This window comes from Loxodonta africana, chromosome 4, assembly GCF_030014295.1.
Source record: "Loxodonta africana isolate mLoxAfr1 chromosome 4, mLoxAfr1.hap2, whole genome shotgun sequence".
NCBI classification, from domain to species: Eukaryota; Metazoa; Chordata; class Mammalia; order Proboscidea; family Elephantidae; genus Loxodonta; species Loxodonta africana.
Window position 1 is genome coordinate 10,441,729 of NC_087345.1, and position 70,466 is coordinate 10,512,194.

Genomic DNA, 70,466 nt, shown 5'->3' on the forward strand with positions numbered 1-70,466 from the left:
GATTTGATCCGAATTTCCTGAGGTGCCTTTCACCTGTGTATTAAGGGACAGGGCCTCCCACACAGATTCCCCTCCTGCTTCCCATTCCTCATTCACCCATTCGAGGCACACAGGTGGAGCCCTGTGCAGCCTGATGCCTGGAAAGATGGAGGTGCCCCACCTGGGATAGGGATGGCTGCTGCAGGTAGAGCAGGTGCGGGACTGCAGGAAGGGGAAGGACTGCAGAAAGCTCACAGTCTACCAGGGCACATAGACGCCCCCAAGGGTTAACCCACCAGGAAGGCTGTGTGACCTTAGAAAAGCGAGTTCCCGTCTCTGAACTCAGTTTCCTCATTTGGAAAATGGGAATAAAAAAGAGCCTGCCAGAGCAAAGAAGAATGAAGAACCCCACAGACATGATGAAAATAGGAGCACAAGAGACAGAAAGGGCCACAGAAACCAGAGACTCCATCAGCCTGAGACCAGAAGAGCTAGATGGTGCCCAGCTACCACCAGTGACCGCCCCAACAGAAAACACAACAGAGTCCCTGACAGCAGGAGAAAAGTGGGGTGCAGAGCTCAAATTCTAGTAAAAAGGCCAGACTTAATGGTCTGACTGAGTCTGGAGGGACCCCAGGAGACATGGCCCTGGCCTTTCTGTTAGCCCCAAACTAAAACCATTCCCGAAACCAACTCTTCAAAGATTAGACTGGACTATAAGACATAAAATGATACTTATGAAGAGAGTGCTTCTTAGCTCAAGTAGATGATGTTGTTGTTAGGTGCTGTCTAGTCGGTTCCGACTCATAGCGACCCTATGCACAACAGAACGAAACACTGCCTGGTCCTGCACCATCCTTACAATCGTTGTTATGCTTCACCCCATTGTTGCAGCCACTGTGTCAATCCACATCATTGAGGGTCTTCCTCTTTTCCACTGACCCTGTACTCTGCCAAGCATTATGTCCTTCTCCAGGGACTGATCCCTCCTGACAACATGTCCAAAGTATGGAAGACGCAGTCTCGCCATCCTTGCCTCTAAGGAGCACTCTGGCTGTACCCCTTCCAAGACAGATTTGTTCGTTCTTTTGGCAGTCCATAGTATATTCAATATTCTTCGCGAACACCACAATTCAAAAGCGTCAATTCCAGCTGGACAATGAATAAGGCTCAAGTAGATACATGAGACTAAATGGGCAGCTGCTGTCCAGAGGCAGGATAAGAAGGCAGAAAGGGACAGGAGTTGGCTGAATGGACATGGGAAATCCGGGGTAGAAAGGAGGAGTGTGCTCTCACATTAAAGGGAGAGCAACTACAGTCACATAACAATGTGTGTATGAGTTTTTGTATGAGAAACTAACTTGAACTGTAAACTTTCATTTAAAGCACAATAAAAAATAAAAAAACAGCCTGCCTCGCAAGGTGACCAAGAAGACGGGTGCAAGCGAACCATCTAGCTCAGGCCTCCTTTCCCTCCTTGCGTCCACCTCATCCACCACCCGGAGGGTGGTAGGGCCAGAGGCGGTGGCAGGCTGTGGAGTGAGGAGGACCCTGCCTGGCCCCAGGCCCTGGGCGGAGTGACAAAGGGCCGCCTGCCCACGCCGACGTCAGCTGCATCTCATGAGTCCCATGTGGGCAGCTCAGGGACAACCGCTTCCTACTGTACATGTCTCATCTTCTAGAAGGCGCTGACGCAAAGGCCAGCAACCAGGGGAGGACAGGAAGGAAAAGCTATGGCCAGTGCAGCCCAGGGCGCTGGTGACTCAGGCGTGGGCTCCCAGCCATGCAGGGAAGCCGCTTCTGGGTACTTTCGCTCAAGTCAGGCGAAAAAGGCCTGAAACACTTTCCTTTGGCCATAGCGGGGGCGGGGTGTCCTGGGGAAGAGACTCCGGGGTCAGTGAAATCTTAAGGCATCCAGGGCTCTGGGGACCCTCCCAGTCCACTGTGACCTGCTGGAAAAATCAAGGAGCAGAATCCAAAGATCTCAACTTGGCTGATTTTTCATTTTAATTTTAAAAAATTGTTGTATCAATATATATAACACAACATTTGCTGATTTAACATTTTTCACGGGTACAACTTAGTGACATTAATTACATTTTCCATCCTTGTTTTCTATCCCCACAAAGGATGGACAGTGGTTATTGTCAGCCTGTCCCGCGGAGATTTCTGGCAGCCTCTCTTCAGTGTTGCTGGCCTTCGGTGCAGAAGGGTTTCTAGGTCCAGTGAGGGCGGAAGTTTCTAACTTCCAAATGAACTGTCCTCCAGCAGAAGCCTTTCCACTCTGAAGACATCTCATGTCTGATGCCCGATTCAGGAACTGCTGAACTCAGATGTGGCTGAAAATCTATACACATAAAATGAAAAGCAGGAGAAATCGGTACTAGTTGCAATACCAGTCATTTTCTTAAAAGAAAAAATAAATGATTTTATTCGTCCAACTGTTGGTGCTGGAGAGAGAAGGCAGTTTTCACAGGAGGAGGACAGGTGGAGGGGAAGGTCTGTCCAGCCAGGCTCCCCTGGGCCCCTGTGCAGCCCCTTGGCTGGCCCTCTCTTGTCTACTTCTGGAAGTTTCTTACTGAGCCTTGGACTCTGTAGCAGGCTCAGCCTCATCTGGGCTGTGCCCCCTTCACGCTGGGGCACTGGGTTTTGATTTGGGTTCATAGGCGCCGGGCACTGCCCTGGAAAGTAAGCACCCAGGACAGGACAGCGATGCCCTGGAGAGGTGTGTTGAATAAACGAATGAATAAATGAGCAAACCAAACTTCCTTGTGGATCATGAGAGGAGACTTCTGGACCCCTGTTAGGATGAGAGGGGCTGGCCCAGGCTCTTTGCTGTTTCTGATCCTAAGGCCTTCAGGATTTGAACCCAGTTCTCCCCAGGCATGGGGGTCGGGGAGGGGACGGATGGGGCAGGCGAGTGGTGGAGGGAGGCCTAGTCACAGAGCAGTGGGAAGAGGAAGGGAGAAGAGAGAAACTGAGAGGAGAGTGGAGAACGAGGGGCGGGGGGGCCCCCCAGCAGTTTTCCTGAGGAAGGAGGCCCCCAGGCCAAAGGAGAGTCCCCATCAGAACCCCCTGCCGTGCCCCGCCCCCCAGCTTCCTCACACCCCACCACTGGAACCCTGACAGGGGCCAGGCATACTCAGCTCCCAGATCAGCTCCCAATCAGCAAGTGGAGGGGAGGAGAGCCCTGGAAGCCCCTCTTTCCCACCCCTCGCCCACCCCGTTATCTCCCCTTGTGGCACCTCCTCTGATGCTCCTCCCCAGGCCTCCTCCCTGCAGATTTCCTCCTCCCTAACCTGGCATGCATCATCTCCCCTTGCTGGACCCTCTTGTTCCTCTCGAACCTCCCAGGCGTCCCCAAGGGACCTGCACAAGGGAGAGAGAGGCTCAGCAAAGGCTACAGTTAGAACTACCGCCTTCCAGTCCGCACCCCACTCTTTGCTTTCACCTCTGTCACTTCTGCTGCTCCCCAATAGAGAGAATTGGACGAGGACATTGCCTCCCCCCAGAGGCCCCTGGACAACTTCCAGTTGCAGGAGACAAGGCTGGGAGGAAAGCCCAGGTCTGCTCTCTGAGTGCCCTGTTCTTCCAGGACCCATAGCTGACCTTCCAGAGAGGAGGGGGTAGGCTGGTGAGAGGGGAAGGGAGGGCTGGGGGAGGGGGAGGAAGTGAGGGCTGGTGGGAGGAGGAGGGGCTGGTGGGGGGGAGGAGAGAGGGAAGGGGAAGGGAGGGTTGGTGGGGGAAGGAGGGAGGGTTGGTAAGATGGGGAGGGGCTGGTGGGGGGAGGGAGGGGCTGGTGAGAGGAGGAGGGAAGGAGGGCTGGCGGGAGGGGAAGGGGGGAGGGAGGAAGTGCTGGTTGGAGGGAAAAGGAGATGGGAAGGGGGGAGAGGAGAGGAAGGAGTGGATGGAGGGAGGACGGGTGGGAGAAGGAAGGATGGGAGACAGGGGGAGGTGGGTGGTGGGAGGAGGGGAGGGAGGGTCAGACTTCTTGAAGGGCTCCTCCCTTTGGAGCAGGCCTCCTGGTGAGCCACCCACTATCCTATTCACAGCCCTTGGGGGATCTGCTTTGGGACGGGCTTCAGGAGCAGGTTCTCAGGTGTGAGACCCAAGGTCTGTTGAAATGCAGATTCCCTGGCCCCCTGGTGAATCAGAACCCCTGGGGTGGGACCAGCACAATTAGTGGGTGCCCTGTTCCACCCCACCACAAACCCCCTCTACCCACAGGAGACTGAGGCCTGTGGTGTCCCACAGACCCCTGTGGGGTGACAGTGCATGAATTGGCCTCCTGGGAGGCTAATTGCTTCCTTAATTGGCTGAGCTCGCTATGGGGAGCCTGCAAAGCCATGGGACTGGTTTGCCTGGTGGCTAATAACCAACTGATAAAGTGTTTCAAGCTGAAGCAGTTTATCAGAACGAGGCTCCAAGGGGGGCGTCTAGGGATGCCCGAGCCTCTGTCCCTGGCTGGAAGGCAGCGGGGAGGCAGCCTTGAGGTGCAGCTTCTACTGGGCACCTTCCTGGCCCCTACAGCCTGGGCTTGTCCCCAGCTGCCTTCCTGCTTCGATGCCTTTTTGCCTTAGGGAGCCTGAGCTCAATGGTAAGGGTTCCTGACCTCTCCTTCCTTCCTTCCTTCATTCATTCCCCACTCACCTGTTTTGAGCCAAGTCCCATGCCAGGCAGTGGGACCCAGACCTGGCTCAGGTATGGTCTGTGCATGGAGGGTAGACAGATGCACACCCAGATTATGGACTGCATGTCTGGGTCCTACAGTGGGCCCTGCCTGACCCTGCCCCACAGCCTTGGTTCTGCCTGTCTCTGCCCCCATCCCCCACCCTGCCCTGTCACCCTATCATGTTGCCACTCAGTCCCTGGCCTGACCTCGATGGATGTCCACCTCGGGGCTGGCCGCGACCCCCTAGACCCCTAGGGAGAGAGATGGAAGAAGGGAGAGAGATGGAGAGGAAGAGATCTCACTTGGGAACGTTCCCACTTCTGCCAGCAGGTGGCGCCATGGGCACAGGACAACCAGGGACACCCCGCGCAGGGAGTGCCACCATTAGCGCAGGACCTTCCTGCTGGCACCTGCAACCGGGGACCTCCAGTGGTTAGCCTCCTGGTCGGCTTGTCTTCCGGGGAGACATTTGTGCCACATGCCCAAGCCTAACAAGGCCTTGGCACACGGTGGACAGGGAACAAATGTTTGTGTGAAAAATGGAGTCACCTTAATTTTGTTGTCCCCCCACCCCCACCCTCACCCCAGCTGTTCGGACTATTCTTCAGTGTGGCAGGGCTGGAAAGGGGGACGCTTGCTGCCTTCCCCACCCTCCAACGGAGCTTAGCAGGAAAGTCTTGCCTCTTGTTAGGTGTCGTCCAGTGAATTCCGACTCATAGCGACCCTATGTGACAGAGTAGAACTGCCCCATAGGGTTTTCTTGGCTGTATTCTTTACAGGAGCAGGTCGCCAGGTCTTTTCTTCTGCAGAGTCACTGGGTGGGCTCAAACCGCCAAAAGTGCTGAACCATTAGGCCACCAGGGCTCATTAAGTCTTGCCTGGCTCTGGGCATCTATCCAGTAAAAAAGGCCCCAGATTCTGGTCCCAGTGTGCCTCTGATTCCCTCTGTGGCCTGACCAAGTCATTTAGTGTCTTTTCTCCATCACTACAATTGTAAAATGAGGGTTACAACCAGCCCCCCAGCCTTGCTAGAGGAATCAAGTGAGTTAGCAGGATAGCACAGTGGTTAAAAGCTCAGTCGCGGGAGTTCCAATCCACTGCTTACTCGCTGTGTGACCTTGGTCAGGTGGCTCGTGCACGCTGAAATACAGCTCCCTGATCTGTAAAATAGGGATAACGTTAACAGCTGCCCACACACACGGTTTCTGTGAGATTCAAGTCGTCGGTACGGGAAAAGCCTTTACAACAGTGCCTGGCGTAGAAGAAATGCTTAATAAACAGCCATAAATACAAGGGAGCTTGAACTGAGAAGAAGCTTGGGACCCTCCCAGCAGCATGCAGGGTGAATGTCCTCTGGATGGGCTTGCTTATCACCAGTGACAGAGAGCTCATCTCTTCTCGAGGAAGGAAGCCAGTCCGTTGTGGGTCCGCTCAGCTCACAGTTAGATAGGTGCCAAATCCAACCTATTGGCCTAGTGGTCATGTCCACTCCCAGAGTGGGGCGTTGGGTCAATGCCACCCAACTACCGGGCTATTACATGGTTCAAGGGAGTCCCCAAGAGAAAATCTGGGTGCTTCTAGGACGGGCCTTCCACACCCACCCTTTCTAATGTGAAGGTGCTTGAGAGGGAGGATGGAAGGAACCAGGAGTCTATTGACCAGCCCCTGGTGGCCTAGACAGTGGGGACCACGAAGACAGGAGGAGGAGAAAGGCTGGTGGTCTCAGCCACAGGTGACTATGAGGGCTGCTCCTGAGGCTAGAGCCTTTGGGGAAGGAGGAAGTGACTTTCCACAGCAGGGGAATGGAGGGGAGCGGCCCCTTCCCCCAGCACTTCTGCTTCCCGTGCACCTCCACAGGCAGCTACTTTGAGAGGAAAGGCCCAGAAGGCCCAGCAGCTGGTGACCCTAATGCCTACAACCTACAACGGGGCAGCCTCGCAGGCACTTGGAAATTTTGTCTGCGGGTCTGTTTCCCTTCCTAGGTAGGGAGTGCCTTGAGGGCAAAGCCATGGCTTATGGACCGCCATGTACCACACAGCACACAGTAGGCACTTAAGTGTTTGTGGAACTAAACTGAAAATGAAGGCCAACAATTGTGGCCCAGTTTGGAAGCCTTGGGAGCACAGGGGAAGTCTGCTCTCTCCCATCCCCCCACCCCATTTCCTTGCCAAATTCCTCTTCCTTCTGGGCTGTTACCTCTTCCATGAAGCCTTGCTGGGCACCCCTGCTCCCTCCACTCCAGGTAATTCACTTCTTCCCCTGCCTTCCTCCTTGTCCTGGACACACTTCAGCAATGAGGTGGGCTAGAGTAGCAGTTAGGTGCACAGGCACTGGGGCCCCTTCAGATCACATTACTTTAACCTCCCTGTGCCTCAGTTTCCTCACCTGTAAAATGAAGTGATTGTAGTACCAACCTCATAGGATGGCAGTGAAACCTTGTTGGTTAGTAGATTAAAAGTGCTTTGAACAGTGTCCGGCATTGAGTAAGTGCTCTGAAAGTGCTAGCTAGGCTAGTACTACATTGTAACGGGATGGTCACTTGCTCACACTGGGCATGCACTCCTCAAGCTGGGGTCTTTCATGTCTGCATCCTTCTGCTGAGGCCAGTGCCCAGCCCAGAGCAGGCACTGGGCAAAATCTGAATGAATGGGATGATGAATGGATGGAGAGGTGGTTGGACAGATGGATGGGTGGGTGGGTGAATGGACAAATGGATGGATGATGGGTGGTTGGGTAGGAGGATAGATGTATAGTGGATGGATGGATGGATGGATGGATGGATGGATGGATGGATGGATGGATGGATGGATGGATGGATGGGTGGCTGGGTGGCTGGGTGGGTGGGTGGGAGGGTGGAGGGATGGAGGGATGGAGGGATGGAGGGATGGATGGGTGGATGGGTGGATGCGTGGGTGGGTGGGTGGATGGATGGATGGGTGGGTGGATGGATGAGTGGATGGGTGGTGGGTAGATGGGTGGATGGATGAATGGTTAAATGGGTGGGTAAATGAGTGGGTGGCTGGGTGGATGGACAAATAGATGAATGGATGATGGGTGGATGGATGGATGGATGGATGGATGGATGGATGGATGGATGGATGGGTGGATGGGTGGATGGGTGGGTGGATGGATGAGTGGATGGGTGGTGGGTAGATGGGTGGGTGGATGGATGGATGGACAAATGAATGGAGAGATGGGTGGACAGAAAGACCGACGGGTGGCTGATTGGAAGTGAGCAAGTGGCTAAAATGTGTTGGGAAGCCTAGCAGAGCCATGTTCCCTCTGTTCCTCCTTCAGCCTCCGGGGCCTTTGATTCACTTATCTGCAGTCCCTGGGAGGACACGGGGTGAGAGAAGCAGACAGATCCAAGAGCAGCAAGTTCACTGCTTAGCAGCTGCTTGAGCAAAAACCTTGCTGGAAAGGAGATCAAAATTTTGACAAAAACGAGGTTTCTGAATGTACTGTGGTTTCGTTTCCATCATCCTGGTTCCTGGGGCTAATCAGGGCCAGACTGGGCTCCCTGCCCAGGGCCACCCCTGCCTCTTCCCAGGAGGCTGTGGGGCAAGGTGTCTCAGAAGTTGAGAATAACCCAGGACCCCAGCCTCTTCTTCTCTAGTCACACTCCACCTGGTGCTCTGCAGCCCTCCTCCCACTCCACCCCCAGAGCCCAGCCATCCCACTGGGACCTGGTGAGGGCCTGCTATGTGCCAGGTGCAATGTTAGGCACTCATCTTCCCACCAGCCTGGAAGCCCCACTTTACATCCACCCACCCACCCACCCATCCATCCATCCATCCATCCATCCATCCATCCATCCACCCATCCAATCCACCCATCCAGTCCACCCATCCACCCACCCATCCATCCACCCATCCATCCATCCATCCATCCATCCATCCATCGTTCCGTTCATCCGACCGTCCATCCGTCCATACACTCATTTCCCAATATGTATGGACACATACCACATGGCAGCTCTGTGCTAGCCATAGGACATGCTAAGATGAGTGAAGCCAACAGGAGACTCGGCAGCCAAAAGTCCAAGTTCCAGGTGTACAGGGGGCTGGGGGCTCCAGGAGTGCAGGGCTGGAGCATGAAGAGCACGACAGGGTGGGGGGACCTGGAGGTCTTTGTCCATGAGGCAGGGCAGCACCAGGGCAGGCAGGCGAGCAGCAAAGAGCTGGCACCTGGGGCTGAAGCGGAGGCAGTGCCAGCATTGCCTGGCACCTCTGCCTCGTCCCGACACCAAGCCATAAAGAGCTGCACGGCAGCACAGGCCGATGCCTTCGCAGGGCTCCCTGGAAGTGTGAGCGCTAATGTGACGTCTATCACCACGGCATCGCGCTTAGACAGCCCGCACCCCAGGATCTCGGGCACAGAGTGAAGAAGATTATCTGTGACATATGTGATCATGCATCATAGTGATGGATCAACAGTCAATACCACGGCCCCCTTGCTCCCACGACAATGGGACTGTCTTCTGCTCATCTGTCTTCCTCACCTGGTGGGCGTCCCGCACCAGCCTGGGTCCTCCTGGAGGTGGTGGGAAATGGCTCTCCTCGTTCATCTGCAAAACAGCCCAGGGAGAGCAGTCGGGATTTGGGCCACACACCCAAACTGGACGGTGCTGTGCCATCACGGGGGGCTGCAGGCAAGGCACCTGGGCCCAGGTGAGGAGGCAGCAGGGGCTGGGGAGAAAGACTCAGCATCCCACTACCTGGGGGCAGATCCTGACCCACCCACCACCTTGAATGGGCAAATTGCTTAGCCACTCGGGGCTGTTGTTTTCTCTTTTGTAGAACTTGGATAATAACATTTATCCCAAGGGTCGGTGGGCACTAGGTGAGGAAGAGCTAGAAAGTGCAGGATGAGCTTCCTAAAGCTGCTGTAACCAGGGACCACACGCCAGGGCTTCAAGCAAGAGAACTGTATGGTCTCACAGTTCTGGGGGGTGGGAGCCTAAATCCAGGGTGTCGGCAGGGCCACGCTCTCTCCAAAGGCTCTAGGGGAAGACCCTTCCTCGTCTCCCAGCTTCTGATGGCCCCAGATGTTCCTTGGCTTGTGGCATCATCCCTGCCTCTGTCTCCCTGTCTCTTCTCTTCTATAACGACTCCACACAGATTGGATCAGGACCCACTCTGCTCCATGGGAACCAATCACATCTGCCAAACTGTTTCCAGGGAAGGCCCCGTTCACAGGTACAGGGGTACACATCTCTTCTGGGGGACTCAATTCAACTCACAGCAAGCGCCTAGCATCTGCTTCCTCCTGCTCCCTCTGCATGTTTGGGTGCCAGACCCTCCCACACAGCCCCTCAGCCCCTCTTCCTTCAAGCACATCGGTCCCCACACCCCCTCCAGCTAAACTCTCTGCTTGGCCCGGTGCTGGGCCGGATGGTACTGAGGGTGAGAGCCCCCGCCTTGTGGGAGACAGGGGCCAGCATTGAACAATTAAACGCCTGCGTGGTGGGGGCTGCCACACGGAGCCAGATGGGGAAGCATTTGTGTGTCTCACTGGGTGGGGGGGTGAAGGTTTAGGGAAGCCACAGGAAGGAGTGGCATTTGCGGTGGTGGGTGGCGGTGTCCCTGAGCCTCTGTGGCAGGGCCCATGGTGGCCCTCGCTGGCTAACGCCAGGCAGCTGCCACCAAGAGGCGTCGGACATTCTCAGGAGTGGAGAAGTGTAGACCCTGCCCCTTCCCCTGACAGCCTGCCTCTTCCCCTATTCCCCTAACCACTTCGACCCCCACCCCCTCCTCTTTGATAAGCGCATTATCAAAGGGTCCTGGAATCTCTTGGAGGGGAAGTTTGGGTGAATGTGGTCTTTGTCTTCAAAGGGTTTCAGAAGCTAGGCACTTAACTGAGCCTTGATTACTCCTGGGAGCCCTGTGGCCTTCTCTTCTCTGTCACCTGAAGCACTCTGGGCCGGCTACCTCCACAAAGGCTCCCAGGAGGGTGGAGAGGGCTCTGGCTTCCGGAGGCCCCAGGCCCAGCCCAGCTCTCCTCCTGGCTGTGTGGCCTGGACAAGCCTGGGCCCTGATTCCTCATGTGCCAGCCCGCCCGGCCAGGGTGCTGCAGTCAGGCTTAGAGCTGAAAATCCGGGGTGAGTATAGGAGACTGAGGGAGACCTGAGGAAGCATCAGGGCGCCGGGGAGGAGCCTGGCGCGCCAGAAGGGGAACTGCTGCTGCCAGCGGGCTGTCCTTTCCAGGAACAAAAGAGGAAGGAGGGACAGGGACCCCAGCCTTCCCCACGAAGAGACCTGGCCTCTGTGGCGGTGGGTCCGCCCTGGACCCCCGGCGCCCACGCGGCCCACTCATGACCTCCGGGCTCCTGGGTTTGCTCCTGTTCTCCTGGACCCTGCAGATGGGAGGTATGTCTGTCTCCTTCGCACGTCCTCTCACTTGGCACATCGCACAGCTATGTGGCTAATTCCTGGGACCTGTCTCTGGGGACTTGCTGGCTGCTGTTTGAACATCACAGACTTCACAGGGGAAACCTTCAGGGACCCAGAAGATGTTTAGCTAATGCCTTGCCAAGGTGGCTTTGGGAGGGGCGGGAGCAGTCCTCACCCCACAGGGCTGTGTTAATAGCCCCCTTCCAGGCACAGCCCGACCTCTCAGGTACTCGAAGGAGGTAGGTGGGTGTTCCTGTGGCCAGAGGGACCAGGGGTTAGTGGGGACAGACAGCCTGCCACCCGAGCAATCAGCCACGAATGCCACTGCAGCGGAACTGGGGGGGTGGGGGGGACAGGTAGTTCTCAGAGTTGAAACTGTGGCAGAGCCATCTTTGGTATTCCTGCTGGGGTTCACCATGGAGAGGCAGGGAGGCCAGCAGCCAGCCACAGAGCACTGCACCCTGGGGATACAAGACTGTCACTGTCATCAGAGAGGGTGGCACCCCTGCTTCCTGAAGTACAACCAGAGGCCAGGTCCTTATCACAGAAGATACGTGTTTTCAGGGGTCCATACTGATCCCCCTTTCTGACCCCAGAAAACCTCAGTTGCCAGGTGGCCTGGATCCTGGTCCTCGGGCGAGTTCACCCAGGTCAGAGAGCCCCCAGGAGTGCCCCCTTCTGCCCAGTCTCACTGGGGGCACTGCTGAGTAGGTTCTTGCTCTCTGTCCCTCCCTGGCCTGGGCATCTGCCAGCCTCTTCCATTCCAGGGTGGAGGCTAGGCTCCAGTCTTTCACATTCACTTCAACTTTCCCCGTTTGACTTCACCCCTTGCCTTTCGTTTATACCATAAGTAATGACAATTATTATCATCGTCACAAACTCATCTCTGTGGGGCACTTACACTATGCTAGATGTCTCCGGGTGGTGCAGACAGTGAATATGATTGGCTGCTAACCAAAAGGTTAGTGGTTCAAGTCCACACAGAGGTGCCTTGGGAGAAAGGTCTGGTGGCCTATTTCTGAAAAACCAGCCACTGAAAACCCTATGGAGCACAGTTCTGTTCTGACACACATGGGGTCGCCGTGAGTCATGAGTCGGAGCCAACTGGATGGCAACTGGTTTTAACTGGTTTCACGGTGCTCGGTGCTTCCCACTCACTCAGCCTACCCTTGTAGCCCCCCTCAGGGTATGCAGTATCCTCATTAGCACTACTTTGAGGACAGGGAAATTGAGGCCAAGGATCCCAAGTGACTTTCCCAAGGCCTATGGGGTGAGCAGACGCAGGTTCAGACCCAGGTCGGCCCGAGCCTGGAGCCAGGGCCTCAGCTGATGGGATTGGGGCCTCCTCCTCAACTCTCTTTGCAAAGATCATTTTTCACAGAAAAGTGTCACCCCCTGGGGGGCACACGCTGACCTGTCCCCACCACAGGCCCTTTGTGAGTGCGTCCATTTCATCCTGTGTCCCTTTCTCCACCCTGCCAGTGACGGCCCCCAGATGTATGGCTTGTTGGTGACAACACCCCTGACCTCACACTTGGCTATCTTTAACCTCATTTCCCCAAGTTCCCGTCATTTCTCTCTGTGTGGTCCTCCTCCCCAAGAGGAAACCAGGTACATCCGGGTAACCTGTGTCAGAGTCTTCCGTAAGTAAGGTAAAAACCCCGTTGCCATCGGGTGAATTCCAATTCATAGCGACCCTATAGGACAGAGTAGAACTGCCCCATAGGGTTTCCAAGGAGCGCCTGGTGGATTCGAACTGCCAACATTTTGGTTAGCCGGTGAGCTCGTCACCACCACGCCGCCAGGGCTTACCTGTGATCCCTTACTAATCTGTAGTGAACAATTTCACATTTTTTCACCACCTCAAAGATTCTGCTTCTAGGCTGGCATCTGTCTCTCTCCCAATCCCACAGCATCTTCCTACAAAACCAAAGCCTCCTCAAATGTACAGTCCCTGACAGGGAACGGGGTACAGCAAGCAAGGTAAGCACGGGCTTACTTGTGCTTACTCACCAACCTGTAGTGAACAGTTTCACACGCTTTCCATCAAATCAAAGATGTGAAACCCACTTGAAATTGTTCACTATGGATTAGTAAGTAAGCACAAGTAAGCCGGTGCTTACTTTGCTTATTAGTTAACCTGCCTTTGCCAGAAACTAAGGAGAAGAGGCTTTGTGGGGCGCCAGCAGCCCAAAAGCTATTTTGTAACAGTCTCCACTGCAGAGAGAAACAACCTTTTCCCCTATTGCCGAAAGTGGTTTTACAAAAGAGAAGTTCCTTGGGCTCTTTCATAAGAGGTGAAAACCCACATGGGTCTCATGGAACCCTGCAGAGCGGCAGGCAGGCCCCTTTATTTCCTGGTCCTACTGGGGGGGTGGGGGTCCGGCTTGGTTTCTCTGTCGCTGCGTGCCCCTTCCCCATCCTCTTTTCCCTGAGCTTCCAGGTGTTTAATGGCAGGAATCCCACTTCCTCCACAGCCTCCAAACCCCCCCGACTTCAGCCATCATCAGCCGTGGTGCAGCCACGTCCTCTCCGCCTGCCAGCACCAGACACAACTGTTGCTCTGAGCTGTGTCCTCAGGGAATCTCAGAGGCAGAGTCCTCACTGAGGTCCAGGGTCACCGTGTCTGTGTGGTGTCCCTGAACCATGTATGATCTGGGGTTAAGGGTGCAGGCCAGGAGCGTTCAGCCTGGGCTTGAATCTGAGCTCTGTTGCTCACCTTGGGGCCCTGGGCATGTCACTTAATGTAGCTGTGCCTCAATTGCCTCATCTATTCAATGGCTACAATGATAATGCCTGCCTCGCAGGACGTCCTGAGGACGTAGTGCTGGCTCTGTGCTTAGTGCTCAATGAATATCAGCCACCTGCCAGCCTAGTAAAGCCAATCAAAATGTGAAATTTGCTCAGATCTGCTCTGAACCTTGACAACACCCACTGGCTCTCCTTTGGAGTCACCCCGTACTTTCTGCTGTTCTCCAGCCCACTCTGGGATTGAGCCCCAGGACCTCGCTTGCTCCCAGCCCTCCTCCTCCTTCTCCTTCTCCTGGTCTCCTGAGCTCTCTACAAACTCCACTTTTTTCAGAGGTCCCAAAGGCACTGATAGTCTCATGGGCAGCTGCTCTCCCATAAAAGGCAAGCCATCCAAGCCCACGGCACCTGTCTCACCCTACTTCCACCAGGCCTCAGTCACTCCCAAGGGCTTTGGGACCAGACAGACCTGAGTTTGAGTCCAGCCTCCTTCTCTTGAATGCTGTGTGACCTTGGGCAAGTTACATAACCTTTCTGAGCCTCAGTTCCCTCATCAAACGTCAGTTCCCTTTCTCTTCTGGGCCTTTCCAGCCTCTTGGCTGTATTTATTTCTCAGATATCCTTGGGGAGGACCAGCTCTAGGCATTGGGGGGACAGGGAGGGAACAGGCCACAGCCCTACTCTCAGTCTCATGGAGACCATGAGACTTGGCCCAGAACATGGCTGGGGGTAAGTTACTGACCAGGTTGGCTTGCCCTCCCCGCTTCTCTGGGCTCAGGTGCCACTCACTGCTTCCTTTGTCACCTTAAGGACGGTCAACAGCCACTGCCTTTTCCTGCCTCTCTTCTGCAGCTCCGGCCTCTGTCACCATCGGCCCCTGCTTTTCATCTTTGTCTAGTCCTGGTAAAGAGCCAACTACGTGCGCGGGGGAGGAGGCCAGAGCTGGAGGGTACGGGCAGGTCCAGCATGAATAACGGTGGAAGGCAGGAAAACAGAGCGGGGAGTGGACAGTGAGAGGTTCTGATGGACCAAGCAGTGGGATATGAAACCTTTCTGAGTGGATTATAAATACCTGTCAGGTAGGGAGGGGTTCAGGCGCTGGTCCGATAGGTTATATCATCATTGCTTTCTCTTTTCTAATTGTGAGATATAAAAGGTAGAGAAATAGATAGGGCCATCAAGTCGGCTCCGGCTCATAGCGATCCTTGTACAACGGAACAAAGTGTTGCCCAGTCTTGAGTCATCTTCATGATCGCCAGCATGTCTGAGACCATCATTACATCTATGGTACCAGTGCATCTCAACAAGGGTCTCCCCCGCCCTTGCTGGCCTTCCTTCACCAAACACCATGTCATCTTCTAGTGACTGATCCCTCCTGATGATGTGACCTGTCCAAAGCAAACAAATTAGATAATGTTCTGTTTTCCTCGGCTCATCTTCAGAAGTAGATGGCCAGGCCTTTCTTCCTACTCTGTCTTAGTCTAGACACTCTGCTGAAACCTGTCTACCATGGGTGACCCTGCTGATATTTGGAATATGGTGACATAGCTTCCAGCGTCACAATAACGGGCAAGCCACCACAGTACAACAAACTCACAGATGGATGGTGGCGTGAGATATAATACAGATACAGAAAAGTACAGTGTTGTGTAATAAATACTATAAAACAAAGTCTGTGGAACCACCACCTGGGTCAGAAAGAGAAACTTGCCAGTGCCACAGAGCCGCCTTCCCTCACGCCAAAGACAGCCCTTCCTCCCCTCAGAGGGACCACCCTTCTGACTTTTAGGACACTAGCTTCCTGGCATGTCTTTTTAGTTTCATCATTTATTACTTATCCCTAAACTATACAGACTAGTTTTGCCGGGTTTTGAACTTTATATAGTCTGAATGACACTGTATGTATTCTCTTGCGACCTGCTTCTTTCACGAAACATTAGCTCTTTTAAGATATATCTAGTCGATGGTGGGAGTCCCTGGGAGGTGCAAACGGTTAATGCCCTCAGCTGACGATTGGAGGTCACCCTGAGGCACCTTGGAAGAAAGGCCTGGCGGTCAATATTTCTGAAAATTCAGCCATGGAAAACTCTGTGGAGCACAGTTTTACTCTGACACACATGGGGTCGCCGTGAGTCAGAAAATCACGACAGCAGCTGGTTGGTTTTAGTCAACGATGCAGCTGTAGTTTGCTTACTTTTTGTTGCTATAGACCAGGGGTCTCAAATCACGGCCCGTGGGCCAAATCCAGGCCACCGCCTGTTTTTGTATGGCCTGTGAGCTAAGCCTGGTTTTTTGATTTTTAATGGTTGAAAAACTCAAAAGAAAATTCCATGACATGTGAAAATTGTACAAAATTACAAATTCCATGTCTATAAATAAAGTTTTATTGTAACCCAGCCACTCTCATTGTTCACATATTGTCTATGGCAGATTGGGGCAATTGTTTCAAAGACCCCTGGCCTGCCAAGCCTAAAATATTTACTCCTCAGCCCTTTACAGAAAACACGTGGGGATCCTTGTTGTGGAGGGTGCCATTGAATGTGTATGCTGCCATTTCTTTATCTGCTGGGCTCCCAGCTTGGGCTGTGAACACTGCGTGTGGTCTGTGGGCACACCGATTAGGGGACGTTTTCCACTGAGGCTACTTCTGTCTTCCCTGTCCGCCTCCCACCCGGACAGCGAACTTCCAGAGAGGGTACTTGCAAACTCAGTCAACTCCTAGCATAACGGGGTGAATTCCCTCAGCCACAGACAACCCCAGAACCAGCTCTGAGAGAGTGGAAGGAGGCATCACCAGGAGAGGTGCCTGGAGGAAGAGAGGAGGAGACAGAAGGTCTAGGCAGTACTCCTGGTGCAGGAGTGCTCAGTGAACGTGGACCAGAAACAGAATCTGACCCACCACACGCTGTGGGTTTAGGTGGGGGACATCTTCGTGGGAGTGTAGGCACAGCACTGGGGTAGGGGGCAAGGGAGTGGACGTGAGGTCAGTAGGCAGTGTTTCTGGGTTTGGGCCTGGGTTGATCCTAGAAGGTCTTGGTTAGCCCAACCGCTCCACTCTTCCGCTTCCTCACCGTGCCCTGGAGCTTAGCACCCTCCTGTGCTGGCCTTCTGCAGCGACAGCAGGGAGGCACGTCTAGTACCACCAATGGCCTCAAGGCTAGCCACCCTGAGACCCTCAGAGGTATCGGCCTTCAGGTCGGGGTGAGAAGGACACAGTGACCTACAGGACTCAGGGCCTAACTCCCCAGGGCAGGGTGAGTGTGTACCTGGCCCACCCGGCCCCTCTGGCCCCTGCTGCCATTGTCTTCTCTAGCCACCCCAGGACTCAAGATCCTCAAAGGTCCAGAGTCTCACCACAGCCTCCCCACTGCAGGCAACAGTGACTCCTGCCCCCTGAACACACCCAAGATGTAGCCCTGACACTGCCTTTGCCAGAATGTGAGTTCCTGGAAGGCAGGGCCGGGCCAGAGTCACCCCTCCCAGCCATGTCCAGCAGGAGGGCTGGCATAGAGTAGGGGCTGCAGGACCTGGCTGTTCTTGGCCTCCAGGGTCTAACTGATGAGTCCTGCCTGGGGGATTGAAAGTTGCGCAGGGAGCCTGGAAAAGCGGAAAGGGGCGTGTGGTGGGCCTGGTGTGGTATCTGTTCCTCTCTTGCCTGAGGACTGCGTGGAGCTGTGGATGAGAAAGAGGAGGGCAGAAGCCAGAGCCCCTGTGAGGCTCTGGGCCAGATCTTGCTTGCTGCTGACGAGCAGTGGTGGGGTGTCACCGAGGGCAGCCCAGGCTCAACAACAGGGTTGGTCTTTCATCAGATGGTCCAGTTCTCCTATGGTCAGGGAGGTACTAGCTTACAGGCTGGTCATAGGCTTTATGGACACATCTCTGAAGGCCTCTTGGCAACATGTATCAAAATTCAAAACATGCTTATTGTTAGTTGCCATGGAATCAGCTCCGACACATGGCAAACTTATGTGTAACAGAATGAAACGTTGCCCAGTCTTGTGACATCTCCACGATCTTTGATATGTTTGAGACCATTGTTGAGGCTACTGTGTCAATACATCTCATTGAGGGTTTCTCTCATTTTCACTGACCCTCTACTTTACCAAACATGATGTCCTTTTCCAGTGATTGGTCTTTCTTGATGATGTGTCCAAAGTAAGCAAGATGAAGTCTTGCCATTCTCACTTCTAAGGAACATTTCACTTGTACTTCTTCTAAGACAGATTTGTTCATTCTTCTGGCAGTCCACAGCATATTCAATATTCTTCACCAACACTACAGTTCAAATGCGTCAAAACATGCCACCTTTTGAGTTGGCAACCCCCTTTCTTGGACCTTATCCTAAGGCCTGAGGGAATCCAGAGACAACGTGTATACATGCAGTGCAATGGGTTTCTCTTTATATGTGGCCTTTCTGGCCCTGGATTTGTAGTTCTGCCAAGATGATTTGCTAGACCACAATCTTGCAAAGGGATTGGATGGTTTACTATGCATATAAGGTGCCTGTGGCCTACCAAGGGGATTGGTCAGTTTGTGGTCTTGGTGGGAGGAGTAGGCTTATAAAAGAGCCAATCCCACAGAGGTTCAGGGGGACCTCACTACCATCAAGAGGAAGAGCCTGGAGCAGAGCGTGTCCTTTGGACCCAGGGTTCCTGCACTGAGAACCTCCTAGACCCAGGAGACAGCACATGTGGCAGGAGGCCAGCACTAGACAGCTGCAGTGGGCTGTGCAGTGGGCTTTCCAACCCATGGAGCAAAAAAGCTGAGTGCCTTCGGGCAGGAGACTTGCTGACAGAGTGGGGTACCTCTAGGCACTTTGCGAAGCTAAAGAGCTGTAATGCTTGCCCAAGTGGTAGTAGAAGCCAGGCCCTAGCAAGGGCTGGTGACAGAAGCCGGATCACAGCCTGCTGGCTAGCATGGCCAAGAATTTGCTGAAAGCTATCTTGGTTGGAAGCTGTCCTGACTGACGAAGTGTATCCTATATCCCTTTACTTTCAAGTTGATCCTGATCCTGAATTGCAAACTGTTACTTCCCTAGTAAGCCCCATAATTGTATGCATGGTCTGTGAGTTCTGTGTAGCCATTAGAACGAATTAATCAAACCCAGCAGAGAAATAGAGAGTGCGTGGGAGGGACAGCTGGTGTCAGAATTGGTAAAAAGGTTGGAGGGTGAAGGTATGTCTGACCTCCACCTCATAGGAATCAGCTTTGGGCCAATGATTCTTCTCATTCCTCCTCCTAAAGTTCGGCAAGGTCCAATGCCACCATATTACAATAAGAACAATCACCAAGGAGTCCACAGAACACAATTGCACACAACCTCACTGCTCTCCGCTGGCCCCGCAGGTGCATTTAGATAAGACCCTTCCTTCCTACTGGTGCTCAGCTGCCCTTCTCTCCCTGGCCCCTGGCCCCACCCTGGAACTTCACTTTGGAGCCGTGCTGGGTAACTCCCAATCCCTGAGGAAGCCAGCCTCTGAATCTTCGCTCCTGCTGCACCCTTGGCCTGGAAGACGTCCTCTCCATCTGGGGACATCCTACATGTCTGTCAAGCTCAAAGTCATAGGCTATCTTCTCCACGAGGCTCTTCCTTGTCCCCTCTTCCAGTCTCTGACAAATCCAGTTGCCTACGTCTCGTGGGTGTATGCCGGTGGTTCAAAGCACAGGGGAGCCACCTTATGTTAGAGGCCTGTGGGGTGTGACTGAACTCACCTGGGGCAGGTGAGGGTGTGGGTAGAGCTAAGAAAGCAATATCCTGTTGTGATACATAGGGTTCAAATTGTGGTGTTCGTGAAGAATACTGAATATGCCATGGACTGCCAAAAGAACCAACAAATATCTTAGAAGGAATACAACCAGGATATTTCTTAGACATGAGGATGGTGAGACTTTGTCTTGCTTACTTTGGACAAGTTATCTGGAAAGACCAATTGCTAGAGAAGGATCATGGTTGGTAAAGTAGAGGTAGTCCCCGACTTACGATGTATTCAAGTCATGACGAATCACACTTATGACCATCAGTGTAGCTGCAACATTACATCTTCCTGGGAGGAAGTTACAGGAAAAAGTAGGCAGGGGATCTGGAAAACATTACTGAGTTATGTGAACATGCTCCAAGCATTTGATCAGGATAATATGGTGGAAGGGATGGGTGGAAAAACTGTCCATATGGCAAGAACACTGAGTTTAGAACTTGATATCACCAGTGTAGGACAGCTCACAGGTCATAAAGAAGGGGAATTGACAGATGAGGACTTGGTGGATTTTGAAGAGGAAAGAAACGCAGAAGAGGAAAGAAATAATGAGTAAGAGGGAGGAAAGAAGTTGTCAAAAAAATTTACGGCGAAAGTATCAACTGGAGCTTTTTCTAAACTAAATCAGGAGCTTCAGTAGCTTGAAAACATGGACCCAAACTCTGATTGCTTTGCTAAAGTCGATAGGCCGGTTCAGGAAGCTGTAAGATGCTACCGTGAAATAGACGAAGAAAAAGAGAGAAGGACCTTATGGACAACTCTCACCAATTTTCTGACCAGAAAAGTCATCTCCATTCCCAGGGATAATCTAGAACCTTCCACAAGTAGAGTTATTACCACAAATGACAATGTGCCAGTGTCTACCAACTCTTCTTCAACACTGGAGTAAATTCTTATGATTTCTGTATTTTTTTAACGTATGTATGTATTAAAATGTATCTGTAATTTCATATGTAATGTTTCCAACCCCCAAAGACAAATAAAGATCAGATTTATAAAGATACTATAATAAAAGGCAATAGTGATGAAAACTAAAAAAAAAAAAAAATGAGGTATTTGACTTATGTCAGAACCGGCTTACGATGGAGCAGTCAGAATGGAACCCGTTGTAAGTTGGGGGCTATCTGCAGAGGGTCTGTGAACAAAAGGGAAACCCTCGGTGAGACGGACTGCCACGGTAGCCACACAATGGGCTCAAACATACTAATCATCATGAGAATAGCACAGGACCAGGCAATGTTTTGTTCTGATGCAAGCAAAGTCACCATGAGTGGGAGCCATGCGACAAGTTACAAGGAACAAGCACCCACCCTAAAGAAGTGGACTGTGTAGGGAAAGCCAGAGGAAAGTGCAGGCTGCAGAGCTGAGGAAGCCAGAGGGAAAGTCAAGGAGGGAGGGATCTGCAGGGTCAAGGCCAGAAACAGCAGAAGCGCAGCTCAGCCAACAGGGTCTTTGTGAACTTCCTCTGGCAGGCACAGGGAGAGTGACTGATGGAGCAAAAGCCAATGGAGGGAGGATGTGGGAGAGGAGGGAGGTGCAGACAAAGGGCCATTGAGTGATTATTGCCAGAGGGTACAGGATCTTCTGGGAGGTGGAGATCTAAAAGAAGTCAGGATAAAAGCGACCTGGCAAGTCCTCCTCGGAGGGAGTTGTGTTGACAGCCTGAAGCATTTCTATTTTAAAAGGAAGCTGAAGTGGGGAGGGGCAGGTGCACAAATCCCACAGAATGACTAAGGCTTGTTGTGGTTGATGGGTCCCATTCATTTGATTCCAACTCACAGCAACCCCACATCACAGAGTAGAACTGCCCATAGGGTTTTCTAGACTGTAATCTTTACAGGAGCAAATTGCCACACTGTGTTAGGCTGGGTTCTCTAGAGAAGCAAATCTAGTAAAGCGTATAAATTTATACAGAGAGATTTATATCCAGGGAACGGCTCGTGTCATTGTAGAGGATGGAATGTCCCAAGCCTGTGGATCAGGACAGAGGCTTCTCCTGATTCATGTAGCTGCAGGGGCTGGTGAACCCAAGATGGACAGGTCAGAGAGCAGGGCTCGTGCTCACAGGCTGTGAAGATCGATGAATCCCAAATTTGGCAGATAAGCTGCAAGCTCAAGTCCCAAGAGCCAGAGGTCAGATGAACAGGAGCCAGCTACAGGATCCAGAGTGAGCAAAAAGCCAGAATCTCTGCTTATATTCAGATGCAGACCACACACCCAAGGAAACTGCCCTTAAACTGATTGGCTACTCACAGCAGATGCCATCATGGGAGTGATCACTTATAAACACTGAAAATCATGGCCCAGCCAAGTTGACACACCATCTTAACCATCACACACATCTCTTTCCTGCAGAGCTGCTGGTAGGTTTGAACCACCGACCTTTCAGTTAGCAGCCGAGCACTTAAGCACTGTGTCACTAGGACTCCTTCGCTAAGGCATTAAGGAAAGGGTTTGGACATCCAAGGAACATGTAAACATGATCATGTCACTTCTCAATTTAAAAGCCCACAGGGACTTCCGGAGTTTCCAGGACAATGTGCCACCCTCCATGCCTCAACCCCACTCACCCACCTCTTGGGACTCCCCCTGCCCTGGGCTCTTCCCCTCTACAAACCCTTCCTTTCAGTTCCTCCTCAGCTCCTGAGCCCCCTACCTCCACTTCAGGAGCTTCATCCAAGCTCTTTCTTGTGCTTAGAACCCCTCCCCTCGCCTGCACATCACCTGGTGGCCACCTCCTCTTCTTTCATAGTTCAGCTGGGGAAAGAAAGGGAACGAAAGAGACCAAAATGCTCACAGCTGGGATCTCAGGGCAGCAGAACTGCAGGCAAATTCAACTTTCTTCTTGCTCCTTCTCTGTGGTTTCTAGAATTTCTACAGTGAACATGTTTCACTTTTATAACTGCAGGAAGGGGGACGCTGAAGAGTGGTAATTTAAAACACAGAGCACCACCCAGTCTGACGGTCATCTCTTCAGGATGGCCCCCCAGCCCCCAGGCTGGGCTAGGACCCTCTCCTGGGTCTGGGCAGCCCTTGGGGCCTCCCTTCATTCCACACTTCTCAGCACCATGCCTCAGCTCCTCCCCAGTGGTGGACCTGGCACCTGTGGCCGGAGTGCACCTTGGGTAGGCACTCATTCTTTGCTGAAGGGGGCGTCTTGGGGATGGCCTGTTACCCTCACTCCACTTTGCTCACCAATGCTCAGAGACAGGGGGTAAGAGCCCCCACCCCACTTCATTGTCCCCCTCACTGACCAACCCCATCCTGATGCCCCTCTCTGAGGACATGGACAATATAAGGGAAGAACCAGTCCAAGCCTGAACCAGTTGTCGTTGAGTTGATTCCAACTAGCAGAACCCCATGTACTAGAGCAGACCTGCTCCTAGGGTTTCCAAGGCTGTAATGTCTATGGAAGCAGATCACCAGGTCTTTCTCCCATGGAGCTGGATGTGGTCTTCTATGGTGTGGTCAGTGAATAGAGGTTAGAAATCAACCAGTCTTCTCTGCCACCACAAACTTCTGAAACCACGGAGACGTGTGTTGGGGTCTAACTAATGGGGTCTAGGAAGAGCCCAGAGGAGAGGGATGAGTCTGGGATGCTGACATACCTGACTTCTTCCTTCCTTTCAGAAATGTTCCCACTGCCAGGAGGCAGGCGCCACCTTGGGCTGCTACAACAAAGGCTGCTCCTTCCGATACCATTACCCGTGTGCCATTGACGCAGGTAAGGGGGGACTGTGGACCCTTGTCCAGAGATCCTAAAGGTTCAGACATACACATTGTTTCTCTCCCTTTTTCCCTTCTTTTGTAGTTCTTTTTCTCTCTGCTGACTCAGTTCTATTTGTAAATTTTAAAGGAATGCAGAAAGGATAATAAAAAGCAATGAAATGGGGTGAGTTTTTCTTTAATAGCAGCTTTGAGATATAATTTGCATTCCATACAATTAACCCATTTAGGGTGTACAATTCAGTGGTTTTTGGTATATTCACAGGATTTTGCACCCATCACCACAGTCAATTTTAGAACATTTCCATCACCCCAAACGAGAACCTCTACCCATTAGCCGTCGCTTCCCTTTCCCCCTCACCTCTCTCCTAGCCCTGGGCAACCACTAATCGACTTTTTGTTTTCTCCTGTTCCAGATATTTCATGTAGATAGAATCATACAGTATGTGGTCTTTGTGACTGGCTTCTTTCATTTAGTATAATGTTCAGCGTTAATCCATACAGTAGCATGTATCAGTACTTTATTGCTTTTTATTGTTAAATAATATTCCGTTGTATAGATATATACATATATATCATATTTGTTTATCCATTCATTGATTGACGGGCGTTTAGGCTTTGGCAGGGGGCAGTGGGGGACTATTATATTGCTACAAACCTTCACATACAAGGGTTTGTGTGGACGTGTTTTCCTTTCTCTTGGGTATATACCCGGGAGTGGAATTGCTGGGTTGTATTTTTTTTATAGTAACTCTGTTTAACCTTTTGAGGAACTGCCTGACTGTTTTCCAAAGTAGCTACAGCATTTTTCATTCCCATCAGCAGTATATGACGGTTCCAATTTCTGTACATCCTCACCAACATTTTTTATTGTAGTCATCCTAGTGGGTGTGAAGTGGCATCTCATTATGGCTTTGATTTGCGTTTCCCTGATTACCAGTGATGTTGAGCATCTTTTTATGTGCTTATTGGCTATTTGTGTATCCTTGGAGAAATGTCAGCTCAGATCCTTTGCCCATTTTCTAACTGGATTATTTTTCTTTTTATTATTGAGTTGCAAGAGTTCTTCATGTAAAGCCAGAGCCTCAGCTTACATTCACCTGCAGGCCGCACGCCCAAGGAAACTCCCTTTCAACTGATTGGCTGCTCACAACAGATCCCATCATGGGAGTGAGCACATATAAACACGGAGAGTCATGGCCCAGCCGAGTTAACACACAATCTTAACCATCACAGATGCTGTTGTAAATGGAATTATTTTCTTAACTTCATTTTTAAATTGTTTATTGTGAGTGTGTAGAAATACAGTAGATTTTTGTATATTGTTCTTGTATCCTGCAACCTTGCTAAACTCGTTGACTAGTTCTAATAGTTTTTTAGTGATTTCCTTAGGTTTTTTATCTGTAAGATTGTGTTAACTGCACGTAGAGGTAGTTTCAGTCCTTCCTTTCCAACCTAGATGTGTTTTATTCCTTTTTCTTGCCTAAGTGCCCTGGTTAGAACCTCCCATACCGTGTGAAGTAGAAGTGGGGAGAGGTGCCTTGTCCCTGGTCATGAAGCATACTACTTGTGGGGTTTTTAGATGGTCTTAATTGAGTTGAGGAAGTTCCTTTCTATTCCTAGTTTCCTGAGTGTTTTTCTCATGAAGAGGTGTTAGGTTTTGGCCAGCATTTTTCTGCATCTGTTGAGATGATGAGGACAGTGTTTCTGCTGTGTGATAACTGTTGACAGAAGGAAGCCCTTTTAACCAAGAAGCACTGTCCACTGAGTGATGCCGAGGCCTTGGGCTCTGCCTCAGCCCCAGGAGCCTGGGAAGATCATCCTTCTTCCTCTAGACCGTTGTCTCCTAAGCAGATGGACTTCTTCAGCAGTTTTTTTAGTTCTGAGCATTAGATGTGTCTCCTTTACTGCGCCTGATCTCATAACGCTTGCAGTCAGGTTGGAGAGAGAGAAACGGATAGGGAGTGCAGTGCGTGCCACTGTGGGTGCTGCCTGTGAGTGCATCCCGGGTCTGCCGCGGAGCTGTCTCTGGGAGGTGGGCTTGACTTGGATTTGGCATGGCAGGGAGAGGGGAGAGGACGTGGCTGGCCAGATGACGGAAACATACAGAGGCATAAAGCACAGGGACGGGGAGCCGACAGGCTTGGAAAGAATCTAGAGTTGGTCTTGCCTAACTTCCTTCCCACGCAGGAATGTTTCGGCACCCCTGACCTTGGCTTGAGCGCATTCTCCCTTCCTTTAACATCTCCTCTGCACCTTCTTGCTTTCCCTCCTCTTCTCTCCAAGTTTCTGTAGGAGGAACAGCTAAAAAGAACAGCAAAGGTGTGGAAGGGTATTCCTTGTGCCAAAAAAAGTTAGATTCTTGTAAAAACGCGCACGTGTGTGAGAGAGAGGGAGAGAATAAGGCATCCTGAATGGCAGCTTGGCGGCCAGGGGGACTGTTAGACCAGAGGGACCGGCAGGGGATAAGAGGTAGAGAGCCCTGAAGTGTCTTGTTCCGGGAGTTTGGGGTTTAGCCTGTCCTGTCAGTTCTCTGTCCTACTCCGCACTGCTTGGTGGGGATCTGCTTTTGTAGCCATGTTGGGTCTGAGCTCTTCTGCACCCTGCGTGGTGGTCTGGCGGATTCTAGCATCCAGCTGTTAAGTCCTTTCTCGAGCCACCTGATCACCTTTTCTTTCTAATGTCCTAGTTACAGCAGGGTGTTTTGTTTTCTTTTTCTAGTTTAAATGGTTTTTAAGTATTAGGTCTTGGCTGTGGTTAGTTTTACATGGGGAGTGCTGCAAGAATTGGCCGTCGTGCTGGTGGGTGGGTGAAAAGAAATCTCCCAAATGGAGGCTCTGCTCAGAATTGGGGTGAGCAGGTAGGTGGAGACCAGGATACTCCTCTGTGCACACTGGGGCATGGCCGTGCTGGGGGCCCGCTCACAGCAAAGGGCCCACCTTGGGGGCTGCCCTCTCCTCCCAGCTCACAGCCTGCCTCCTGCACAGGAACTAGACAGTGCTGCCCAGTAGAACTTTCTGCAGTGACAGGAAAGTTCTGTTTCTGTGCTCTCTGAGATGGCAGGCACAGCCTGATGTGACCATTGAGCACTTGAAATGTGGCTAGTGTGGCTGAGAAACTAAAATTTTAATTTAGTTTTATTTAAATCAATGTAAACTTATATTTCAGCGGCCGCGAGTGGCTAGCGGCTGGACAGCACAGGCTTAGAGCTGCCTCAATGAAGCTCGGGCAGTTCTGGTGGGGTTCTCTGGAAAGGGAGTTTTGTCCAGACCGCCATGCCCGACCGACTACAGACAGAGAAAGCAAAGGCTGCCTGGTTAGCAGAATGTTAATATGCAAGTGGTATTTGTCACGTCTGTGCTGGCACCTGTCTGGTCTGGCTGCCCAGGTGAGTGGGTACCATCTCTGTCTAACAAAACTGGAGGCTGAGTACCAGGCAAGGAGGCTACCTGGGGCAGACAGACACAAGGGGCTCTGGGCACCCTGGCCTCGCTGTCAGGCCACTGCATACTCTGCTTCTCCGTTGGAAGAGCTGAGGCCGGAGCGGCCTCGTAAGTGACCATGTCCTGAGAATGTATTGGCTGTTTTTGATGACGCAAGTCACAATGCCTCAGGTCTGCACTGCTCTGTGGAGGTGTTTGTTCCCCACAGTCTTCGTCAGGAATCCTCTTCTGTGCACGAGTCTTTGTATCCAGGAAAAAGGTCACTGAGTGACTTTCTTTCAAATTATGTAAAAAATAACTTCCTGGTTGAAGAGTGCCTGTCTCTGGCGCCTGGGTTCTGTGTGAAGTAAGGAACAGTTTAGTTTAACATTTTCCTCCCTGCCTCGCTGTCAACCGCCCAGGCCTTTAAAGAGCTATTGATGTCTCAGGGAAGACTTTTATGACCTGGGACATCTCCACGGAAACGCAATCTTTGTTTCATAGCATCTTTGGCTCCTGCAGCTTCCCCACCTGACTGGTGCTCAGCCTGCGTTCTGACTAGCTTTTGGACTGCACGTTGCATTGGGTCACAGGCGCAGGACGTGGCTCCAGTGGGGGAGTGCAGCGGTGAGAGTGTGGCACTGGTTCAAACAGGCGCCTTCATGTACGTAAGGCTCTGAGCTGCAGCAGCTGGCACAGAGGGAAGCAAGAGGTCTGCTGGCTCATTAAGAATTCCACTGTGAATAAAGAACCTCGCTGGGAGGGGGCTTTTCTTTTACCCTCGTGAAGAAACACCGTGGGGAATGGGACCCTCTGCAGCCACCTCGGAGCGGGTTTTCAGGGCACTCTCTGCTGCAGACTTTGATCTTGCAGTGGTCTTCACAGCCCTGCACGCCAGAAGCCAGGACCCTGCAGTGGCCCTGCCCGGTTAATCTCCCCCGAGTCCCTGCCTGAAGCCAGAGCTACCTCTCCCGCCACTGCCCCCTCAGCCAGGGACCCGCATCCCAACGCTGCATTTTGCCAACAGAAGTGGTAGGCTGGCTCGGGGGTAGATTGTGAATCGACTGGTGCCTGGCAGCTCCAGCAGAGATTAGACCCGTCTCTTCCCAGCTGGTCTCCGTCCCTCCTCGGCTGGGCTGGGGCGCTAGCGCTCCAGCTCTGTGGAGCTCGTCATAAGGCACTCAGCAAGGCCCGCCTGCCTTTAGGCCCACGGAGCAGCGAGTGAAGTGCTCTTCTGGGTATGAGTATTTGTCTGAAGCCATCTTGTTGACCAGGCCACCTCAGGAGCCCTTCTGGCTTGTGTGAACATCCAGCGAGGCACTCACTTTGGCTTCATGGAGTGAAGGTGCTGGCTGGGCCCCCTGGATGGTGCAGCGGTGGCCAGCGGCTACAGAAAACAGCTTCAAGACTGTGCTGTTGGCTGGCTATCCAGACTGTGCCGTTGGCTGGCAAGGCAGCGGTCAGTCAGGTGCCCGTGCAGGGTCTCCAGAGGGGGTGTCAGCATACTCCTTACCCCTCTTCCCCTGTGGAGACTGGTCGAGGTGGCCAAGAAGAGCCTCCCTGACCCCTTCCAAGTCTTTCTGTGGTGCCGACCTGCAGGACCAGGAATCGCAGGTCCTGATGGCCTGTGGGTGTGTTGAGAGTGGATAAGGTCCACGCGTGTTCCTGCGTGGCAGGTGTTGTCAAAGGTGGACCTTGTCTCTGGCAGATGTGTAGGAGACCTCTGCTTCCAGAAGTCCCTGCCCTTAGTTCCAGGTGGGCCCTCAGCGTGTACTTAGGTTGTTTGATTCTCTTCTGCTTGTAACTGAGAGGGAGGGAACCCAGTTCCTAACTTAAGACGTGTCTTACTGATGGTCCCTCACGGCTGGTCACCGTTCTCTGGTGATGAGGGGACCTGTGCCTTTGTGATGGGGTGCTGCCTGTGCTCGTTTCTGTAACCCCTGTGGCGTAGGGGGCTGAGACCCCAAGCACACTCCTGTTTCCCTTTGGCCCAAACTAGAGGCTCTGTCAGCAGGCGGTGCTGCCAGCCCAGGTACGGAGAACGCGGCTCCCGCTGTTCAGAAACTCGTCTGGCAGATTGGAGCAGCAGGAGTCTTGGTCACGCTCTGTACTTGTGGGTTTTAAATGAACACATTTCATTTGCTGCCATGCTATTGGCCTGCCAGGAGAGGGGCCCCAGGCTCGGAGATGACTTGCTAAGTCCTTGTGCCGGGACTCCCTGGGAGCCAAGAGACTATGCCCACTCCTGGATAATGGGGCCCTGGCAAGGGCTTGAGGCTGAGCCAAATGATCAAAGGTCCTTTTTGATTCATTTAGGCCACTGTTCCCTTGCTTAGGACCATTTCATTTGAAACCTGTCGCTAATCACACTGCTGACCTGGATCTCAGTTTAAACCTGAATATTGTCATAAAACTAAGGGAAAGCGCACGGCTCCACTGCCGAGGTGCTGAAAGCACACTGGGGATGTGATCGATACTTATTAACATTCTGCCACCACGATCTACGCGGCGACCTGGCTGCCGGTCCCGGGAGACAAGGCACACAGTGAACTGTACCCTCCACGTCTCACCCTGCGCTGCAGGCCTCTCACCCCAAGGCAAGGGTCTGTCTGCCTCCTGTGCTGACCACTGTCTTCATCGTTAGAGCAAGTAATTTCTGCTTCAAGGCTGAATCTCAGCCTCATGGGATTTTCATTTCTCTGAACACATAGTGTGGATTATCAGGTTGGTGTTGGCGCTTCTCCTGGGGACCTGGGCTGCAGGGCAAAGGTGGCACTGGCCTCTGCCCTAGCCTCCTCTCTGCCGGCCACTGGGCTCACTCCGCACAGAAGAGATGTCTGTGGGCCTGACAGGTTTTTAGGAGGAGGGTTTGGCTTGACCTAGAATTGAAGTTTCTAACAACATTAATGGGGGGTGGTTTCTGGTTATTAAAATATGTTGTCGTGGAAATATAGAATATACAAAGAAAATTGAGATCGCCCGTAATAATACTACCCAAAGAGAACAACGGTTGTACTTTGGTAGACTTTCTTTCAGTCTTTTTTTGAAGCCTAGGAAACCCTTTAATAAAGCTAGGGCTGTACATAGACCCCTGTGTATCCTGCTTTTTGAAGCACTGTTGCCCCACAAGTGTTTCCCCACACCGTTAAGTATTAAAATGTTAATTTTTTTACGTGACTGTCGATATTCCATCTTGTCGAGGTACCAGAGTTTATTTGGGGTGTCTCTAATGTCCTGTTAAAAGTCACCACATGGGGCCTGTCACCTCCAAAGGGGACGCTCTGGGGCCCACAGGCTCCCTCTGACTGTCCCCTCTCTCTCGTAGATTGTTTGCTACATGAGGAGAACTTCTCGCTGAGGTGCCCCAAGCACAAGGTGAGTCAGAGGCCCGAGAGCAGGCCTGGGGTCGGGGCGGCTCACCGGAAAGACCTAAAGAGACCAAACACATTGGAGGACCAGCGTCTTGCGCTGCCGACCCGCTCCTGGCCCTGGGCAGGTGGAGCGGTTGGTGCTTATGGAGACCGATGTCATGGGCCAGCACCCCACGCGGTGTGAGTGGGCTGGGAAAAATGTGCGCGTGGCGGGCGTGGGGGGATTAGAAGATCAAACCCCATAAAACTGTTGGTGTCCATGTTGGTTTAAGGAACCCCAGTTCACGGTGGGCATGTAAGATTGGCTCTAGGGCTTGACACATATGCAAAGGCGTTTTCCCAGGCTGGAAGTAGCAGAGCTGACTCCAGGGCTTTGGGGAACTCACAGTCTCATCAAGGTTTTAACTGAGCAGAATCGACCCAGGGGCTCCCAGTTGAGGGCCTCACCCCTACTCCATGTGTTTAAGATGTGGTCTGTCTCCGTGCGGAGGCCGGGAGGGCATGGAGGAGGAGCAGTGTCTCCCAGTGCCCATGCTGCCTCCTCAGGCTTAGGGCACACTGACATCTGGTGGTCGTTGGCTCCTCAGTCTGTACAACCTCCAAGTAGAGCCAGAAAATACTAGAAACAGGTCCTTCCGAGAGGCCGGCCCTCGAAATGTTCTTGAAAGATGCTTATCTGCGCTTTTCTTTATAAATTTTTTCCAGAGGTAGATCGCAGGATTTTTATTTTTACTTAATTTACATGTTTTTATTTTTGAAACTTCCCTTGTTTAAATGGTCACATTTTGCCTCAGAAAATCCTGTCTGAAAATCTCCTGTTTGTCATTCAATACTGACTCTCTTCTTTCTCTTTCGTTTTCCATGTGCTACTCCCCTCCTTGCCTCCACCCTCCCGGCTCCCTGTCTCTCTCTCTGTCCCTCCTGTCTTGTCTTCTCTCGGCTTGGCCGCCGGCAGCCTCCCCTCCCATGCCCTCTCCCGCCCTTGCAGAACAAGACCGCCAAAGGCAGCCTCAGCACAGAACAGTCGGAGCGGGGGTGAGGGGGGCAGTGTGCTCGTGGGAATGGAGAGTACAGCAAGCACAGGTGAGTCGGGCGGGCAGGCGCCCCGTCACCCCTGCTCGCTCCCAGCTGCACCTCCAGGCTTAACCAAATGTGAGCAAGGCTGGGTTCCAAACAGCAACTGGATAAAATGCTGCTCCGTTTCTTACTTAGCTCCCCAGAATGTCTGTGGGAAGGTGGTGGGAGCTTTACCTGTCTCCTTCCAGATCGTGGAGAAATGCCACTGCCTGTTGGGGTCAGGGTCACGGTCCCAGAAGTCAGCCCTTGGGGGCTGAGCTGCTGAGTGGACCTCCTGGAGGGTGGTCCTGAAGGCAGGACACGCCTGGCTACTGGGACGGACACTCTGTGGGGCTGCATCTCCCTCAGCCACTCTTCCCCTGGCTCAGAAAGGGCTCTGAGAAGGTCTCAGCCTGTGCTCTGTTTTAGCCTTTTCACTTTACTCCATACCTATAAAGCTTATTTTGTCTTTTCCTTCTCCAAGTTTTGTTCTTTGAGATTTCTTTTCCCCTCAGGTAGTCTGAAGAATTTCTTTTGTCAAAAGTACAAAGGAAGGAAATCCCCACAGAGATTGAGTAGACTTTAGCATCTGATTTCATCCTATTCTTAAAAGTCTGGCGAGTCTGAGTGCCCCCTGTGAGTATGGGGACCGTGGTCAGGGCTGCCTTGGCCCCTGTCCATGGAAGCAGGGTGTTAGCTAGGTCCCCACTGCGCCACACGTGACCTCCATCCCTCCCCTTGCTGAGTCACCAAGGGATGTGAAAAATGGCTTGTGGAGAAAAGGAAAACTGAAGCAGGTTGGGGCAGACTGGCAGCCTTAGCGGTATTCTTTTAAAGGTCCTTCGTGTTTGAAAGGAGGACTCCTGGCTTTGCTCCAGCCACCTGGGACCCTCACATGGGTGCAGCCCTGGCCCTCCAGGCAGCTGCGCTTCCCTGATGAGTCTTGGTGCAATGTGGGCCCCCACCCCATTACAGCTGGGGGGTACCCACCTTTCTCTGGATACCTAAAAGTATTTTGAGTCACAGTAACTTGAGGAGAAAATCTCATTGATCTCAGAATGAGACAGTTTTCCTCCTCCAGTAAAGTGAACCAGCCCTAGGACTCCTTATTTCTTCTGTAGATCTGTGCCGATTCCCAGAGCGGGGTCTGCCTGCTGCCCCGTCTGTTGACAGGCCCAGGCAGGCTCCCTGAGCACTTCTTAGGTCTGGGTCAGGTCTGCCTTTTGCTAGGTATGGGTGAGAGGCTCACAGAGCACCACTCTCCTTCCCTCTTCCAGGGAACAGGGCTGGGGATGGAGGGAGCTGAGCGGAGTGGGAGAGGTGACCGTGCGCCCCCTCCCTCTGATCAGTCCTCAGGGAAAGGTAGCTGTCCGGGCAGCTTGTGAAGAACAGCCTCTGCCGGCCCTTCTCCGTGTTCCTGGCTTGCGCTGGGTCTCTGCACCGGGCAGGCTCTGCAGCTCCCTGCTGGGTCCGCTGGGTTTATAAAGGTGCTCTTTATAGGGACCTGGACCGTGCCATGAAGATCCAGCTAGGGAAAGAGCCATTCCTCATTTGGTACTTTTCGTTGTTACCCTGGAAATCCAACTTGTGTGTGCGAAAAAGGAAGAGTGTGGGCCTGGGCCTGGTGGGTGAGTCACCTTTGGAGAACTGTGTTCATCCTGTCCCTTCCCCTGGACAGCCCTGGACCCTGGAGTGGGACCATGAGCTTCCACTTCCCAAGGCCAGCATCACTGCTGCTGTGTTTGCAGGAGGAGAAACTGAGGCACGGGCTGAGGAAGGGGCCTGAGTCTGCTGCTCCAAGGGGCGTCAGTGGGGGAGCATCAAGTCCACTGAAGTTAGACCCTTTGCCTCTCAGAGTCTGTGCCCAGTCTTGTCCCTCTAAGGTGTTGTCCTCGTGTGCCATTCCCACGAGGCAGGACCCTCTCCCAGGCGTGTCTCATTCTGAGTATCAGCAGATTGTGGTGAAGGCAGGCCTCCTCCCTCAGGCCCAGGGTGTGCCGGGTGGGCTGTGCAAAAGCCCCGGTGATGGGGAACGTTGAGAGAGACAGCCCCACGCTGGGGTAGAGCTGCCATCCTTGGGCACCTAGCATGGCAGTGAAGGGACAGTGAGGTATACAGACATCCCAATTTCTGGCACCTGGCTTTCCCTACAAAGGCAGCGCTGGGTGGCCTGAAGCCCTGTGTCTTCCACCCTTCATGTGACTGGTGCCATCTCCTCTTCCTAGCCACCTCTTCAGAGGGGCCTTTTCACATCACTGCAACTCTGAAGTGCTTGTTTACTCCGTTTGTGGTCTTCATCTCCACTAGACTGTAAGCTCCGTGAGGGCAGGGGCCTTGTCCTCTTTCACGTTGCGTCCTAGTGCAGAGCCTGGCACTAGCAGCATGGAGTATTCATTTAAGGAATTACTGCATCCCAGAATCGGTGTGCCCTGTGCCCTGAATCAGTGCAGGTTCAGAATGAGGTCCCTCCACGCCCTCCCCTGCAGTGAGAATTAGGTTCTGGCTACTCCAGGTCGGCCCAGCCCAGGTGCAGGCCTGCAGAGGCGAAGCCAGAGAGGAGCAGGAAAGGGGGTGAGTTTGTGCGAGGGTTGGAGGGGGGGAACCTGCTGGAAGGCTCTGGCCTAAGGTCAGACCCTGTGCACCAGCGGCTGAGCGTCTAGATGCTTTTTAAAGAGAATTGTGGAAAACTCAGCACAGAACTGGCAGCAAGCTCCCTCAGCCTGTGCCGGCTGCAGCTGGCAGAGCATCTGCTTACAGCTCGCTACCCCAGCGTGGCCACGTCCCCGTAAGTGGACAGGGCCACTGTGCAGCAAGACTCAGCCGTCTCCTTTCCGCCATGTGCCTGCAGGTGGGCAGGGCCACACAGCAGTCAAGCTCAGTGATGGCTCCAGGACAGTCCCTGGGGGCCCGTCAGAGGAGCGTGGACTGGATGGGAGCCCCAGTCCCAACTCTGTGAGCAGACATGTGCCTGTGGCTACGTGTCTCCCCTCTCTGAGCTTCAGCGTCTCCAGGATGGGAGTGAGAGAAATCCTGCCCCTAGAGCCTCAGGCACAGCGTCTGGTGCGGAGCAGGTGCTCAGAGAATATATTTTTTTTTCTTGTTTTCCCTACTGAACAGCCTTTAAAGGAACTCCTTGAGAAGTTTGGTCCCATGGACACCCGGTGGGCCTCGGCTCTTCAGGAGCCAGGGGGCCGGTTTCTCCAGCTCTGCACGAGCCTCCATCCTCATCAGAAACGGGCCGGGCCTGTCGTCCAGCTCAGATCGTGGGAAGTGGGTGCTGGCCACCTGACATGGTCGTGAGGTGGGCTGCAGGGGTCTCTTCCGCAGAATGGCAGGGTGCTCGTGGTGCACAGCAGACAGTGCCCGCAGGTGAGAGGGGGACCCGCTGGAAGGCTTTGGCCTAAGATCAGACCCAGCGCACCGTGCGGCTATCGGGATGCTGAGCACAGCTGCAGGCCGAGGGTCTAGGGCCCGGAGCCAGGACCACCTGCCTTTGCAGGGGCAGGGATTCACTCCTAGTCTCGGTTCCTTTTACTTGTACCGGAAGGGGCACATGCCGCAGCCGAGCGTCCCCTGGGCCCCAGCTCAGCCAACAGTCATAGTTGCCTCCTGAACCACGGACCAGGCCCAGGCCACCTGGCAGGCAGGTTGGGCATATGCTCAGAGGTGTCAGCCGCTGTGCTGAGCACCAGGCCTGTGCTCAGCACCTGTCTTCTCTCTTCCAGGTGAGACTGTGGAGATGAGACGTGGTGGACACTCGTGATGGAATGGAAACCGTCGTCCTGCGCAGCTGCCCCCCACCCCCGCCCTGACGTGCCTGCCCTGCCAGCACTTCCTCCTCAGTTCTTACATCACACCCAAACCAGGACACCACAGGAAAGAGACCCAAGAAGTTGGAATGGCTGTTTCCATGGACACAATCTCCATAGTGACAATGTGGGGGAGGGGGGAGGGGGGATGGTGGGAGAAGGGTGGGGGGAACTAAAAGGGAGGGATAAAAAATATATATACATAAATCTATTTTTAGTCTGGAAAGACTTTGTTTAAATGAAAGGTGCACTATCCCTTTTGATTCTATTTTAAAATTATCCTAGTTAAAGAACTCCAAATTTGTTCCAACGACAATGAAATTAAAATGTGAAATTGAACTGAACAAACTCATCTCGTAAGGACGAGTGTGTGGCCTGGCCCGTGGCCGCTCACACCAGTCCAGAGAGCCCCACCCAGGACTGAAGGAGCAGGCCAGCCACATCAGACGCGCCCCGTGTCGCTCATTGTCTCAAACTGGGGAGGCTTGGGGGGGAGGGAAGTGGGGAAGGTCCGTGTTTTCAAGAGTGGGGGAATGATGTTTAAACACAAAAATAAATTTTTTCATTTCCAGAAACACTATTTATTTATTATTATTTTTTAAATTTTTATCTTTTTGGGGGGGTTAAATTGGCGGAGACCCCAAGGTCATGGCCAGGTCCTGGGTCACTGGCTGGCAAACCCCACGGGCCTCACCAAGTATGCATAGCAACTGTGGGACCACCAGGCAGGGTCAAGGGGTGACCGCCTTGGGGTGGCGTCCCTGGCACAGTCCAGGCAGCTGTGTCCTGCGCCACGGGGACAAGAGGAGGGCGAGGCCTCCGCTGCTGGATGGGAGACGTCAGTAGCAGGATTACTCTGTGGGGTCGGTGGGTCACGCTGGCCGGGATCACCCAGTTATCCTGTTTCGTTTTTTATTTCATTTTTATAGAGGAAAAGAGGGCCTGTCAGCCCTGTGCTACACGATTCTTTGTGTTGTTTTTTGTTTTGTAAATTGTATAATTTTTAAATATCTGAGTTTTAAAAAAAGAAAAAAGAACAACAAAAAAATCTTGTTAAGGCCTTAAGAAGGGGTTAGTGCATCTTTCAGGGGTCACTCTGCCATGGGGATAAAATAGCTGTTTCACAAACAGTTTTATTTAAAAAAACAAAAACAAAAAAAATCAAAAAAATAAACTTCATTTTAACCTTGTTTCCTTTTTTGGTTTACTATAAAATGAATGCGTCTCTTCCTCGCCTCCAACCCCTAGAAGGTGGCTGTGGGCTCGGCTTCAGGGGAGGCTGCCCCCTGACCTTGGCTAGCAGCCCCCAGCCTCGCGCAGGGAGGGCAGTCTCGCAGCCGAGCCCAGGACGGAACCCCGAGCCTGGAAGAGAACGCCAGCTGCTCCTCCCTGGGCGGTGCGAGTCCACCCATGTCAGGGACAGTCAGATCTGCTTCAGGTGATAGAAGAACATATTTCTAATCAACATTAATTTTAAAGGTTATAAAAATAAATAAATAAATAATGCAACGTTAACGGGCTGTTTTAGAGAACAGAAACCCGGGAAGGAAGGTCGCGAAGTAGAAATAAGCAATTACAAATGGGTTCTGTGTGCTCATCGGTTTACGCTGCACAGATGGCAGCCTGGTTTCGTTTTAATGGCTGCGTCAGGCCGAGTGGACCGCTGCTCGTTCTGCCCAGCCGGGGTGGGGTGCGGGTGCAGCGGGCCGGGGGAGCACGCGCGGGCAGTCGGACAGGACCTGCAGAGGAAAGCGGTTCGTGAGCAGCTCGGTTCCCCTTCTGGTCACGACTGGGCATTGATGCTGCCGAAATGGAACCTAGACTCCAGGTGTTAAGTGTAAAACCGCAAGACTTGAAGAATGGGTATTTGGAGGAAAATGTCTCCCTGATGGCAAATGCTCCTCATCTTGCGTTTTATTCTTCTGCTCCCTTTGGCGTGCTGACGCTTGAGCTGGACATCGCGGTCCTTCTGGGTCTTTGCTTGAACTGGCTTTGGAATGAACTTTGACCCGGAGCAGCACTCCAGCCCAGCAATGAGCCTTCGCTCCTCACGCGCATCTGTGCGCAGCATGAGTGCCCAGGCACAGCACATTTTACACGGATGTGGGGTCTTGGAAACTGGTGGCATAGTGGTTAAGAGCTACGTCTGCTAACCAAAAGGTCGGCAGTTCGCATGCACCAGGCGCTCTCTGGAAACTCTCTGGGGGGCAGTTCTACTCTGTTCTGTCGGGTCCCTGTGAGTCGGAACGGACTTGACAGCGATGGGTCTGGTTTGGTTTTGGTGGGAGTCTTTGTCCTGCCAGAGGGGCCGGGCACTCCTGAAGCCCCTGCAGCTCCGCCAGAGCAGAGGGCAGGCTGGGACAAAGTGATTTCCTCACATAAGTTGCAGTGTTTTGTACACTGCAGTGACAGAACTTTAGACGGGCCAGCAGTGGCCAAGAGAGGGTGGTGGATGGGGAGGTGGAGCCTTGTCTCCCTGAGCTGTCTGCCTCAGGGCCATGGGGTGCCTGGAGTCAATGGTGCCTGGCATACAAGGGCCCCAAGTGGAAGCTGTGGTTGCAGTGACTGGGACAGGCTCTCCCCATGGCCTGGAGGCCCCAGGCATCGGAGGACACTGCCCTTCATGCCCCTTAGGGTGGCTGTACTTTGGGAGAATGTGGCACACCAACAAACAAAGGGTAAATATAGCTTATGGAGGACCACCATGCTTAAGGGGCTGTGACAGACCACACCATCCTACAGTCTCACTCACATCACCTCGATTCCCTGATAGCCCCCCGGGAAAAAGTGCTGCCAACTGGGACGTCAACGTTCAGCTGAGGCCAGGCAGGAGGACACAGGCCAGATCAAGAAGTCCCCAGGGTGTCTAGGGTCTTTCTCTACTGGTCTGTTGAGTGGTCTCAAAATTGGCAGCCCAGGGCCCAGTTCCCCACAGGCCGGCTCTGAGCCAGACTTGGAAAGTCCCAGTCCCCAACGGCCCTGCACCCCCACCTGCCATGGATATTCTGTGGCACCTTGGCTGGTGTCACCAGCCAAAGTCCTCCATGAAGCCTTCCCAGAAAGCCCTGTTGCAGCCTAGGGCACGTCCCATGACCTTCAGAGCAGTCTCCCCCCCGCCCCTGCTACTGCCTTTGCACATCGCTCTCGACCTTTCTCCCTCAGTCACGCACACCTAGGAGAAGAACCTCCCACTTGTCTTACCCCCCAGGTCCCCTGGCACCCAGCCTGGCACCCAGCGTGACTGGTAGGTCCAGCACTGGTGAAACAATCCAAGCCCTGGCCAAGGCGAGACACAGGGTAGGCTGGGTAAACTGAGGAAGACCCCAACAACCTCTGCCCACCAGTCTGGCAGAAGAGGGGCGTTGTGGGAACTCACAAAAGCAGGGAGCAGCTTCCACACTGCTGTCACAGACCAAGCAGGAGTCACAGACATCAAAAGCCAATGCCACAAGGGCCCACAGCTCCCAGGCTCCCATCTCTGAGTCTGACAGGACTTGGACTGTTCAAAGGGCACCTGGGGAAGAACCTGATCCTCACTGTGAGCAGTGAGAGGGAATGCTGGAGGACACCAGCTGGGGATCCTCAGCCAAGGGAGAGCCTCTTCAAGACCCTGGGACACCTCAGGGTTTCCAGAATGAGAACTTGCCTCATACACCTGAAGCTGAGCAAGGGGGCCTGAAGTGGAGCAGTTCCACCCAGACCAGTCCCTCCCAGACTCTCCCCACCCTCTTGCCTGGGAAATGCTCCTTCCCCACTGCCATCCCATTTTCGTGGGTCTTGGTCTTAGGGTTTCAATCAGCTTAATTGACTTAACTCAGCCCGAATCCCACCCCTTTCACCGTTGAAGAAGGAGCAGGGCTGAGGCCTGTGGGCAGCAGCCCTGCCCTGGCTGATGGGGTCACTCCCTGCTTGGAGGCAGGAAGGAGGGCCTGGCAGCCATGGTTCTAGCCTGGAGGCCACATTCACTGGAATAGTCTGGGACCCAGGTTAGCACCTTTCCCCAGAGGCTGGGGCCTTCAGTAGGGGTTGACAGGCAGGTTTGGGAGGGGAGAAGCTGGAGGCGGGGGGAGGGCAGGTGCAGCAGGATGGGATGAGATCGACAAGTGGGAGGCCCAAGAGTCCATTCATCGCTTTGTGGTCTCAGGGGGCCTATGAGGGCTTTAGAAAGCCACATCGTCCTGCTGGATTTCCATCCCCTTCCAAAAAGAATTTGAGCAGCTGATAGTCCAGGACAAATGATCAGGAGGAGAGGTAAGCAGACTCGCTCCTCTGAGGGCAGAGTCCTTTCTATACTAAGCCTCCTAGAGCCCTGAGCTTCCTGGTGGCTCAGTCAAAAAGGGAAAATGCCCATCTCACTTGAGGCTGGGTATGCATGTGTGTGAGTGGTATGAGTGTGTGTATGTCAGTGTGAACATGAGTGTTGTGTTAATGTGTGTCTGTGTGGGGGTGGTTTCTGGGATGTGTGAATGTATGTGAGTGGTTTGTGTCTGTGATTGTGTGTGAGTCTTTGTGTGTCAGCTCTGCATAGTGTGAGGAGGTAGGGGCAACTGAAGACCTCATCTCCCCTCCCCCCATGTGGCCCCAGCCAAGTGACAGCAACGAATCTTGAGAGTGAAGGCCACTCTAGGATGTGGCAGCTAAGGGGTGGGAGGATGAGGGCCTGTCCTGGGGACCAGATTGTACCACATTAGGGTGTGAGGAGACCCGTGGGACAGGAAGGTCAAGTCATGCTGGTAGCTCTTCGCTCCTTCACCAGCCCAGATGCCTGCAGATCCTGCAGAACTAGAAAGTTTAGGGTGTGGGGGTGAGGGGACTTCTCTTCTTAGGTCTCTTCCAACCCCCCACCCTGGAGAGGGCAGGAGAAGCTAGGCCTGCTGGGGCCATCCTGAGGCTGATCCTTCCCAGCCCTGGGCAGAGCAAACATTGATTCACAGCACATTGGCTAAGGGTGGAGGGCGAAGTACAGTCCTTGTCCCTTATATAAATGGGTGTGGTGGGTGCCAGATCTGGTCCTTGGAACCTGGTTTGGTCTGAGAGTGTCAGGTGCACACGGGGTTGCCCCAGGTGGACCTCTGTGAGCTTCCACGCAGCACATCAGAGGAGCCCGGCAGGCAGTGAGGCAACCATGGGGCTACTGATTGGGGAAGGCCTGGTGCTTCTGGCAGTGGCCGTGGCCGCCTTCCTGCTCATGGTGGACTTGATGCACCGGCGTGCACGCTGGGCTGCAAACTACCCTCCAGGCCCTATGCCAATGCCTGGGCTGGGCAACCTGCTGCAGCTGGACTTCGAGGACATGCCATACAGCTTAGGCCAGGTGAGGCAGGTGGGGTAGGGCACTAGAAGTCCTGGACACCCTCTGAGCACAGGACAGTGGGAGGCGGGTGAAGCCACAGGCTGGACAAGGAGCTGGCCCAGAAGACAAGGCAGGTTAGGGAGGCTTCCTGGGGGAGGGGGCTAGTGCAGGCCAGAAGGACTGTTTGGATTTTTGAAGTACAAAAATCTGGAGGGGTGGAGAGGACTGAAGGTCAGGAGGTGGGGTGGGACTCGGCAGCAGGTTTGCAATCCAGTGGACGACACGGAAATTAGGCAAGACCCAAGTCTCCTGATGACCTCAGGGAAAAGGCCTTGTGAATGGGGGTGGGGACTGAGCAGTGAGCACCATTGCAATCAGGGTCTGGAGGGGAAAGGGGTGCAGTGACTCCCATCAAATCTTTTCCAGGGACTCTGGGTCTCACTGATCACCTCTCTGAGCCTTGGTTTCTTCGCTCGTAAAATGACACGCTACCTAGGGCTTAGGGACCACTTGGGTGGCTTGCAAAATCATAGCTGGGCGGTGGGACCCAGCTGACGTTCTCGACCCAGAGGGGGTGTGACCCCCGAGGTCAGGAGGCCACATTTCCTCCTTGACCTGCTGCTAGTGGTCCAGGGGGTCCACCAAGGTTGCCTGGTGAGACTGGGTCCCGCAGCCGCGGAGTCCCGGCCTGACGGCCGCCCTGTCCCTCGACCTACAGCTGCGGCGCCGCTTTGGGGACGTGTTCAGCATCCAGCTGGCCTGGACACCCGTGGTTGTGCTCAACGGGCTGAAAGCCGTGCGTGAGGCCCTGGTGCTCCGCGGCGAGGACACGGCCGACCGCCCACCTGTACCCGTCTATGAGCACCTGGGCTTCGGGCCGCGGGCGCAAGGCAAGTGACCGCGGGGGCCCGGGACCGCGTCAGGGCGGGGTCTGGGCTGGGGGCGACCCGGAGATCCAGCTATTGGGACACAAGCAGCTGGCATGGCGCTGCTGGGCGCCGGGATAAAAGCCAGGCAGCCCCGGGAGGGGCGGCGGGTGGGCGGGGCGTGTCCCGGCAGGGGGTGGGGCGTGGGGCGGGGCCTTCCCGGCGGTGTGGGCGGGACCTGTGCCTGCCGGCCCCGCCCACGAGCCCGTGGCCCGCTCCCCCAGGCTTGATCCTGGCGCGCTATGGGCACGCGTGGCGCGAGCAGCGACGCTTCTCCTTGTCCACACTGCGCAACTTCGGCCTGGGCAAGAAGTCTCTGGAGCAGTGGGTGACCGAGGAGGCCGCCTGCCTCTGCGCCGCCTTCGCTGCCCAGGCTGGTGAGAGCTGGGACTGAGGGGCACGGGGCGGGGACGGGGTCGAGAGGCGCCCTGTGACCCGCGCCCCCCGACCAGGACGCCCCTTCAGGCCCACCGCGCTGCTGAACAAAGCGGTGAGCAACGTGATCGCCTCCCTCGTCCATGGGCGCCGCTTCGACTATGATGACCCGACCTTGCTCAAACTCCTGGAGCTGGCGGACGCAGGACTGAAGGAGGATTCAACCTTCATGCGCGAGGTACGGTGCGGGGGCGAGGGGAGGACGGGCCGCTGGGGCCGGGGGGCGCAGGCAAGCCGAACTTCCTGGAGGAGGCCCCCTCGCTGAGCAACTGGACCTTCGCGGACGCACATTTGTATTAGGGGCTTTGGAGAAAGGGCATTCCAGGGATGGGGGGCTACAGAAAGAGCCAAGGTAGGCCCGGGGTCCCCCTGGAGGTGCCTGGGACGCACTGAGAACAGGAAGGACCTCGCGCCTTCTTGTGGCGGCACAGATGCTGAACGCGGTCCCGGTGCTCCTGAACGTCCCGGGGCTGGCCAGCAAGGTCTTCTCGGCACAGAAGGCCTTCGTGGTCCTAATGGATAAACTGGTCGGCGAGCACCGGGAGACGCGGGACCCGGCCCAGCCGCCCCGCGACCTGACCGATGCCTTCCTGGATGAGGTGGAGAAGGTGAGAGGCGGCTTTCCTGACCGGCGTGGGTATGTAAACTGAGGCTCCATTCTGGCAGGGACAGGTGGGGACTGGGATCACCCTGTGACCGGGCAGGACTGAAAAGTACAGGACGGGGGCCAGCTGGGGCTTCCCCCTGCCCCCTGGCCTGACCCTCTCTGCTTGGCCCAGGCCAAGGAGAAACCGGAGAGCAGCTTCACTAATGAGAACCTGCGCTTGGTGGTGGCCGACCTGTTCAACGCTGGGATGGTGACCACCTCGACCACACTGGACTGGGCACTTCTGCTTATGCTCCTGCACCCGGACGTGCAGCGTGAGGAGCCTGGGCTGGTGGCCCAGGGGGAAACGGACAGCTCCCCCCAACCCTGAGCTTCACTGGAACACCAGGGTCCCCAAGCAGAAGCTCGGCCCTGGCAGCTGTCACAGTGGCTTCCTCCACGTGGGCAGAGTCCCTACAGGGGGATTTCTCCTTAGGGGCACAGGAAGGGTGTTTTCCGGGCCCTTGGGTTCTGGCTTAGTGGGGGGACTCTTGTCTGTCCAGGCCGTGTCCAGCAGGAGATCGACGAGGTGATAGGGCAGGTTCGGCAACCTCAGATGGAGGACCAGGCCCGCATGCCCTTCACCACAGCAGTGGTCCATGAGGTGCAACGCTTTGGGGACATAGTGCCACTGGGTGTGCCTCACATGACGTCCCGTGACACTGAAGTGCAGGGATTTCTCATCCCCAAGGTAGGGCTGCAGCCACCCTCATGCCAGCTCAGTGCCACCTACCAGCTTGTAACCTGGTATGGCCTCTGCCAGGTGGAGCCTAGACAGGTGCCAGGCTGTTCATCCATCCATCCCCAGGGACCCAGCCCATCAGTGTGCCCAGCCTGGTGGGTGTAGGGCATACAGCAGAGGCAGGGCTGGGCAAACTGAACATGCCACAGAGTGCTGGCAGAGTCAGGAGCATCAGGGACAGGTGGCAGTGATGGCGCCCATGGGAGACACATCACCTGGCCGTGCCTTGGGGACAGGGAGGGTCCCAAGTAACTTCTTGGGCTGAGTGTTCCTTGAATGGGTCCAGCATGTGCCAGACAGATGCCAGGCATCCCCTGGACAGACCCCGACCCACATTGGGCATCTCCTGGGCAGGGCACGACGCTCATCTGCAACCTGTCATCGGTGCTGAAGGATGAGGCTGTCTGGAAGCAGCCATTCCGTTTTCACCCCGAGCACTTCCTGGATGCCCAGGGCCGCTTCGTGAAGCAGGAGGCTTTCATGCCTTTCTCAGCAGGTGTCTGTGGGGTGCCCAGCCGCCTGCCCTTTCCTGGGGGTGTCTCGAATGGGGGACCCCAGCCCCCCAGGTTTGCTGAGTCCCCATGCCCACCCACAGGCCGTCGCTTATGCCTTGGGGAGCCCCTGGCACGCATGGAGCTCTTTCTCTTCTTCACCTGCCTCCTGCAGCGCTTCAGCTTCTTGGTGCCTGCCGGACAGCCCCGGCCCAGTGACCATGGTGTCTATGCCTTCCTGTTCACCCCATTCCCCTACCAGCTCTGTGCTGTGCCCCGCTAAAGGCACCAAGCCCCAACCAGCTCCCTAGCTTCACCTTGACCAACAATAAACGTCTGGGGGCTCCCACCTTGTGTCTGGGTCCCTCCCGTGCCCCGACCAGCCCCGGAATATGATGAGCCTTCAGCGGCCTGCAGGGGCCGGTGCCTGTCCCCTGCCCTGGCCAATCTTCCAGACCATTTGAGAGATGGCATACTGAGGCTCAGAAGGCAGCAGCCTGCCAGCCCTACCCTTCTGTCCATTCAGCACCCAAAACTGTCTTCTTGAGTTGGTGACAAAGTCAGTGCAGAGGCCCTGGCTCTGGGCTGTCAGGTGGGGTAAGGGGTAACATGGGGTGCTCAGAGGAGTTAGCCCAGGCCCAGGTGGGAATGGAGAGGGGCTCACTCAGCCTAGATGCCCACAGATCAGGCCCGACTCCACCCAGCCTACACCAGGGACTGACGGCTCAGCTAGAACCATCGTGCCTCCTACCTCACTTCAGTGTTACCCCAAACGGTGGGGAAAACGGAGGGCCAGGCAGTGGGCTGCCAGGGTTAGGAGCCATGAATGGGTCATGGGGTGCCATTGCTCTCTGGGGAAGGCCTGATGGCAGCTCAGGAGTGAGCCAACTCCCTGAGCCTGTCAGCCTCCCCAAGGTTGGATGGGCCCCACCCAGCCCTACAACGGCGCTCACATACAGGCCCTGCCTGTTAGCGGAGCTGGGCTGGAGCTGGAGGAGGATGCTCAGCTAGGCTCCAAGCCCAGGGCGCCACCCTCTGAGTGGCCGGCTCAGACAGGCCCCACAGGAGACAGGGCCACAGCAGGACCAGTGCCCCTGCAATGAGGGCCCGCGTGGACCCAGGGGACACAGGGTGAGGCAGGGGAGAATGGTAGGGTGGGCAGCGGATGGGAAGAGAGGCTGGCTCTAGTCCTGCCACTGGCCCTACACAGTGTGGCCCTCCCAGTCCCTCCCTGCCCTGGGCTTCTCCTTCCCCTTCTGCCAATGAGAGGGCTACGCCGATGGCCACTGAGTCCAGTCTCCTGCTCTGACATTTGCTGGCCTGTAGCCCCCGTCATGGGCTGCTGCCCTCCCACCTGTCCCATCCCCACAAGTGGCTGGCTCAGAACGGGCCCCCAGGCAGCACCCAAGCGTTTATAATGACTGTTGTTACCTGAGTCTTGGGCAAACCCTCTGGCGCATTAGGATAACGGCCTGGGTCAGAAACCACAGACATTCAGGGCTGGAAGCCACTGTAGAGACTCCTCGTGCTACAGTCCCCTTCTGTACCCCTGAGGGGTTCTCACCAGCATCTTAAACACTCCATGACAGGGAGCTTCCCCCTCTCAGCACCCCAGGGAAGTAGGTCTGTCCCTGGGCACTGAGTCAGAAGTCCAGCCAAGGCCCCCTGGACCCCTGCGGAGTAAGTAACCCTCTGTCCTGTTGGGGAGGGGTGGCGGGAGGCAGTGGTGCTCTTGCAGCCTGTGGCAGTGTGGATGGGGCAGACTGTCTTTGTCTGAGAGAAGACGTGGGCCCTGACAGGAGACACCAGGCCTGCAGAAACAGCAGCGTGGGGGTTTATTGGACACTGTGTCACTTGTGGTTGTAAGTCTTGGAGGCTGGGAACCAGCCCAGCCAGAGCTTCCTTAGGAGCTGGGGACCCAGCCCCTGGACCTTTCCACCTTGCCCTCCACCTCAGGCTTCTAAAAAGCACAAAGGGTGCCCTGTGGGTCCCTCGCCATGAGGAACATTTCCTAGGGCCTGGAAACCCCACCCATGTCCAAGTCAACACTGATAAAAGGTATTCAGCCAGCCTCAGAGGAGTGGCACTGGGGGCCTCCCAACCCAGGCAGGAAGCAGGAGGGCAGGGTTGGAAGGGCCAGCATCTGTCACCTGGCTTCTTCCCCACGCCCCTCCCCTGGGGCAGGAAGGTACCAGAGGGGCTGGGCCCTGTGACCCCAGCAGGGCCACAGTTTAGGGAGGAAGGCAGGGTGGGGTCGGCAATCTTACCAGAAGGGTCTACAGCAGCCTCGTTTTGGACCTTTTTCATTTCCTGGGGAGCAAGACGGGGCACAGCAGTGGACTGAAGCCATGCTTGCTGCCTCTCACCTCCACATACAGCCGCTTGCTCTCAGGGACAGCAGCCTGGCTCCCTCCCTGCCCCATGGCCACCAGCCAGCGGTGACCTAGGGCTTCTCAGTAGGACCTGTGGTGGGCTGTCCTCACCTCCCAGCTGGGGGTCTCTGCCACCTCCTCCTCCTCTTTCACCTCCTTAGCAAGAACGATGGGGCTGGCCGCTCCCTCCCCTGGGGACCTCACCTCCCCTTCTTCCTGAGTCCAGGGTTCACCCTCTTGCTTGTGGGCAGCATGATTCAGGCCTCCTTGTGCCCTGGGGGTCATGGTCTGGTGGGGAGGGGACAAGAAAACAGAGTGACAGCAGAAAGGCCCTCAAAGTCTCATCCTTTCCCCTGTTCTTCACACTTGTTTCCAGGGGAAGTCCTTCCCTTCTCCATCCCAGCTGGGCCAGGGTGGGGAGTTTCCTGGAGAGGGCTGTGAGCTGGGGAGTCCCTGGGTCCGGAGGAGCTCTGGGTGAGACAATCCGAGGCCCTTCCTGGGCAGGACTCACTTACCTCTGAGACCTCTTTCTTCCCACTCTTGGCAGTGTGCCTCTACAGAGAGAAACAGGACATGTGACACCCAGCTATGGGTGACCTGGGGTCCTTCCCTGACTGGCCCGTCCTCTCCAGGTGCAGTCCCCCCTCACAGGACAGCCACCCCACAATGGGGAAGTGAAGTCCCCAGCCCTCACCCACCTGAGTGGTCACAGGGTAGCACTTATCCATCAGCCCCCACACTGGCCTTATGGTCTCCTGTATGAGCTGCACGACAGAGAGAGGGGGGAGGCTGAGGTGAGATCTCCCTGCCCAGTCAACTATCAGTACCTGCATAAAGACTCCTGGATATTTAAGGAAAACCTCTAAAGAAAGCTCCAGAAAAACTATATTTGATATCTTTAGAAAGATAAAACTTTGCACTTAGGAAACAAGAGATCTCTAAAAAAGAAATATTCAAACAATAAGCCACAAACTCTTCATAAGTAAAAATACGATAGAAATGAAAAAGCAAAGTTTAGACATTGAAAAAAAATTTTCCCAGAAAGTAGAACAGAGAGAGAGAAGAGTTCAGGAACCCAAAAAACTAAATAATAGAAGTTTCAGAAAGTGGGAACAGACAACAAGCTAGGGTGGTAGGAGAGATATCAAATAAATAAATTCCTTTTTGGGTCAATAAAATTTCTCAGAACTGAAGGACATGAATTTCCAGAAGAGAAGGACTCACCAAGTGTCCAGGACAATGTATGAAGGGAGACGCACATCAGATTTTGTCATCATTAAATTTCGGAACATTAAAGACAAAGAGAAGAACCTAAAAACTTGCAGAGATATAAAGAAAAAAGAAGTCTCAAATTTAGAAATTCAGTTTGTCTCAGATTTCTCAACACCAACCTCCAAAGCTAGAAGACAATAAGAAATATCTTCAAAATTCTGTGGGAAAATTATTTCCAACCTAGAAATAGCCAGACTCTTGGTCAAGTATGAATAAAAACCTTTCAGACATGTAAGGCCTCAAGAGTACCCCTCAAAGAAGTAACATAGAAAGAGGATAACATGAGATCCAACACAGGAAGGAACTGGAGTGCTCCCCAGGAGGTTGGAGAAGGGAAACTCTAGGAAGACAGCTGAGCAGCAGGCCTCAAGTAAAACCCACCCAGATGGAAGCAGGAGGATGGGGGGCTCCATGAGTTATGTCTCCATGAAGAAGATCCTATCGGGAAATTACCTGAAGTGTCTAAATGCATTGAAAGTAGATTTATATTTTTGGCAGACAGTTTGGATGAATTAATGTAGATACAGAGAAAACTAAAGGAAAAGAAAAGAAAAAAAAAACAACCCCAACACACCAAACTTATACACAAGGAAGCGTAATCACAGTACACTACATGACTCAGTTGGGAATACTGTTTAGCCTTCATAATGTAAACCTTGAATATTTACTCATAAAGGATATGATATACACCTATTAGAATGGCTTAAAAAACCAAAAGCAAGACTGACAAAACCAAGTGCTGAAGAGAATGTGGAATGACTGGAGCCTCTCATTCATCCTTGGTGGAATGCAAAATGGTACAGCCACTTGGGGAAACAGTTTGATAGTTTCTTACAAACCTAAACGTATACTTAGCACATGACCCCAGTCCCACTCCTGGGTATTTACCCCAAGTGAATGAAAAACCTGTGTTCACACAAAAACTTGTACATGAATATGTATAGTAGTTTTATTTGTAATCAACAAAAACTATAAGCGACCAAACGGCCCTTAACTGGTAAAGGGACAAACTGCTCCATCCATTCAATGGAATACTACTCAGCAATAAAAAGGAACAAGTGACCGATACGACATGGGTAAGTCTCAAATACATTGTGCTCAATAAAAAGAAACCAGACTCAAAAAGCTGCACACTGTATATTTTTCCATTTCTATGACATTCTTGCAAAGGCCAAACTACGTGAGCAGAAAGCTGTTCACTGGTTGCCAGGCTGTGGGGAGAACTTCAAGGGAGTAGGGGGAACTTTTTGGAGCGATGGAGCTGTCTTGTGTCTTGGTTGTGGTGGCAGTTATGCACCTGTACATATCTTTGTCAAAATTCACAGAAGTGCACATGAAAAAGGATTTTACTTTATATAAATTATACCAATTTTTAAAATGAATAAAAAGAGCCTACAGAGGGGAAAAGTACTTTAAAAGCCAAAATGATATTTAAAAAAAAAGCCACAAAAAAGTAAAAGAGATATTTAGGAATCTTTAACAACTGAAGATATCATTACTCAGATTTAAAATTTTACATTGCCACAAACTATTTCCAACGATAGTGGAAGGATAAAGAGAGCTGAATGTGTGCTGGAGGTGGCAATAAGAGTACGCTTGGTGTAAGACCTAAATCCTCATCTTCCACTGTAGAAATTCATCAGATAATCTTTAAATCTGAAAAATCAGGAAAAAGCAAGATAAGCTTTCTCTTTAGAAATAAAAAAAAAAATAGGGAGGCAAAAAGCAAAGGCTGCCGCTAGGAAGGCTGGAAGCTGGACGTGTTCCCACCCTGAGGCTGAGAAGGGGTGAGGCAAAAGGCAGCTGTTTTAAGTCTTCTAAAACTTTCACTCTTCAAACTATGTACCAGCACATCTTTGACAGCACTAAAACACTTAAAAATGGAAATTCATTAATTTAAAAAGAGAAAAAAGGCAGCAAAGGCTGGACTCAATGATCTCCAAGGCACCTGCCAATGTGGACATCCTTTGGGGTCTCCCCGCCCTGAGTCACTCTCAGAACATCTGGCTCACAGCTCCTCAGTGTTGCTGGGTCACAAATAGCCTTGCCCCATGGAACCCCCTTTCTCAATAGCACTGGATGGGGATTAGGAGGCCTTCAGAGACAAGAGGTATAGTTCTGTTTGGCTCATTTTGGGTGGCCTGAGTCTAGTCAGTGCCCCTATCAGAGGCGAAGTTTCCTCATCTCTGAAATGGGAGCTTTTGGGAGTGTAAATAAGTAACAGATGGGCTGCCTGCAGCGGGCACCCAACCTCCCTTTGTGCTCTTCCAGCCCAGAGCTGGGAGTAGGAGCTTCTGCCATGGGTTCTGGAACCTGGGACATCAAGGAGATGTGCAAACCCAGGAGGGTGTCTGGCTCACACCACCCCATTCAAAGATGAGTGCTGAACCACACTCCAGGGTTACTTTCCAAGACCTGAGGTGACATGGAGCCAGCCCATGGGGAGTGGGGCCTCTGTTTTGACACTTTGCCAGAGACACAAGGGATTTCTCTGCAGCCTTCACATTCACATACATCCAGATATACACAGGTGGTTGACCGTTTGGGGTTATGGAGTATGACCCCTATTCAGGCTACAGGGGGACCCTCCCAGCCTCCAACAGATGGAAGTCTCTACCTGCGATGGCTCCCCAGCAAGCTCATGGTCAGTGTCTGTTTTCCCCACAGATTCCAGGAAATAATAGTACATTGCTCCTGCAGGACGGTGGCAAAAGACTGGTTAATATATTTAGAAGAGAGATGTAATTACTTTAAAATGTCAATATTTACAATATACCAGAAATCCTATCACTTTGAACTATTTAAACTTGTGATGAAAAATATTAGATACTCACTTAAAATGTGTGAGGGTGTACCCAGTTTTTAAAAAGGTGTGCAAACAAAGATGTGAAGACGACTGTCGTAGGCTGCTATTAGGTTGTGCGGGGTTTGTTGTTGTTTTAAAGCATGGGTTTTAGAATTAGACAAGAGTTCAGATTCTAGCTTCACTATGAGGATGCAGAAGGAAGATGGACAAAGAAGGGCAGCCCTGCTCTGAGCAGTGTGGCCGCCCTGGGCAGCCAGGGACATGCAGCCTCAGGAGGGAGCCCTGGTGGGCAGCAGAGACTGGGATGACCCTGGGGTAGGAGCCAGTCTCCCCGGGCCTTACCTGCAAGAAGGAAGATCTGTACTACGTACAGGGACTTGCACAGCCTAGAAGAAAGGAGAGCTGAGTAGCGTGAGGCTGGGGTCTCTCCTGCCCTCCCCGGTGGGTACTGGCACCCCTCCGCCAAATCCAGGCCCGAAAACCTACTCAACCACAGGGTGTCCACATCTGTGGATGAATAAACCCTTCAGCTGCAACAGCTCAGCCCAGGCTGTACAGGCTGGTAGACACGACCCCATGCCTCTGCCTACCCCTCCAACAGCCAGACTTGGAGCCCGGAGCACACAAGGAACCCCTGGTTCCTACCCTCCTTCTTGCCTTCCTTACTTGTGGACATGGGTCCATCTGGCCTCTCCAGCCAGAAGGCAGGACCAGACCTCAGACCGGACTGGGCTGGCCATTTATAGTTGCGCATTTAATGCTGGATTTGATTTCTTGACTGCTGCTTCCATGGGTGTTGATTGTGGATCCAAGTAAAACAAAATCCTTGACAACTTCAATCTTTTTTCTGTTTATCATGATGTTGCTTATTGGTACAGATGTGAGGATTTTTGTTTTCTTTATGTTGAGGTGCTCTTTGATCTTCATCCGTAAACGCTTCTTCTTCACTTTCAGCAAGCATAACGCAGGTTGTTAATGAGTCTTCCCCCAATCCTGATGCCCCGTTCTTCATATAGTCCAGCTTCTCGGATTATTTGCTCAGTATACAGATTGAGTAGGTATGATGAAAGGATACAACCCTGACGCACATCTTTTCTGGCTTTAAACCGTGCAGTAACCACTTGTTCTGTTCGACCAACTGTCTCTTGATCTATGTACAGGTGCTAGAATTCCCATTCTTTGCAGTGTTATCCATAGTTTGCTATGATCCACACAGTTGAATGGCCTTTGCATAGTCAATAAAACACTGGTAAACATCCTTCTGGTATTCTCTGCTTTCAGCCAGGATCCATCTGACATCAGCAATGATATCCCTGGTTCCACGTTCTCGTCTGGATCCAGCTTGAATTTCTGGCAGTTCCCTGCTGATATACACTGCAGCTGCTTTTGAATGATCATCAGCAAAATTTTACTTACATGTCATATTAATGATATTGTTTGATAATTTCCACATTCGGTTGAATCACGTTTCTTGGGGAAGGCATAAATATTGATGTCTTCCAGTTGGTTGGCCAGGTAGTTGTCTTCCAAATTTCTTGGCATAGATGAGTGAGCACTTCCAGCGCTGCATCCATTTGTTGAAACATCTCAATTGGTAGTCCATCAGTTCCCAGAGCCTTGCTTTTTGCCAGTGTCTTCAGTGCAGTTTGGACTTCTTCCTTCGGTACCTTCTGAAATGGTTGAACGTCAACCAGTTCTTTTGCGTACAGTGACTGTGTATTCCTTCCATCTTCTTTTGATGCTTCCTGTGTCATTTAATATATTCCCCGTAGAATCCTTTAATATTGCCCCTCGAGGCTTGAATTTTTTCTTCAGTTCTTTCAGCTTAAGAAATGTGGAGCGTGTTCTTCCCTTTTGGTTTTCTATCTCCAGGTCTTTGCACCTGTCATTATAATACTTTACTGTGTCTTCTCGAGCTTCCCTTTGAAATCTTCTGTTCAGTTCTTTTACTTCATCATTTCTTCCTTTTACTTTAGCTACTTGATGTTCAAGAGCAAGTTTCAGAGTCTCTTCTGACATCCGTCTTGGTCTTTTCTTTCTTTCCTGTCTTTTAAATGACCTCTTGCTTTCTTTACATATGACTCCTTGATGTCATTCCACAACTTGTTTGGTCTTCAGTCATTAGTGTTCAGCATGTCAAATCCATTCTTGAGATGGTCTCTAAATTCAGGTGGGATATGCTCAAGGTCATACTTTGGCTGTCATAGTTGCTCATTTAATGCTGGTTTAGCTCTTCTCGCTGCATCCCTCCAAAGCCCTCCTTACTCTGGACTGACAGATCCCACAACCCAGATTGGAAAGACCATGCAATGATCCATCCTCTCTCTCTGGGACCCCTCGGGGCAAGTGGAGTGTGTTGGCACTGCCAGGGTGGTAGCACACACACTCCCATGCATGCACACACACTCTCTCACTCATGCATGCACCCACCCACCTTCCAGGACCCGGCCTCCACCCTGAGCTCTTACTCCTCCAGCACTTGCTCTTTCCCCCCACCTTGAGCCCCAGAAGTACCACAACAGTCAGGGGAAGAGGGCAGAGAACCCCACTTTCCCTTCTGCTCAGGCTTAAGTGATACCCTGTCCTCAGTCACTGGGCCTGGTAGCAGGGCCCACATGAACTTTACCTCTCTCTCTGGCAGCGTGGACCAAACAGCATTTTCAGGCTAGGGAGAAAAGATGGGGCCACCGCCGTAGCATCACACAGGCCCAGGTTCCCGTGTTTGCTTCATCTGTGGCACATAGGGATGGAAATGGATCAGGGGCAGGTGGGGGGATGTTCAGGGCACAGCTGCCTGGGCACAGCTGGATGCAAACAGCATGGAGTGAACTGGCACTAGGAGTTTGGAAAACCCTGAGGAATTTCTCCCAAGACCTCAGAAGAACAAAAGAAAGCTAGTTTCAATGGCCTCAGAGCAGGAGGGGAAGGGGGCAGGGGATCTGGATGGGAAAGACAGGCTGGGATAGGATTAAGAAGAAAGGGAAAAAGGGCTGCTGTACTGAATGTGTGGTGTTAATTGTCCCCAGATGTGGGTGGCTAACTATGACAGTAATAATAATGATTAAAGAAAAGACTACTAACACTTTTATTTGCTGGTTTATGCACCGTTTTGGAGTATTCTTGGATTCTTGGGAGCATTGGGGAAGGCTCCCCAGGCTCCTCAAAATACCCTCTTGGTCTGAAATCCCAGCACCACGTCACAATTCCACACAGACTGGTGCCGTGGGAAAGTCGAGGTCTCCAGTGTGGCCTGGCAAGCCCCCACTGGCGTTCTCCACACAGACGATTTCAGGCTCTCTTTAAACCTCCACCTGTCTCACTTTCAGCAGAGAACACAGACCCCATGCAAAGGGTGCTCCCTGGAGTTTCTACCACTGAACCCACCATTTGTCTGCCTCTCGCGGGCCATTGCCTCTTCCAGGGAGAAGGCTGTCCCTCGCAGGCCAGCCCTCCTGTGCGCACAGCCTGGGTGTCTGGGCTCCTCTCACTTGTGTACTCAGCCTTCCATCCCTTCTGGCTCCCCTGCCCCGCCCCATCAGCATTTAGACACACCATGGTCTCTTCCATTTAAAAAAAAAAAAAAAAAGCCTTCTCTCTACAACCACACTTCTTCCCCTAATTCTCCCACCTTCACTCCGCTCCTTGACAGCAGCCCACAGTTGGGGTCAGCCCCTCCTTTCCCCATCTCCCTCGCTCCTCAGCCCACTGCAGTTGGTTTGCCCTTAAACCTCTGACTCCTCTCCCAACGGTCACCAGTGGCCTCCTGGTCACAGACGCCATCAGCCTTCTCAGGTTCAGCTTCCTGCAGGCCTCCTCCTGGGATCTCCCCTCCAGGCTGCTTGACCGCTCACACTCTGCTTTTCCTCCTCTCTCCCACAGCCCATCTCTGCCTGAACCTAGATGTCAGTGCTGCTCAAAGTCCCGCCTAGGCGCTCCTCTCTTCTGGTGTACAGCCTCTCTGGAAACCTTATCCACGTCAGCGGCCTCATACGCTGATGACAACAAAGACTCGACTGTCACCTTGGGCACGCTCACTTCTGGGCTTTGCACAGGCTCTTCTCTGCCTAGAACACACTTCTCCACTGCCCTCAGGTGGGGCGGCCCTCCTCGGTGCTCCGAGGGTGGCTATACTGTCCCTGACTGGAGTGCTGGCTCTCGAGGGACCATGTGAAACCACCCCATTGTTATAACCCAGTGCCTGGCCACATGCCTGGGTCACAACAGGGGCTCAACGACCACACGGATCAACGATTACATTGAATTCCTGATCAGGGTTGAAAAACAAATCTGCTACCAGCTTTCTGTGAATCCTGCTAACCGTGCAAAATGGCAAGCTTTGTTGGTCATTTATAAGTCAGGGTGAATGACGTTAGCAGGCTGTGTCTGAGAGGAGGTTTGGAGGAGGAAAGGAGGAGAGGGAATGAGTCCAAGAGAGAGGAGAAGAGGGGAGAAGAGTGTCCGAGTAGGAGAGGAGGCAGGAAAGGTAGGCCAGGGGCGGTAAAGACAATTTGCCCTGCTCCAGGGGCTTACTGAGGCAGCCTGCAAGCCTGCTTACCAAACTCGCCAACCTTGATGAAGTCAGCGTTCTGTAGAGTATCCAGTGTCCAGGCAGCCCGCCTACCTCCTCTCAGGCTCCACGACCCAGCCTGAAAGCCTGAGAGCCAACTAAGTCTGGGAGCCCAGGGCGCAAGCCTCTTTCTCAGGGAGAGTGGGGTCTGTGTGTGACATCATACCTTGGGGGCTTTATGACAGGACAGCCTCTCCAACCTTGGCCAGAGCAGCTTGTCAGTTGCCCTAGGTGGCTCTAAGCCTCCACCAGGCAGAGGCAGCACCTTTGCTGGTGTCTCTTCCATTCAGTTCAGTGCCATCGACACCAACTGAGCACCGACAATGTGCCAAGCACTGTGCGAGGCCCTGTAGGTACCCAAAGGCACAAAGGTGTCTAAGACTCGGTCCTGTCACACAATAAGCATATTTTCTGAACCAAAAACAAGGACATGGCCTGACAGTTTCTAAGTGTCATGCGTTCATGAATTTATCCATTCGTGAGCCCGTGTCTGCTGAGCTTCCCCTGGGAGTCAGGGATTATGCCAGGTGACAGTACACGGAGCCTCTCCTTGAGGAGCTCAAAGGCAGCTAAATAGGAAACTCTGGATCCAGGGCAATCACTTCTCCCTTCCCCAAATCACTACTAAAGTAAAAAAAAATAATAATTACATATCTGTGGATGACTATAACTGAGGGGTGCCTTAGTTTCACATCCTGCAAGCTTAAAGGAATGTGTAGGTATGAGTAGATGAAAGAAAGGGCCAACCAGCCTGCGGACCACTATAAGAAGAAAAATCAAATTTAGGGAATAAATGAAAGGGACCCCTTCCCACTACTGCCCTCCATTAGGGGCGTCGGGCTGAAGGAACAGGTATGATATGGGGTAGGGAGCTATTGTTGTTGTTAGGTGCCATCGAGTCACTTTCAACACGTAGCAACCCTATGTACAACACAACTGGGAGAGAATATTTGCAAATCATACCTGGTAAGGGACTTGTATCTAGAATATATAACTCTTACCAAAAAACCAAACCGAACCCAGTGCCGTCGAGTCAATTCCGACTCATAGCGACCCTATAGGACAGAGTAGAACTGCCCCATAGAGTTTCCAAGGAGCCCCTGGCGGATTTGAACTGCTGACCCTTTGGTTAGCAGCCGTAGCACTTAACCACTACGCCACCAGGGTTTCCATATAACTCTTACAGCTCAATAATAAAAAGACGTATAGCCTAACTGAAAAGTGAGTGAGGGATTCGAGTGAACATTTCTTCAAAGAAGATAAACAAATGGTCAGTAAATACATGGAAAGATGCTCAACATCGTTAGTCATTGTTGTTGTTTAGGTGCCGCCAAGTCAGTTCCGAATCAGCTACCCTAGGAAATACAGCCCGGTCCTGTCCCATCTTCATAATCGTTGTTATCCTTGAGCCCATTGTTGCAGCCACTGTGTCAATCCACCTCATTAAGGGTCTTCCTCTTCTCCACTGACCCTCTACTTTACCAAGCATGATGTCCTTCTACAGGGACTGATCCCTCCTGACAATATGTCCAAAGTATGTGAGACGTAATCTTGCCATCCTTGCTTCTCAGGAGCATTCTGGTTGTACTTCTTCCAAGACAGATTTGTTCATTCTTTTGGCAGTCCGTGGTATATTCAATATTATTTGCCAGCACCACAATTCAAAGGCATCGATTCTTCTTTGATCTTCCAGCTTTCCTATGCATATGAAGCGACTGAAAACACCATGGCTTGGGTCAGGCACACCTTAGTCTTCAAGATGACATCTTTGCTTTTCAACACTTTAGAGAGATCTTTTGCAGCAGATTTGCCCAATGCAATGCATCTTTTGATTACCTGACTGCTGCTTCCATGGGTGTTGATTGTGAATCCAAGCAAAATGAAGTTCTGACTACATGAAACTTTTCTCCATTTATCTTGATGTTGCTTATTGGTCCAGTTGTAGAGATTTTTGTTTTCTTTATGTTGAGGTGTAATCCATACTGAAAGCTCTTGTCTTTGATCTTCATCAGTAAGTGCTTCAAGTTCTCTTCACTTTCAGCAAGCAAGGTTGTGTCATCTGCATATTGCAAGTTGTTAATGAGTCTTCCACCAATCCCCCTTCATATAGGCAGCTTCTTGGGTTATTTGCTCAGCATACAGATTGAATAAGTACAGTGAAAGGATACAACCCTGACACACACCTTTCTTGATTTTCAACCATGCAGTATTCCCTCGTTCTGTTCAAACGGCTGCCCCTTGGTCTATGTACGGTTCCTCATGAGCACAACTGAGTTCTTATAATAGTGGTCTCATACAATATTTTTCCTTTTGTGACTGACTTATTTTACACAACATAATGCCTTCAAGATTCATCCATGTAGTGAAAAGTTTCGCGGATTCCTCCTTGTTCTTTAGTGTTGCATAGTATTCCATTGTTTGCATATACCACAATATGTTTGTCCATTCTTCTGTTGATGGACACCTAGGTTGTTTCCATCTTTTTGCTATCGTGAACAGTGCTGCAATGAACATGGGTGTGCGTATGTCTATTCGTGTGACAGCTCTTGTTTCTCTAGGTTATATTCCAAGGAGTGGGATTGCGGGATCATATGGTACTTCTATTTCTAGCTTTTTAAGGAAGTGCTGAATTGATTTCCAAAGTGGTTGTACCATCTGACATTCCCACCAGCAGTTTATAAGTGTTCCAGTCTCCCCACAACCTCCCCAACATTTATTTTGTTTTTTTGATTAATGCTGGCCTTGTTGAGGTGAGATGGTATGTCATTGTAGTTTTGATTTGCATTTCTCTAATGGCTAATGATCATGAGCATTTCCTCATGCATGTTAGCCACCTGAATGTTTTCTTTGGTGAAGTGCCATTCATATCTTTGCCCATTTTTTAATTGGGTTGTCTTTTTGTTGTTAAGGTTTTGCAGTATCTTGTAGATTTTAGAGATTAGACCTTGATCAGATATGTCGTAGCCAAATTTTTTTTCCCAGTCTGTAGATTGTCTTTTTACTCTTTTTGTGAAGTCTTTCAATGAGCATAAGTGTTTCATTCTTAGGAGTTCCCAGTTATCTAGTTTCTCTTCTGGCATTTGAGCATTGTTAATTATGTTTTGTATTCTGTTTATGCCATGCATTAGGGCTCCTAGCATTGTCTCTATTTTTTTCTTCTATGATCTTTATCGTTTTAGATTTTATATTTAGTCTTTGATCCATTTTGAGTTAGTTTTTGTACATGGTGTGAGGTATAGGTCTTGTTTCATTTTTTCGGAGATGGATATCTGGCTATGCCAGCACCATTTGTTAAAGAGACTGTCTTTTCCCCATTTAATGGACTTTGGGCCTTTGTCAAATATCAGCTGCTCGTAGGTGGATGAATTTATGTCTGGATTCTCAATTCTGTTTCATTGGTCTATGTATCTGTTGTTGTACCAGTACTAGGCTGTTATGACTACCGTAGCAGTATAATAGGTTCTAAGATCAGGTAGTGGGAGGTCTCTCGCTTTGTTCTTCTTCAGTAATGCTTTACTTGTCTGGGCCCTCTTTCCCTTCCACATGAAGTTGGTGATTTATTTCTCCATTGGATTCAAAAATGTCGTTGGAATTTGGAACAGGATTGCATTGTATCTGTAGATCACTTTGGGTAGAATTTTCACAATGTTGAGTCCTCCCATCCACGAGCTATGTGTGTTTTTCCACTTATGCAGATCTCCTTTGGTTTCTTGCAGTAGCGTCTTATAGTTTTCTTTGCGTAGGTCACGTCTCTGGTTAGATTTATTCCTAAGTATTTTACCTTCTTGGGGCTATTGTAAATAGTGTTGATTTGGTGATTTTCTCTTCAAAGTTCTCTTTGTTGATGTGGAGGAGTCCAAGTAACTTTTGTATTTTTATCTTGTATCCTGATAGTCCGCTGAAATGTATTAGTTCCAGTAGTTTTCTTGCAGATTCTTTGGGGTTTTCTGAGTATAACATCATATCATCTGCAAGTAGGGATACTTTTACTTCTTCCTTATCAATTTGGGTGCCCTTTATTTCTTTATCTAGCCTAATTGCCCTGGCTAGGACCTCCAGCACTTTGTTGAATAGGAGTGATGATAAAGGACATCCTCGTCTGGTTCCCATTCTCAAGGGGAATGCTTTCAGACTATCTCCATTTAAGATGATGTTGGCTGTCGGCTTTGTATAAATGCCCTTTATTATGTTGAGGAATTTCCCTTCTATCCCTATTTTGCTGAGAGTTTTTATCATGAATGGGTGTTGGGCTTTGTCAAATGTCTTTTTTGCATCTATCAAGATCTCGTGGTCCTTTTATTTATGTGATGGATTCCACTGATTGTTTTCCTAATGTTGAACCATCCCTGCATTAAAAAAAAAAAAGCATACCTGGTATGAATTCCACTTGGTCATGGTGAATTATTTTTTTGATACGTTGTTGAATTCTGTTGGCTAGGATTTTGTTGAGGATTTTTGCATCTATGTGGTGTCTTTGGTATCAGGGTTATGCTGGCTTCATAGAATGAGTTTGGGAGTATTCCATCCTTTTCTATGCTCTGAAATACCTTCAGTAGTACTGATATTAACTCTTCTCCGAAAGTTAGGTAGAGCTCTCCAGTGAAGCCGTCAGAGCCAGGGTTTTTTGTTGCCATTGTTGGGAGTTTTTAAATTACCTCTTCAATCTCTTCATTTGTTATGGGATTATTTAATTGTTCTGCCTTTGTTTGTGTTAGTTTAGGCAGTGTGTTTCTAGAAATTTGTCCATTTCCTCTAGGTTTTCAAATTTGTTGGAGTACAATTTTCCATACTATTCTGTTATTATTCTTTTAATTTCAGTCAGATATGTTGAAACATTGTCAATCTCATTTCTTATTTGGGTTATTTGCTTCCTCTCCTGTTTTTCGTTTGTCAGTTTGGCCAATGGCTTATCGATTTTGTTGATCTTTTCAAACAACCAATTTTTGGTCTTGTTAACTCTTTCAGTTGTTTTCCTGTTCATTTAATTCTGCTCTAATTTTTATTATTCCTTTCTTCTGGTGTTCACGGGCTTCTTTTGCTGCTCTCTTTCTATTTGTTCAAGTTGTAGGGTTAATGATTTGATTCTGACTTTTTCTTCTTTTTGGATGTGTGGATTTATTGCCATAAATTGATCTCTGAGCACTGCTTTTGCTGTGTCCCAAAAGTTCTGGTAGGATGTGTTCTCATTCTCATTTGATTCTGTGAATTTCTTTATTCTGTCATTGATTTTTTTCTATAACCCAGTAGTTGTTGAGCAAGGTGTTGTTCAGTGTGCATGTGTTTGATTTTTTCCCCCTTTTTCTGTTATTGATTTCTACCTTTACGGCTTTATGGTCAGAAAAGATGTTTTGTCATATTTTGATGTTTTGGATTCTGTTAAGACTTGCTTTGTGGCCTAATATGTGGTCTATTCTGGAGAATGGCCATGCACTTTGGAAAAGAAAGTACACTTCGCTGCTGTTCGGTGGAGTGTTCTGTATATGTCTATGAGGTCAAGTTGGTTGATTGTGTCATTTAGATCTTCCGTGTTTTTTATTGAGCTTCTTTCTGATGTTCTGTCCTTCACCGAAAGTGGTGTGTTGAAGTCTCCTACTACTATTGTGGAGCTGTCTATTTCTCTTTTCAATGCTGTTAGAGTTCTTTTTATGTATTCTGGAGCCCTATCATTAGGTGCGTAAATATTTGTTATGGTTATGTCCTCCTGGTGTATTTACCCTTTAGTCATTATATAACATCCTTTCTTATCCTTTGTGGTGGATTTTGCTTTAAAGTCTATTTTGCCAGACATTAATATTGGCACGCCTGCTCTTTTTTGATTTCTGTTTGCTTGACATATTTTTTTACATCCTTTGAGTTTTAGTTTGTGTCTTTGAGTCTAAGGAGTGTCTCTGGTAGGCAACATAGAGACGGATTGTGGTTTTTTAAATCCATTCTGCCATTCTCTGTCTCTTTATTGGTGCATTTAGTCCATTTACATTCAGCATAATTATTGATAGGTATGAGTTTAGTGCTGTCATTTTGATGTATTTGTGTGTATGTGTGTTGTTGACAGTTTCTTTGTTCCACTTAATATTCTGTGATGAGTCATTTTTCTTTATGTATTTTCTTTTTTATTGTTGTTGATTTTGTATTTGCTGAGTCTTTATGTTTTTCTTGTTTTTTATTTTGATGTGTGGGATTGTTAGTTTCCTTTGTGGTTACCTTAATATTTACCCGTATTTTTCTAAGTTTAAGCCAATCTTTTATTTCTTGATATTGCCCTGACTTCCTCTCCATATGAAAGTTCTGTGACTACCTTATTTAGTCCCTCTTTTTTGTTTTAATGTTATCATCTTTTACATATTGACATCTCCGTTTCCCTATTTTCAGTATTTTAGCTTTGATTTATTTATTTTTTTTGACTTCCTTATCTGGGTTGATATCTGGTTGTTCTGCCCTGTGTTCTAGTCTTGGGTTGTTACCTGATGTTGTTGATTTTCTAACCAGAGGGCTCCTTTAGTATTTCTTATAATTTTGGTTTGGTTTTTACAAATTCCTTTAGCTTCTGTTTATCTGGAAATGCCCTAATTTTACCATAATATTTGAGAGACAGTTTTGCTGGATATAAAATTCTTGGCTGGCAGTTTTTTTCCTTCAAGGCTTTATGTATGTCATCCCATTGCCTTCTGCCTGCATGGTTTCTGCTGAGTAGTCCGAGCTTAGTCTTATTGACTTTGTTTTGTGGATGACTTTTCATTTATCCCTGGCAGCTCTTAAAATTCTCCCTTTATCTTAGTTTTCCAAGTTCGATTATGTCTTGTTGACTTTCTTTTGTGATATACCCCTCAGGAATTTGATGAGCTTTTTGGATAGATATCTTCTCGTCTTTCACAATATCAGGTAAGTTTCTGCCAACAAATCTTCAACAATTCTCTCTGTATTTTCTGATATCCCCTCCAACCCCCCCATTCTGGTACTCCTGTCACTCACAGGTTATTCCTCTTGATAGAGTCCTGAATAATTCCTAGGGTTTCTTCATTTTTTTTTTAATTCTTTTATCAGATTTTTCCTCAAATAAATTGGTATCAAGTGCTTTATCTTCAGTCTCACTAATTCTGACTTTCATTGTCTCAATTCTGCTCCTATGGGTTTCTATTGAGTTGTCTAATTTTAAAATTTTATTGTTAATCTTCTGGATTTCTGTTTGCTGTCTCTCTATGGATTCTTGCAGCCTGTTAAATTTGTCATTATGCTCTTGTATAACCTTCTTAAGTTCCTTTGTTTACGTGTTCTTTGGCTTGGCCTGCATTTTGCCTGATCTCCTTCCTGATCTCTTGAAGAACTCTGTATATGAATCTTTTGAATTCTGCCTCCAGTAATTCCAATTTCATCTCTTCCTCTGGGAGGTTTCCTGGTTGTTTTGGTCACTTGCTGAAGCCATCATGATCTGCCTCTTTCTGTGATTTGATATTGACTCTTGTCTCCAAGCCATCAATAAGTTGTTATATTTATTTTATGTTTGCTTAGTATGTTCTAGCTTCTTGTTTTGTTTTGTTTTGTTTTGATATGCCCCAATAGACTGGCCTTGTGAGCTACTTTGATTATTGGCATCTTTAAAGGTCTCGCATCCTGTTGCCAGGTGGTTAGAGCTGTTACTAGGTATGTGAGCTCAGGAGTCCATTTACTGTTCTTACATGGAGTCAGCTCAGGTGTCCAGGTCATTGATAACCAAGTGTGTGGTATAGGCTCTCACCTACAGTCCTAGATGGGCAGGGATATGTAGGGGGTGATTGGAGTAGGCACAGCTGTCTGGTTGCAGTAGGGGGTTATGTGCTGAGCAAGCTAGGGGGCTGATGGCTGCCCCTGAGTTGCCTGGGTGGAAGACATATTCCTGTTCCCTAGAGCATGTAGGTGGGTAGGTTTTGCAGCCAGACTTTGGGCTCCTTACAGACTTTGACTGTAAGGGCTGGGAGGCACCACTTATTCTCGAACCCTTGTCAGAGGTGACTAGGTGGAGTGGGTGAAGCCAGCAGTCCTCAGGCCCCTGATATGGGTAGGTGAGGACCCTGTTTAATGAGCAGGGTGGCGTCAAATTTCATGAATCTGCCACTCCCCCTTAGCTGTTGCAGTTGAAAATAGGCTTCACATATATACCCTGTTAAACCAACTCATAGCGACCCTATAGGACAATATATAGGACCCTATACCCTGTTGGACTGTGCTAATGACAGTCTATGCTGCTGAAATGGGCCCACACAGGTCTAGGCAGGAGTGAAGGGCATTCAAAGTCCATGGAGCACTTATGCCTGTGCCTAGGCAAAGGGCTGTGCCTGCCCTGAGTTCCTGGCTTAGGGGAGCTGGCAGATTATTTTTTCCTGTTTTTTAATTTGTTCCCTCTCCAAAGCCAGGAGAATGACTCCAGCATGCAAGGGGTTCCACTTTGGACCGAGTGGGGGGGGGGGGCCCTGGCAATCTGAAGCAGGACCAGGGTGGAGCAGAGAGGGGAGGGAGCGGGTAAATGGGAGAGAGACGTACTTCCCAGAGGGGGAAGGGATTTTTGATCCTGAGCGGTAGGTTACATGCTTGCACTTAACTTTCACGGATCCAGTGCTGCTTTCCCCTGGTTCAGCAGATTTGTGTAGACTCTCCACCTCTTGGTTTCTCCTGGTGTGGAAAATGCATCCTGAGTACTACTATTCCCTTCAGCCCACACAGGGTAGCTGATACAGCCTGCAGGGTGCGGGCCAGGTCAGGTCTGGCAAATTCTTGCTGCCTCTGAACTGTCTCTCCCTCTCCCTGCTGCTCAGTCAACTCTTCAACTTTGTCTTTGATGTTCAGGACTCCTAGATTGTCATATATAATCAATTCACTTGTTTTTTTGAGTTTTTATTGTAAGAAGGACCACAGGAAGCATCTGACTACCCTTCCATCTTGACCTTTCCTCCTCCTGTCTTTTTTTTTTTATATAACTTTTATTAAGCTTCAAGTGAACGTTTACAAATCCAATCAGTCTGTCACATATAAGTTTACATACATCTCACTCCCTACTCCCACTTGCTCTCCCCCTCTTGAGTCAGCCCTTTCAGTCTCTCCTTTCTTGACAATTTTGCCAGCTTCCCTCTCTCTCTATCCTCCCATCCCCCCTCCAGACAAGAGTTGCCAACACAATCTCAAGTGTCCACCTGATATAATTAGCTCACTCTTCATCAGCGTCTCTTTCCCTCCCGCTGACCAGTCCCTTTCATGTCTGATGAGTTGTCTTCGGGGATGGTTCCTGTCCTGTGCCAACAGAAGGTCTGGGGAGCATGGCCGCCAGGATTCCTCTAGTCTCAGTCAGACCATTAAGTTTGGTCTTTTCATGAGAATTTGGGGTCTGTATCCCACTGATCTCCTGCTCCTGGGGTCCTCTCTTGTGCTCCCTGTCAGGGCAGTCATCGATTGTGGCCCCTCCTCCTGTCTTTTTAATGACCAAAAATTTTCCTTTCTTCATGTGTGATGTCCTTGATGTCTTCCCACAACTTGTTTGGTCTTCGGTCATTAGTGTTCAAAGCGTCAAATCTATTCTTGAGATGGTCTCCAAATTCAGGTGGGATATACTCAAGGTCATATATTGCTTCTCATGGACTTGCTTTAATTTTCTTCATTTTCAACTTGAGCTTGCATATGAGCAATTGGTGGTCTGTTTCACAGTTGGCCCATGGCCTTGTTCTGACTGATATATTGAGCTTTTCCACCATCTCCTTCCACAGACATAGTCAATTTGATTCCTGTGTTTTCCAATGGTGAGGTCCACATGTATAGTCAGCATTTAAAGATGTTGAAAAAAGATATATTTTTAATAATTTTTATTGTGCTTTAAGTGAAAGTTACAACTCAAGTCAGTCTCTCACACAAAAACCCATATACACCTTGCTACACACTCCCAATTACTCTCCCCCTAATGAGACAGCCTGCTCTCTCCCTCCACTCTCTCTTTTCATGTCCATTTCACCACCCTCTCATCTCCCCTCCAGGCAGGATGTGCCAACATAGTCTCAAGTGTCCACCTGATCCAAGAAGCTCATTCCTCACCAGCATCCCTCTCCAACCCATTGTCCAGTCCAATCCATGTCTGAAGAGTTGGCTTCTGGAATGGTTCCTGTCCTGGGCGAACAGAAGGTCTGGGGGCCGTGACCACCAGGGTCCTTCTAGTCTCACTCAGACCATTAAGTCTGGTCTTATGAGAATTTGGGGTCTGCATCCCACTGCTCTCCTGCTCCCTCAGGGGTTCTCTGTTGTGTTCCCTGTCAGGGCAGTCATTGGTTATAGCCAGGCACCATCTAGTTCTTCTGGTCTCAGGGTGATGTAGTCTCTGGTTCATGTGGCCCTTTCTGTCTCTTGGGCTCATAATTACCTTGTGTCCTTGGTGTTCATTCTCCTTTGATCCAGGTGGGTTGAGACCAATTGATGGATCTTAGATGGCTGCTTGCTAGCGTTTAAGACCCCAGATGCCACTCTTCAAAGTGGGATGCAGAATGTTCTCTTAATAGATTTTATTATGCCAACTGACTTAGATGTCCCCTGAAACCATGGTCCCCAGACCCCTGCCCCTGCTATGCTGGCCTTTGAAGCATTCAGTTTATTCAGGAAACTTCTTTGCTTCTGGTTTTGTCCAGCTGTGCTGACCTCGCCGGTGTTGTGTGCTGTCTTCCCCGGTAGTTCTTATCTACTATCTAATTACTGAATGCCCCTCTCCCACCTTCCCTCCCTCCCCCCTCTCGTAACCACAAAAGAATGTTTTCTTCTCAGTTTAAACTATTTCTCAAGTTCTTATAGTAGTGGTCTTATACAATATTTGTCCTTTTGCAACTGACTAATTTCACTCAGCATAATGCCTTCCAGGTTCCTCCATGTTATGAAATGTTTCACAGATTCCTCACTGTTCTTTATCAATGCGTAGTATTCCGTTGTGTGAATATACCATAACTTATTTATCCATTCATCCATTGTTGGGCATCTTGGTTGCTTCCATCTTTTTGCTAATGTAAACAGTGCTGCAATAAACATGGGTGTGCATATATCTGTTCGTGTAAAGGCTCTTATTTCTCTAGCATATATTCCAAGGAGTGGGGTTTCTAGAGTGTATGGTGGTTCTATTTCTAGCTTTTTAAGGAAATGCCAAATCGATTTCCAAAGTGGTTGTACCATTTTACATTCCCACCAGCAGTGTATAAGTGTTCCAATCTCTCCACAGCCTCTCCAATGTTTATTATTTTGTGTTTTTTGGATTAATGCCAGCCTTGTTGGAGTGAGATGAAATCTCATTGTAGCTTCGATCTGCATTTCTCTAATGGCTAATGATAGTGAACATTTCCTCATATATCTGTTAGCTACCTGAATGTCTTCTTTAGTGAAGTGTCTATTCATATCTTTTGCACATTTTTTAATTGGGTTATAAAAAAAGATATTTTTAATGAACAAGTTGTAGGTCTTGCAAAATTCTATCACGTGATCTTCAGCATCGTTTCTGTCACCAATGCCATGTTTTCCAGCTACAGGTCCTTTTTTGTTTCCAACTTTCACATTCCAATCACCAATTATTATCAATGCATCTTGATTGCATGTTTGATTGATTTCAGACTGCTGAAGTTGGTAAAAATCTTCAATTTCTCCATCTTTGGTGTTAGTGGTTGGCGCATAAATTTGAATAATACTCATATTAACTGTTCTTCCTTGTAGGCCTATGGATATTATCCTGTCACTGACAGTGTTGTACTTCAGAATAGATCTTGAAAAGTTCTTTTTGGTGATTAATGCAGCATCATTCCTCTTCAATTTGTCATTCCCGGCATGTTGTTGTTGTTGTTAGGTGCCGTTGAGTTGGTTCTGACTCATAGTGACCCTATGCACTACAGAATGAAACACTGCCTGGTCCTGCACCGTCCCTACAATCGTTATGCTTGAGTCCATTGTTGCAGCCACTGTGTCAATGGATTGACATACCTGGCATAGCAGACCATATAATTGCCTGATTGAAAATGGACCATACCAGTCCATTTCAGCTCACCAATGCCTAGGACATCAATCATTATGTGTTCCATTTCATTTCTGACAACTTCCAATTTTCCTAAATTCATGTCCATGCATTCTATGTTCCAATTCTTAATGGATGTTTATAGCTGTTTCTTCTCATTTTGAGTCATGCCATATCAGCAAATGAAGGTCCTGAAAGCTTTACTCTATCCACATCATGAAGGTCAACTCTACTTTGAGGCAGCAGATCTTCCCCAGTTGTATTTTGAGTGCCTTCCGCCCTCAGGGGCTCATCTTTCACCACTATATCAGACAATGTTCTGCTGCTATCCGTAAGGTTTTTCTGGCCAATTTTTTCAGAAGTAGACTGCCAGTTCTTTCTTCCCAGCCTGTCTTAGTCTGGAAGCTCCACTAAAACCCTGTCCACCATTGGTGACCCTGCTGGTATTTGAAATACCAGTGGCATAGCTTCCAGCATCACAGCAACATGCAAGCCACCACAGCATGACAAACTGACAAACGTATGGTGGACTAAAAACAAAAAAAAACAGTGGTTGAAAACTTTCCAAATTTGGCAAAAGACATAAAACTACAGTAGATACCAGTAGACTGTGATAAGTTGTGTACATATAATACTTACAGTAACTACTATCATAACTGTACAAAGAGGTCCACTCAAAAATACTATTTATAAATAAAAATGGGATTCTAAAATATGGTCAGGTAACACACAGGAAGGTAGGGAAAAGAAAACAGAGAAATGAAAAACAAAGAGAACAAACAGAAAACAAAAATAAAATGGCAGACTTAAGTCCTAAAATATTAATAATTATATTAAATGTAAAAGGTACAAATATACCAATTAAAAGACACATATTGGAAGATTGGGTTAGAAAATATGACCCGGCCATGTGCTGTCTGAAGCCCTGATGGAGCAGTGGTTAAGAGCTATGGCTGCAAACCAAAGGGCTGGCAGTTAGAATTCGGCTGCTCCTTGGAAACCCTATGGGGCAGTTCTACTCTGTCCTGTAAGGTCACTATGAGTCAGAATGAATTTGATGGCAGTGGGTTTGGATATTTTGGTATGTGCTGTTTACAAGAAACTGCAACTATAACAATATAGGTAGTTTGAAAGTTTAAGGATCAAAAAACGTACCACGGAAACATTAATCAAAGGAAAACAAGAATGGTCCTATTAATATCAGATAAAGAGCAAAGAAAATTACCATAGTAGGGAGATGATATAATAATAAAAAGTCTCTCCGCCAAGAAGCCCTGGTGAAGCAGTGGTTAAGTGCTTGTCTGCTAACGGAAGCGTTGGTAACTCAAACCCACTAGCCGCTTTGCGGGAGAAAGATGTAGCAGTGTTTCCGTAAAGATTTACAGCCTTGGAAACACTGTGGGGGCAGTTCTACTCTGTCCTATAGGGTTGCTATGAGTCAGAATCGACTCAATGGCAATAGATTTGGTTTGGCCACCAAGAAGATATAACAATCCTAAATGTGTATGCAGCAAACAACAGAGATGCAAGATATAGATATGTAAAGCAAAAATAGATAGAACTGAAAGGAGAAATAGAGAAATTCACAATTATTGCTCTCTATGGGGGCTTATGGGGGCAGTCTACTCTGCCCTATATGGTTGCTATGAGTTGGAATTGATTCAGTGGCAATGGGCTAAAGTTTTTTTTTTTTTTTTGATAGACAAACCTACACACGTAAATTTGACAACTTAGGTGAAATAAATTAATTCTTCAAAAAGCACAAACTACTACAACTCACCCGATATGAAACAGATAATTTGAATAACTCTATAATTATTAAGAGCTGTAGCTCTTAACCACTATACCACCAGGGTTTCCCTATAATTATGAAGGAAATACAATTTGTAATTTTAAAACTCCCCCCTAAAATCTTCAGGTTTCTCTAGAGAATTCTACCAAGGGCTTAAAGAAGAATTAACACCAATTCTATGTAATTTCTTTCAGAAAACAGAAGAGGAGAGAACACTTCCCAATCTGTGTTATGAAGCTAGTATTACCCTTATCCCCAAGCCAGACAACGACAGTACAAAACAAGAAAACTACAGACCAATATAGACCTAAAAATACTTAAAATATTAAGAAATAGAGTTCAGCAATATGTAAAAAGAATTATACACCACGACCAAGTGGATTTTACTGTTATCGTTAGGTACCGTTGACTCAGTTCCGACTCATAATGACCCTACGTACAACAGAACGAAACACTGCCCGGTCCTGCAGCATCTCACAATTGCTGTTATGCTTGAGCCTATTGCTGCAGCACTGTGTCGGTCCATCTTCTTGAGGGTCTTTCTCTTTTTCACTGATCCAAACATGATGTCCTTCTCCATGGACTGGTCCCTCCTGATAACATGTCCAAAGTAAATAAGACAAAGTCTTGCCATCTTTGCTTCTAAGGAATATTCTGGTTGTGCTTCTTCCAAGACAGATTTGTTCAATGTAAAAAGAATTATACACCCTGAGCAAGTGCCTTTTATTACAGGGATGCAAAGATTTTTTTCAATATTAAAAAATCAATTAATATAATCCACCATATTAATAGGCTAAAGAAGAAAAATCACATGATCATATCAATCAATGCAGAAAAATAATTAAGCAAAATTCAACACATTCATTTTTTAAAAATATTTATTGTGATTTAAGAGAAAGTTTATAAATCAAGTCAGTTTGTCATACAAAAATTTATATATACCTTATTTTTCCTATATACTCCTAGTTGCTCTCCCCCTAATGAGACAGCACACTCCTCTCCACCCTCTATTTTTCTGTCCATTCAGCCAGCTTCTGTTCCCCTCTGCCTTCTCATCTCCCCTCCAGACAGGAACTGTCCACATAGTCTCATGTGTCTACTTGATCCAAGAAGCAACACACATACATGATTAAAAAAAAAAACTCTGAGAACAATAGGAATAAAGGGGGACTTTCTCAACTTGATAAAGAACACCTACAAAACCCCTGTAGCTGACATCATACTTACTGGTGAAAGAGTTGAATGCTTTCCTCCTGAGATCTGAAACAAGACAAGAGTGTCTGCTCTCACCACTGTCATTTAACATTTTGCTGGAAGTTCCAGTCAGCGCAATAACGTAAAATAAAGGAAATACAAGCATATGCACCAGCAAGGAAGAAATAAAACTGTCTTTATTCTCAGATGACATGATTGTTTACATAGAAAATCCCAAAGAGTCTACAAAAAAAAAAGAATCCTAGAACTAAGTGAGTTCAGCAAGATCACAAGATAAACATACAAGAATCCATTGTATGTCTATGAACACGTACCCCCTTGCCATCAAGTCGATTCCAACTCATAGTGACCCTATAGGATAGAGTAGAACTGTCCCATAGGGTTTCCAAGAAGTGCCTTGTGGACTCAAACTGCTGACCTTTTGGTTAGCAGCCAAACTCTTAACCACTGGCCACCAGGGCTCCAATGAACAGGCAGACATTGAAATTTAAAATATAGTACCACTTATAATTATTGACAAATAAATGAAATACTTAGGTGTAAACCTAACAACATGTGCACAGGACCTGTATGCTGAAAACTGCAAAACGCTGATGAAAAGAATCAAAAACCTAAAAAGTGGGAGATATACTATGTCCATGGATTGAAGACTCAATGTAGTAAAGATGTCACCTGTTCCCAAATTGATACACAGGCTTAGTGCAATTCTTATCAAAGACCTGGCAAGGCAAAGGAACTAGAATAGCTAAAACAATTTTGAAGAATAATAAAGTGGGAGGAATATGTCTATCCAGTTTCAAGATTTATTACACAGCTACAGTAATCAAGAATGTGTGGTATTGGTGGAAGGATAGACACGTATATTAATGGAACAGCATAGAGAGCCCAGAAATAGACAGACACACACACACACGTGTCTTCGAAGAAGTACAACCAGAATGCTCCTTAGAAACAAGGATAGCAAGACTACATCTCACACACTTTGGACA

At 50.3% G+C, this 70,466-nt stretch overlaps 1 protein-coding gene and 1 long non-coding RNA gene across 4 annotated transcripts; both read left to right on the forward strand.

Annotated features, from left to right (window-relative positions):
- Positions 1-10,253: 10,253 nt before the first annotated feature.
- On the forward strand, positions 10,254-35,080 carry LOC135231155 (uncharacterized). 2 transcript variants are annotated; one of them, XR_010321671.1, is made up of 5 exons: positions 10,254-11,019; positions 23,175-23,268; positions 30,018-30,067; positions 31,019-31,146; positions 34,845-35,080. It is a non-coding gene; the product is annotated as an uncharacterized LOC135231155 (long non-coding RNA). The 2 variants fall into 2 exon arrangements; XR_010321670.1 differs by lacking the exon at positions 31,019-31,146 and having other exon boundaries at positions 10,793-11,019.
- Positions 35,081-39,891: 4,811 nt separating this feature from the next.
- Positions 39,892-43,792, forward strand: LOC100655392 (cytochrome P450 2D17-like). Of its 2 annotated transcripts, none has more exons than XM_003419726.3 (9): positions 39,892-40,242; positions 40,940-41,111; positions 41,372-41,524; positions 41,600-41,760; positions 42,014-42,190; positions 42,362-42,503; positions 42,732-42,919; positions 43,325-43,466; positions 43,566-43,792. In XM_003419726.3, the coding sequence occupies exons 1-9, from the start codon at positions 39,913-39,915 to the stop codon at positions 43,742-43,744; spliced, it is 1,644 nt and encodes a 547-aa protein (XP_003419774.3). In that variant the 5' UTR covers positions 39,892-39,912; the 3' UTR covers positions 43,745-43,792. The 2 variants fall into 2 exon arrangements, with proteins under 2 accessions (XP_003419774.3, XP_023415641.2); XM_023559873.2 differs by having other exon boundaries at positions 42,362-42,501; positions 42,673-42,919.
- Positions 43,793-70,466: the final 26,674 nt, after the last annotated feature.

What these genes read in the sequence shown, in the direction of transcription:
- LOC100655392 (XM_023559873.2), top strand. Translation starts at nt 39,913, where the DNA reads ATGGGTGTGGTGGGTGCCAGATCTGGTCCTTGGAACCTGGTTTGGTCT. An exon ending in TGCCATACAGCTTAGGCCAG is followed by an intron (nt 40,243 to 40,939) that starts GTGAGGCAGGTG and finishes CTCGACCTACAG; the next exon opens with CTGCGGCGCCGCTTTGGGGA. An exon ending in ATTCAACCTTCATGCGCGAG is followed by an intron (nt 41,761 to 42,013) that starts GTACGGTGCGGG and finishes GTGGCGGCACAG; the next exon opens with ATGCTGAACGCGGTCCCGGT.